Raw genomic sequence first — 50,817 nt, forward strand, 5'->3', positions numbered from 1 at the left:
TTGAATATCCCTTGATAATTACATTAAACCACAGGCTCCTAATCCTGGTCTTCAAGTACCCACATGTATGCTGGCTTTCACCTCATATGATCTCTGCGTCATTAATAGAATTGTTGATTGAGCACTCTCATATGACTGGTTCGATTGTTGTGGTCTGTCACTGTAAATCCAAGACCATGGCCAATTTGCCTAAAGTGAGTGACTGTAAAACTGAGCATCAACAACTAGTTAAGATGTTGTTGGAAAGCTGATGGAGTTGTTCTATGTGTTAACTACTGACTGACACAAACCAAGAAACAAAATACTTGATTTAGATGCACAGCGCTATGGAATATGACTGAAAATGTGTCAACAGACCCCATGTTAATTTCCAATGTAAATTGGTGAGATATTTGGTGGGAAAAAAATCTGACATTTGATCTGTTTCTTACCTTCCCTGTCACATTGCACCACCTGGTGCTAACAAATAAAAAGTGGCAATGCATGATTGCTTTGATTTGATACTACGTTATCTCGCTCACCTGCTGGCTCTCTCTTCAATTCGAGCCTGGGGACGAGGTTAGATACCATGTAACCCTAGATAATGACTTGTGTGTACTCGTTATGAAAAGATATGCTGATACCATTGTCAAACCTACTTTGTCTTTTGGTGTGTATGTAGATACCTGCTATTGAAACAAGAATGAGTTACTGATGTTACTGATTGAAATAAAATGTCTTTAGATAGTCTATGGTTGTTTACCTATATCCTGTGGACATTTGTAGTCTCTCTTTTATTATTATTCAAGTGGAGCATACACGTAGGAATCTCGAATGATTATTATACACTTGGTTAAATAGCCAATGTCTAGTTGCTATTATTGACAGCTCTGATCGACATGTTCAATTGACATGGCTGATGTGACGTTCCCCTGTGGGGTGAAATAGGTTCCTCCCAACTTTTTCTACTCAAGGCTCTGATGAAGGCGAACTCCACCGAAACTTGCACCTGTTTGTTTGTCCAGTTAATAAATCAATCAGATCTATGCAGAAAAAGAGTGCTCCTTTTTCTTTACTTCCCTGCATAGTCATCTGTTGAAGTGTCCTGGGGTAAGGAATGTTTTTGGATGGAGTGGTCTGTGTTTGGATTGTACTGCCTTAAAAGCAGATAATATGTGAAGAAAGTCATACTGTATGGGATCAAGATGTTGTGATAGTAGTGTATGCGGCCATATGGAGGCGTGCTATGGGATGATCAAGGTCAGTACAGGCACCTCTATACACATCTGTGAATCCAAATGCATGCAGTTCATTAGTGACTACAGTTTTGTCTGTAAACATTTCAAAGATCATAGGCATATTGTAATATAATCTACTTAATTTAAAGAATACAGCTATTTAGACATTGCCCACTTACTATATTTCCCACACCAATTCTCTGTAGGCTTTTGTAAACCCATTTTTCAACGTCTATGTTGTTGAAAAATGTAGAACTTTGTCAGTATCGGGTGTGCTGCAGAGTGCATTAAATTGGTCAGCTTTCAAGCAGCTTATATTGCCGTATTGAAATGTGTAGTTCAGAGTGTAAAGGGAAAGAGTCTGGGGATAGATTGGGTGTTGCGTGGACGCAGCAGAGTGAGGATCGGGTGTAGGGTTGGGCCTGGGACAAACAGTTAAGGTAGACGTTAAGAGCAGGGGCACCCAGGTACAATTGAGGTAAATGCATCACAAAAAAATGCATAAGTGTAACATCATTACACCCAGTGGTATCAGGGATACTTAACGAGAAGGAAGGATGAACACCATCCCTCTCTCCGTCCTTGACTGTCTGTTTCTCACACTCTCCTTTGTCACTATATCACTGTGATATCTGAGTCTGATGATCTATCAACAGAATCACCTTGTCTTATTGAGAGGACATTCCATATGTGTTGGTCCTGAGTCAGGTTAACGTGAACATTGAGATGGTTAGAGTTTCAAGTCCACTTGTGAATGCAAGTCCTGGGACCTAAGTTTGGGTATACTATTCCTGAAAGAAACACAAACTAAGCACAATGTTTTTGTACCTCAGTTGTCTGGTACCTCAATTGTCTGCATTCTTATAATACATGCCATTTAGCAGATGCTTTGATCCAAAGCAACACACAGTTATGCGTGCATCCATTTTTTTACATATGGGTGGTCCCAGGAATCAAACCCACTATCCTGAACTGAACTACAGAGGAACACTTCTTAGAAAATCCTACATCTAGCTAGTTAGTTCAGGTTAACTTAAAAAAGAAGGTAAGGCAACCAAAGCACCATTTAAATAAAAAAAATACAGCAGTTATGGTCCTAAATTGTCCTGGTCATTGAGTCCTTTGGCACACCATTATAGTGCACAACTCAAGTGGCCATAAGAGACATCAACATGTTCTATCAAGATGGACTACTTATACATGATCAAGGTGTGCCTTTTTAAATTCTACTTGAGTGATACAGTAAGATAAGTGCTAGATATACATTAGGATGGGGTCCTAGTCTAGAGCGGTAGTTGGGCTACAGTTGGATGAATATACAGGATACAGAATATCTATTTTCTTTGTGTTTGATACCATCTTTCCCTCATGCTATCTCAGCCCCTCCGGCTCCTTAGGCTTGCGTGACAGACAGGACCGTCTGACTGTGACTGATGGACGGCGCAGTTTGTCATCTTGTTGTCGCTTGACCTGGCCCGCCGGTAACCGAAGTGTCCCTATCATCCTTATCTGGTTGTGCTGTCTGCTTCCCCAGTGACAGGATCAGGCTCTGTGTCCCACATCTCCTTACCTTACCAAGGCTGGCCCAGCCATGTGTGTCTCATAAAGGCTGAGTGAAAGGTCCAGGCCAAGGTCAAATGTGTATTTGATACAAGTATTTTGTATGAGGTGCTGGTTCAGTTGTTTTGGTTTGTAAATAGCTAGGCAATCGTTCTGTGTGTCCAAGAGATGTACTGTAAAACTTCAATTAATAGCCCAGGTGTTTATTTGCTTCAATCACTGAACAACAGGTGCCTATTAGAGACAGGCTGAGACAGGATTCTATTTCCTTAATGCACACAGCTTTTGCAGAATAAAATTGTGAAAGACTACCACACTGTTAATTGTTACCAATATGACCAGTATAAACATTATAATAACAAATTCATCACAGACTTGCAATGACTAGGATGCCCATCATACACCCCGATTTTAGCTTCAGCACCATTCTCTCACTCATTGAGCTTCTTGTATACACCGAAGTTGAAGTGACCATGTCAAGCCACACTGCTGTCTCATCCATGGCAATGACATTGCTCTCCTCTCACTGGGCACACAAAACGTCCTGTCACTGGGCACACACTGTTTGAATCAACGTTGTTTACACGTCATCGCAATGAAATCATGCTGAACCAACGTGAAATTGACATTGAATTGACGTCTGTGCCCAGTGATCTGTATCTTCTTTTGCGCAATCTTTACCATACTCACTGAAGTTCACTGATAAACAATTCATTTAGACCCAGTGTTTATTTGAAACAAAGTATTTATTTGCTAAACTGTCTGCCGATGCCCGGCTATTAAAAGGGACAGGCGGCTATTTAGACTCGGCATTTAATTGAAGTTTTACAATATTACTCAATTTATCACTTGTAGATTAAGACATATTTGTCCTACACCCAATTACAGTGTCTCCTTATATCAAAGTGGTTGGCTAAGTTATACTATGATCAAAGTAAATCTGTCAATTCTGTGTTATATAAGTGTTCATCCTCACCGAACAGACAATAACTTGAAGCTACATTCTCCAGAGCCTGCATTTGAGTGTAATGCTATGCTTCACCTATAGTGATGTCATACCTTTGAGGCTAAATATTTGCTTTTGAAGGAATGAATGTCCCCTATCGTTTTCACTGAGCAAAACACAGTCTGATGTATTTGAATCATCCAATGACTAAAGACCTCTGAACACTCCTGTGACCAAGTGGAATGATATTGAGATACTCAAGCAGGAAGGGGAGGGTCTGTGTCGCTGTGGTCAAAACATGTTTTCACTTCACACCATTCCTTTCACATACACACCTGGACAAAAGGAACACCTATGTGAGAATGCTATTCATTGACTACAGCTCAGCGTTCAACACCATAGTACCCTCAAAGCTCATCACTATCAATCAATCAAAATGTATTTATAAAGCCCATCTTAAATCAGCTGATGTCACAAAGTACAGAAACCCAGCCTAAAACCCCAAACAGAAAGAAATGCAGGTGTAGAAGCATGGTGACTGGGAAAAACTCCCTAGAAAGGCCAGAACCTAGGAAGAAACCTAGAGAGGAACCAGGCTATGAGGGGTGGCCAATCCTCTTCTGGCTGTGCCGGGTGGAGATTATAACAGAACATGGCCAAGATGTTCAAATGTTCATAGATGACCAGCAGGGTCAAATAATAATAATCACAGTTGTTGTAGAGGATGCAACAGGTCAGCACCTCAGGAGTAAATGTCAGTTGGCTTTTCATAGGCAATCATTCAGAGTATCTCTACCACTCCTGCTGTCTCCAGAGAGTTGAAAACAGCAGGTCTGGGACAGGTAGCACGTCCGGTGAACAGGGTTCCATAACCGCAGGCAGAACAGTTGAAACTTGAGCAGAGGAACGACCAGGTGGACTGGGGACAGCAAGGAGTCATCAGGCCAGGTAGTCCTGAGGCATGGTCCTAGGGCTCAGGTCCCCCGAGAGAGAGAAAGCAAGAAAGAGAGAAAGAAAGAGAAAGAGAGAGAGAGAGAGAGAGAGAGAGAGAGAGAGAGAGAGAGAGATAGAGAGAGAGAGAGAGAGAGAGAGAGAGAGAGAGAGAGAGAGAGAGAGAGAAAGAGAGAGAGAATTAGAGAGAGCATACTTAAATTCACACAGGACACTAGATAAGACAGGAGAAATACTCCAGATATAACAGACTGACCCTATCCCCCCGACACATGAACTACTGCAGAATAAATACTGGAGGCTGAGACAGGAGGGGTCGGGAGACACTGTGGCCCCGTCCGACGATACCCCCGGACAGGGCCAAACAGGCAGGATATAACCCTACCCACTTTGCCAAAGCACAGCCCCCACACCACTAGAGGGATATCTCCAACCACCAGCTTACCATCCTGAGACAAGGCCGAGTATAGCCCACATAGATCTCCCCCATGGCACAACCCAAGGGGGGCGCCAACCCGGACAGGAAGACACATCAGTGACTCAACCCACTCAAGTGACGCACCCCTCCTAGGGATGGCATGGAAGGGCACCAGTAAGCCAGTGACTTAGCCCCTGTAATAGGGTTTGAGGCAGAAAATCCCAGTGGAGAGAGGGGAACCAGCCAGGCAGAGACAGTAAGGGCGGTCTGTTGCTCCAGTGCCTTTCTGTTCACCTTCACACTCCTGGGCCAGACTACACTCAATCATATGACCCACTGAAGAGATGAGTCTTCAGTAAAGACTTAAAGGTTGAGACCAAGTCTGCGTCTCTCACATGGATAGGCAGACCATCCCATAAAAATGGAGCTCTATAGGAGAAAGCCCTGCCTCCAGCTGATTGCTTAGAAATTCTAGGGGTAATAAGGAGGCCTGCATCTTGTGACCGTTGCATACGTGTAGGTATGTCTGTCAGGACCAAATCGGAACAATAGGTAGGAGGAAGCCCATGTAATGCTTTGTAGGTTAGCAGTAAAACCTTGACATCAGCCCTTTCCTTAACAGGAAGTCAGTGTAGAGAGGCTAGCCCTGGAGTAATATGATCAAATTTTGGGGTTCTAGTCAAGATTCTAGCAGCCGTGTTTAGTACTAACTGAAGTTTATTTATTGCTTTTTCCGGGTAGCTGGAAAGTAGAGCATTGCAGTGGTCTAAAGCATGGATACATTTTTCTGCATCATTTTTGGACAGAAAGTTTCTGATTTTTGCAATGTTACACAGATGGAAAAAGTAAGTAAACATTTCACTGTAAGGTATTCGGCGCGTGTGACAAATAAAATTTGATTTGATCAGATTTACGGACAGCTATGAAAGCCAATGAGGGATATGCTGATTGTAATTGTAGATGTAGACTATAGTATGAAATCATCCATTAGGCAATTATACAATAGATTTCCAGACAATATAGTTCACTCATAGGCTGAAGTTTTCACGCCTACATTTTTCCTTTTTGTTATTACCCAACACACACACACGATCTTCTGAGGCAATTTATCCGCCGCAGGTCCAAGTCAAACATCTGGGTCAACTTACAGTATATCTGGTCGAGCAGGACTTGCAGGATACAGTTGGCAGGATGTGTGCGCTGGAGCAGTTTACTCTGCGTGAATCCCCACTCTGCGGGCATACACACATGGGGTGGCAGGTAGGCTAGTGGTTAGAGCATTGAGCCAGTAATTGAAAGGTTGCTAGATCAAATCTCCAAGCTGACAAGGTAAAAAAAAAAATCTGTAATTCTGTTGCTGAACAAGGTTAACACAGTTAACACACTGTTCCTAGGCTGTCATTGTAATTAAGAATTTGTTCTTAATTGACTTGCCTAGTTATATAAACATGTTTCGGGTCATGAGAAGTTGTGTGGAAGAAGGACAGATAGGTGGCGGACGGGTTGAATAATGAGAAAACAATGTATTAAAAATCCAGGAATGTATCATTCTTGTGCAATTCATATCTATAGGCTACATTGAGGTTTTTCTTTCATTATTTTTATATGCCATTCGTGTGTGAGCCTAAGCTTGCCTCGGTCACACCTACAGCGTCATTGCGTTTTGGTACACCAGAAGTAAGCCCTACATTAATTTCCAATGGAACGCTGCATTTGCATTGCGTTGCAGAGGCAGTGGCAGTGTGTTCTGTGTAGTGCATTCGTTGGATTTATCCAACGTACAGAGCCTTCAGAAAGTATTCATACCCCTTGACTTAATCCACATTTAGTTGTGTTACAGGCTGTATTAAAAATGTAATAAAAAAAAAATCTCACCCATCTACATACCATAATGTCAAAGTGAAAACATATTTTAGACATTTGAGGCCAGTTGAGGACATGTGAGATGTCTGTTTCTCAAACTAGACACTCTAATGTACTTGTCCTCTTGCTCAGTTGTACACCGGGGCCTCCCACTCCTCTTTCTATTCTGGTTAGAGCCAGTTCTGTGAAGGGAGTAGTACACAGCATTGTATGAGATCTTCAGTTTCTTGGCAATTTCTTGCATGGAATAACCTTAGCCTTCATTTCTCTGAACAAGAATAGACTGACGAGTTTCAGAAGAAAGTTCTTAGTGTTTGGCCATTTTGAGCCTGTAATCGAACCCACAAATGCTGACGCTCCAGATACTCAACTAGTCTAAAGAAGGCCAGTTTTATTGCTTCTTTAATCAGAACAACAGTTTTCAACTGTGCTAACATAATTGCAAAAGGGTTTTATAATGATCAATTAGCCTTTCAAAATTATAAACTTGGATAAGCTCGCACAACGTGCCATTGGAACACAGGAGTGATGGTTGCTGATAATGGGCCTCTGTACTCCTTTGTAGATATTTCATTAAAAATCTGCCGTTTCCAGCTACAATATTGTCATGAGAATTTTGTTATCAATGTCCATAAACTTCAATTAATCTACTCAGTCTGCAACCCAGAGTTTGTAAGGTTTTGGTTGAAATGAAACAGACAGATTTCCCAGCTTACAATAGTCAAAATTCATGAGAGCACTCCGAAGTCCATTATACAAAGGCATCCATTTTATACCTTGCTCCTTACTTACGCACATACTTCCACACAAACAATAGATATCCTACGCACATACATACACACGAACAGTAGGTGAGTTGTATCCTTCCCCAGAGTTCTCACCACTGTGTATCACTACCCAGCCAACAGCTCCATTCCCCCGAGATTAGAGGAACCTTGAGAAGGACTCCCTGTTCTATCATAAGTTTCTCAGAGTTCTAGCCAGGTCGGGTCAAACACAGTTTAATTGTTCTCTGTATTTTCTTAGGCACACACATACAAGCTCAAATCTTAAGACTTGCTAAGACAGTCTGTGTTTTTCCACTACACAGATACATTGTTTAATCTGCAACATGTTTCATAATTTTCTGCAAGCCTAATAGTTTCTCCCCTCCAGAATGTCAGAATGTCCTGTAAGGAACACAGTAGTACACCTGTCGATAGCTCCTCTTATCATTTGTTTCCCACTTGCACCCTGCTTACATACTAAAAAGGAACAAAAGGTCCTTGTTCAAATTCTGACTAAAACTACACACATCATCAGATTATAGTTTATGATTCTAATACATTTCATACAATTATATGGTTTCAGGGTGGAATATTTGAATCATTACCATTAAGCATGTAAATGCTTTTTAAATGTATTTTAATCTAATTATAAAATGACTAACTATAAGATTTCACCTTCCTTATAACTGTAAAAATGAAACATCTTCCCCCTTCGCTGTGAATGGCTTCCTGAAGTCCTTAGGAACTCGCCTTTCATCTCATATGAATCTTGTCTGTCTATGACAAACAGAACGTTTTTTTTTTAATGGCTGGCTATAAATCGATCTCTGAATGTGCCACAGTGATAAAACCACTCTCTCCTTCTGGGATATGGTGTAAGGATTACAGTAGGGAAGTAGGGTTCAGCCAGGAGTTGATGGAAAGTCGGAAGAGCAAATGAAATGGTAGGAGTGGTTTGAGATTTCACATCCTACCTCACACAGGCTCAGAAAATATATAACTGTGTCTGTGGGAACCAGGGCTATTGCTCAATGCAAGCCATTTCGGTGTCCACAGATCAAATTTATAAGCTAAAATGTCAATTGGAACCGGTACCAGAACCACGCAGGTCCCCTTAACAGAGGACTCTAAGAGGTTTTAAATAGTCTATGTCTAAATACATTTACAGGCATCATAATTGCTCCCAGTGGGCATATAATACAGACAAGGCAACTTTGGAGGGTTTTACGCACATCCAATCTTTTCACAGGAGCTGGATAAAGATCCATTGTAAAGAGAAAGGGTGAATGTCCACTCACCATTATACTGCTCACAAATGTAATGTTTATAAACATCATGGAACCATCTTACAGATCATATTTGCACTTCTAGCTGATGAAATTGCATTGCATGTAGCCTACGTTCTGACCATAAACCCATGGGCAGTGAATTTATTTAAGAAATATGTTTTTTAATTAAACAGAAAACATTCAACCTGTTTTTGAAACAAACAACAATATTTATAAATAGGATCGGGTCAGAAGCATGATATCATAAATTGTTTCTCTCAATCCATGGCACTATGTGCACACTTATGCCTAACTGGTTTTGCTCATAGCATCATACTCCAAAACAAACTACTAGGCACCTGTCAATTGTATCGTTGCCTGAGTGTGAGGCAGATTCTCAAACAGAAATCTGCTATTAAGGCATTGTAGTTTGAAAATGGGGATGGATAGCTTACTCGAACAAGCAAAATTAAGTACGCAGGTATGTGAATTGGGAATAATGAAAAGGCATGAGGGCAAAAACCTCCAAAATATTTCTAAGCACTCTCAATAGACCATTTTAAACATTCAAAGGCTAGTTGGTTTATGGCCAGGCAAAAAAGTCGCACTGTGTAGAAGTCAGCCTGTTGTGATTCTGGATGGCCAGATTGCTAGCAAGAATGACAAGAAACTGCCATGTGGAGAGTGGCTCATTTCAGCTTGTTTCATCTTTTTATTGATACCATGTCTTGTTTTGAGGTGTTTTGACTGATTTCATGTCAATGTTAAAAATGGCACAAAATGCACATCTCTCTTCCATGGGCACTGTGCATCATGGCAGGATACGCTGCACTTTCGCTCTCAAAATCCATGCCATTATCCACTGCGCAGTAGCGGTGTGTGGGTAAAATGGCTTGGGAAGCCTTGCCAGTGAAAAAGCCTTATTACCACCTATGTGTTTGCTCTATAACCTGTTAGTACATATGCCTTGCCACCGTGATATATAGGCCTAAGGCCAAGACAATTAGACACAGTAGCAGAATAAATTCAACCACACCTTTGTTTCATCATAAAACAGGAGAGCAACCTCTGTCAGGTGAAGTCCACAAAGCATATTGCAGGTAACAAACAGTTACATGACCTACAGCATGGTCAAGCAAGTTAATGTTTCTGACATTTTCGGACGACAAAACAACGAATGATTTAGAACCAAGGAAAGTTACCGCAAGTCACAAAGAAAACAGGAGCTGCCTCCACTATTCCAGCACCATATCAACATCATCAAATCACCTATGTTTAGTCTAATACAGTGACAACTGAAAAGATACCCAAAACAATTTAGTCCAATCAACGTAAGCTAAATATGATGTGGCTGTCCATGGTTCTGATTTCTCTGTGTGTGTGTGTGTGTGTGTGTGTGTGTGTGTGTGTGTGTGTGTGTGTGTTCATACAAGTAGAAAAAACATGCAGGCTCACCCTACTTGTAGAGAAATGCCAATGCCAACGGTTTGTGACTGTAATACAGTACACGCTTGTAGTTTTAGTTTTATCAGGCTACTTGGCTAAAATACTTGCTCGCTAGTCTAACTTCCTTAGATGGGCAACGATGATTCAGCTAGTTAACATTAGCCTACTACATCTAGCTTCATATTGAATTTCCATCCTCTCAGGCCAGGGGCACAACATTTGCATTTCTGGTTGGATCAGAATCGCTTTTATAATCATTGGTCTGTACAGAGAATTAAGTAAAACCAGTCCAAATCCCTATCTCCATCCATAACTAATTTAGGAAATGGGCAATGTTAGCTAGCTTACTAGCAACCAGAGGACAACAACACAACGAGATGAAAAAAATCATGTTTTTTCTGTCAATTTTGATGTGATGTGATTGGTGTGAATTGAAGGAAAATTATTAATCATGGACAGACGAAAGATACATTATTTTATATGTTTTGTATTTTTTATAATTGGTCAACTATAAATACATGCCACTGCAACTACTGTTAAGACCAGATTTTTGTGGGTCTTAAAACATAGCGCTGCATGAAATTATCACTTTTGTGCATGTTTTTCAGGACACATCTCAAATGAGCTGATGTTAGACAGGTAAATTGCCGTACCTGGCGTTAGGGCTGGAAAATACCAGTGCACCAGTTTTTACATAACAAGATTGGTGCGTTTGACACCTGCGCCTCCAAAAATAGAGCATGGAGGGTTGAAAATAAAGGGAAGGGAGAGCAAGAACAGTATCCTAATGTTTGCAAAAGATGTTACGTGTGATAAATGTGAGGCGCTATACCAGGGCTCTCCAACGATGTTCCTGGAGAGCTACCCACCTCTAGGTTTTTGCTTCAATCTCAGTTGTAACTAACCTGATTCATATTATCAACAAACTAATTATTAGAATCAGGTGCTGTAGCTGGTAGCTCTCCAAGAACATGGTTGAGGAGCCCTGCACCATACCAGTTTGACACAGGGTGTTCAAATATGGCACGTCAAGGGAACTGTACTGTTCAGATGTGTTAAATTAAATAGTAACTGGAATCTGGACACTGACTGTAGGCCTATAACCTCTAACATAGCTTAGTATTATATTAACTCCTGAAGAATGAACCTCTCTGGGATATGTGACCCACCTGGCCAAAAGCCAGTGAACATGCCAAATTAAAATAAATTACTATAAAAATCGAACTTTCATGAAATCACACATGTAAGATACCAAATTAAAGCTACACTTGTTGTGAATCCAGCCAACATGTCAGATTTCAAAAAGGCTTTTTGGCGAAAGCAAACAACGCTATTATCTGAGGATAGCACCTCTGTAAACAAAGAGAGAAAAGCATATTTCAACCCTGCAGGTGCGACACAAAACGCGTAAATAAAAATATAATTCATGCCTTACTTTTGACGAGCTTCTTTTGTTGGCACTCCAATATGTCCCATAAACATCACAAATGGTCCTTTTGTTCGATTAATTCCGTTGATATATCCAAAATGTCCATTTATTTGGTGCGTTTGATCCAGAAAACTACCGGTTCCAACTTGCGCAACGTGACTACAAAATATCTCAAAAGTTACCTGTAATCTTGCCAAAACATTTCAGACTACTTTTCTAATACAACTTTAGGTTGTACGTAAATAATCGTTAAAATTGAAGACGGGATGATCTGTGTTCAATACAGGAAGAAAACAAACTGTAGCTAGCTTTCTGGTCATGAGCCTCTATCTAACAGTACACTTGAAGTGACCCTCGTTCTGAGGGCTACTTCTTCATTACACAAAGGAAAAACTTCAACCAATTTCTAAAGACTGGTGACATCCAGTGGAAGCGGTAGGAACTGCAACTGGATTCCCAATGAAAACCCATTGAAAAGAGAGTGACCACAAAAAAAATTCTGAATGGTTTGTCCTCTGGGTTTCGCCTGCTAAATAAGTCCTATTATACTCACAGACATGATTCAAACAGTTTTAGAAACTTCAGAGTGTTTTCTATACACATCTACTAATACTATGCATATCTTATCATCTGGGTATGAGTAGCTGGCAGTTAAATTTGGGCATGCATTTCATCCGGATGTGAAAATACTGCCCCCTGTCACCAAGAAGTTTTAAGCAGTTTTTGCAGTAAAATTATACATGTACATTTTGACTCGGGAACAGGAGTGGAGAAATATGATTTATTTCTTTCAGCATCTTGAGAGAATGTGAATGGGCGCTTAGAGAACATCTGTAAAGGTGCATTCTTTATCAGCATCATAATAGATGATATTAGACCTATTTCATGGTGTTGAGAATGTTTTAAATTCAGGTGAGAGGACCAGACTTGAACGCAATACTTAACTAGATGCCTTGAACACAGCTCCCTAAAATCTCAACAAGCACCAGCTGCTAACCATTGCCAATCAGCTTCTACTACTGTTTGCAACACTTAACTAGTTGCCATGAATGTAGCTCCTCAAACAAGCTACAGGTGCTATTAACTGTTAATCAGCCTCCACATTGGTTCTCACTCTCCTTAATCACCACTACCACCCTATTTAAACCCAACCAAATACTCATTCCTCCTCTTGGTTTTGCTTCGCATGCGAGACAAGCCTTGATTTACCAAAGGTCTACTCAAACTTTAGTTAGTTACTTAATAACATAACTTACTTAGTTTACAATGGCAATTGATTTCATCGCCTCGGATTAAGAGATGTTTTCAGAACATCTCCCCTCTTTACCCGCTTCCACCTCTGAGGCACCCAAATCCAGGCATCCAGTGCTGTCGGACTGGACTGTTTCCAGGCTACAGAAGAAACTCTGGGAAAGTGGTATCCGTTTCCATCATAATGACAACGTTGAGCTGTTCTGCCTGTACGTGGGCTCCCTGGGGGGTAAACATCCTGGACGCTATGTCTCTGCCCCCTGCCAAGGGCCTTCCACCTCTCTGTGTGTCCTCCCATCCCCCCCAACCTCTTGTCCACTTTATCTTCAGCTTTTCCCACACTCCATCCTGCCCTCCCTGCCCTTGTCTCCTCCTCTGCCAGCAGTGGCCTCCCCACATTGTACACCTCTACTTTCCTCTTGCTCCTACTTTTCTCTCTGGCCTCGCTGGCTCCATGACCCACTCTCTCTGCCCTCTTGCTCTCAGCATAATGCTTCCTTTATTCCCCACCTCTCACTGTCTCCGCTTGCGTCGCAACTGGTCTTCCAGTTGCCCGCTCTGGCCTCCTGGCTATTTTGCCTGCTATTTGCTCCTTCCCTTCCCCACCATTCTCCACTTTCAGCCACCTTAGTGTACCTATCTCCGAGGAGTTTACGGAAGGCCCCTCCACTCACCTCAATTTTCTCTGCATAATGCTGGACAGTCTCCTTTCAGGCCTCCCTGCCTCAAACTTCAGCGCATTTCCCTCCTGTCCAATTACTTGAACTGCACTAAACTACACTAAACATCAGCTGCTTTCACTGCTGGCCAACCAAATGATTCCATCAGGATCATCACTCAAGGCTGCTCCCTCCTGTCCCACCTTCTCTCCCAGGCCGTCTCCATGCTGTCGCTGCTTCACACTGTGGTCTTCAACCTCGTGTCGCTCAGGTTTTGGTACCTCAGTCATTGGAACTGTATCACCTTTTTCTATGATGACTGTCTCTTCTCCTGAATACGTACAGCTGTTCCATCAGGTACGGGGGGGTTCTGCAACGGTTGTTGGTTTGCTGCCGCATGGCCCCCAACTTGCCTCTCTGTGGCCTCCTCCGCCCTGTTCGAGTTGTACCCCATCGTCGTAGCTGCCTTTTTCTGGGGGCACGACATGTCCAGAAGGGCCATTCTCATCTACAACCTTTCTGTGGTACACATCATTAACAAGGGCTATTCTGACTCCCTATTATTGATTTACCTAAGATGTTCTCTGGCTATCCAGCACCCATCAGTTCCTTCTCAGAGCTGCACATGTACAGTACCTGGCCAATGTAACTCAATTGCTGATTCTTTGTCCTGTCTCCAATTTCAGAGAATCAGGTGCTTGGCCCCAGATGCAGAACCCCTACCAACCGCGGCCCCTCCTTATTCCATGATAACCTTCCAGGCAACCATCCACTCCTTCGCCTCATCACCCAGTCATGAAACTGCATCCTATTAGCTGTTGCACAAAGTACCTAGTATTCTTACTGGACGACCTGGAGATGCTTCCAGATGCTATCACTTGCTATTCTATCACTTGCCATTTTCCCTCTGATGACTTGGTCATCATGTCTGCCTTCATCACCCATATCAGGTCATCCCTCTCCATGCAGACATCCTCCATTCAGACTTACAGTGCCTTGCGAAAGTATTCGGCCCCCTTGAACTTTGCGACCTTTTGCCACATTTCAGGCTTCAAACATAAAGATATAAAACTGTATATAGATATAAATTTTTTTTTGTGAAGAATCAACAACAAGTGGGACACAATCATGAAGTGGAATGACATTTATTGGATATTTCAAACTTTTTTAACAAATCAAAAACTGAAAAATTGGGCGTGCAAAATTATTCAGCCCCCTTAAATTAATACTTTGTAGCGTCACCTTTTGCTGCGATTACAGCTGTAAGTCACTTGGGGTATGTCTCTATCAGTTTTGCACATCGAGAGACTGACATTTTTGCAAAACAGCTCGAGCTCAGTAGGGTTGGATGGAGAGCATTTGTGAACAGCAGTTTTCAGTTCTTTCCACAGATTCTCGATTGGATTCAGGTCTGGACTTTGACTTGGCCATTCTAACACCTGGATATGTTTATTTTTGAACCATTCCATTGTAGATTTTGCTTTATGTTTTGGATCATTGTCTTGTTGGAAGACAAATCTCCGTCCCAGTCTCAGGTCTTTTGCAGACTCCATCAGGTTTTCTTCCAGAATGGTCCTGTATTTGGCTCCATCCATCTTCCCATCAATTTTAACCATCTTCCCTGTCCCTGCTGAAGAAAAGCAGGCCCAAACCATGATGCTGCCACCACCATGTTTGACAGTGGGGATGGTGTGTTCAGAGTGATGAGCTGTGTTGCTTTTACGCCAAACATAACGTTTTGCATTGTTGCCAAAAAGTTCAATTTTGGTTTCATCTGACCAGAGCACCTTCTTCCACATGTTTGGTGTGTCTCCCAGGTGGCTTGTGGCAAACTTTAAACAACACTTTTTATGGATATCTTTAAGAAATGGCTTTCTTCTTGCCACTCTTCCATAAAGGCCAGATTTGTGCAATAATACGACTGATTGTTGTCCTATGGACAGAGTCTCCCACCTCAGCTGTAGATCTCTGCAGTTCATCCAGAGTGATCATGGTCCTCTTGGCTGCATCTCTGATCAGTCTTCTCCTTGTATGAGTTGAAAGTTTAGAGGGACGGCCAGGTCTTGGTAGATTTGCAGTGGTCTGATACTCCTTCCATTTCAATATTATCGCTTGCACAGTGCTCCTTGGGATGTTTAAAGCTTGGGAAGTCTTTTTGTATCCAAATCCGGCTTTAAACTTCTTCACAACAGTATCTCGGACCTGCCTGGTGTGTTCCTTGTTCTTCATGATGCTCTCTGCGCTTTTAACGGACCTCTGAGACTATCACAGTGCAGGTGCATTTATACGAAGACTTGATTACACACAGGTGGATTGTATTTATCATCATTAGTCATTTAGGTCAACATTGGATCATTCAGAGATCCTCACTGAACTTCTGGAGAGAGTTTGCTGCACTGAAAGTAAAGGGGCTGAATAATTTTGCACGCCCAATTTTTCAGTTTTTGATTTGTTAAAAAAGTTTGAAATATCCAATAAATGTCGTTCCACTTCATGATTGTGTCCCACTTGTTGTTGATTCTTCACAAAAAAATACAGTTTTATATCTTTATGTTTGAAGCCTGAAATGTGGCAAAAGGTCGCAAAGTTCAAGGGGGCCGAATACTTTCGCAAGGCACTGTACCTGGCCGAGATCGGTTCCTATCTAAAGTTACTTACTGGGTCTCCATGTTACTCCTCTCACCTGCAACTCTCCCTTTTCCTCAAGTGTCTCCAACTTACAAGTCCGCCAGCCAATCACACTCGACATCCTGTCTGTCTGCATCCAAACGGTTTATGATTGGGCCCTCCCACTCTGGTCTGGTTACATATCCATTGCATTCTCTTCCACACTACAATCAATGTTATTATTGGGGGTTTCCTGAGATGTTCAGAGTTTACATCCTCATCTACAACATTCTTGTCATCCCAATGTGTCAGATGTCACCATCCTCTACAAATACATCCTCATCTTTACCATCAAATACAGCAAAACCGATCAGTTTGGCAGAACCACACCAGTCTACCTGTTCCGGCTACCTTCTACCCTCAGCCCTTACGAACCACTTACCTACTTCCTGCAGCTCAGAATCTCAACAAGCCTCACCATCCGATCCACTATTCTTCTACAATTCTGGTTCCATCGCCTCTTGCCAATGGTTCCGTTTCCCTCCATGGAATCCAGACCACACTGTGCAACTCCTTGGCCCCTGGTCCTCTCAAGCCTATCATTCCTACATCCGCTCTGACAACATCACGACAGCCCACAACATGCTTGTCTCTCAGAACCTGCATTAACACAAGCACATACCAGTCTCTGCCTCATTTACGGACACCATCTACCTCTCACATTGTATCCTACCCAACCAGCCATAAGAGGATTGGCTCCCCAGCTGAGCCTGGTTCCTCAAGGGAGATTTTTTTCTTGCCATCGCTTCTGCTTGCTCTCCTGGGGTTTAAGGTTGGTTCAATCTGTGGGCATCTCGTCCGTATGCCTGTACTACCTCCACTATATCGTATATCAACTATTCATTACCTGCAGTCCAGGACAGCTCACTTCCTCTCCAGGGTCCAACTAACTTGGAGTTCTCTTTTTGGGGATTGCCTTCACCACAGCTGCCTAACTACCACACCATGACAGGGATACCTACCTGAGATGCCAAACCCTACAGTCAACCCTTCCGGATCCTTCATCTGCAGCCCTTGGCTTCATCCGGTCCATTTACATTCCTCTCCTGGATCCTCGTTCTCACATCCATTTTCCTTAAATATTCCAAATGTCATGTCTGGTCCCTAAACTCGTGAAATGGTGTTAAGAATGATCAAACATTCAGCAGCGAGGACCAGACTTGAATGCAACACGTAACTAGTTGCCTTGAACACAGCTCTCTAAACTCAACAAGCACTAGCTGCTAACCATTGCCAATCAGTCTCCGCTACGGTTTGCAACACTTAATTAGTTGCCTTGACCGCTTCTCCTCAAACAAGCTCCAGTTGCTACTAACTGTTAATCAGCCTCCACACCTGTTCTCACTCTCCTTAATCACCACTTCCAACCTATTTAAACCTGACCAAACAGTCATTCCTCTGTCACATCCCTTCTCCACCTAACTACCATGGCCTGATGGTGATGTCTCCATCTGCAGCCCTTGACTTCATCCGGTCCGTTCTCCTCCTGGAAACTCATTCTCACATCCATTCCATTTCCTCAAATATTCTACATTTGTTTCGTGTCTGGTCCTGTAACTTGTGAAAACCACAAAATATGCATCCAAGCTGAAACGAAATTCTTATCAGAAACATGTTGGGTCGTTTTCACAGCTTTTTGGGTTATGGATGTCACGGAATGTGTGGTTGGTTTTCACAATCAACTCAATTATAAAAATGTTGGGGGCTGGTTGTGTGACGTTTCATGGTAACAGAACTACATCATTGGTCCCTGATCTGTAATATATAGAAGTGCATAATTATGAATGTCATTATTTTTATAGTGATGTATCCTGAATAGGTATGCAAAACAGAAATGTAGAATTATCCTTTGCATGTTTGTATCATTCTACACATTGGCTATTAATTCTAATGAGCTCTGTCCCATTCAAGACCAATTTTGGTTGGACCGGACCAAATCTGTACCAATCATAGACGTCTGTTTCACAGGTTTGGACAGGACAATAGAGCACAGTAGAATAGAGTTCAGTAGATTTCAGTACAATACAGTAAATTGTACTGTCATGTTTGAGCTGACTGTTCCATGGGAGGAGATGATTGAGGAAACCAACAAGGAAGCTGTTAAAGTACCATGCACTTGTGGACGAAGAATGTACTGACAAGGGATGGAAGGCCAAGTGTCTATACCAGTGGAGGTTGGGGCAAGAGGCATCCCAGGCTAGTCTCTGTAGAGCGCACTAAGTATCCTTGGAGTAAAGGGACCTCAAAGGAAGATCTGTCACACAGCTGGGCATAAGACAGAGAGGGCATCACAATGGCTGTGGAGGGTGGAGCAGTGGTTAAGCCAACCTGGTTGTGATCGGGCCTGATCAACACGTTCGTCGCACCCTTCAGAAGGAGTAGTGAGCAGTGCCTAAACATCTAATGAACAGTGGACCTCACCCGAGGATGACCCAGGTGCAGCACAACCACTGTTTGCAGGGAAAAGTGTGACAACAAACCACGGTCTACCCTGCTGTGTATAAAGCAGTGCTGACCCACTCCATCCTGTGGATCATCTTACACATCACTCCTTGCTTCCTTGTATTCAATGCTGTCTGTTTGCACTCTGCAGCTCTGGGATGGTGAAGGCTTACATCTGATTTGTACTTAACCCAAATCCATCAACCATTTCACACTTAATTGGTGTGTATCACTATCGTGCTAAGAAGGATCACAGTTTTTGACACGGAAAATACCAAGCAATATTCATAGCTGATTAAATGTCATGTTTAATGTTTGGAAGAACACATTGGTAATTACCAAAAACAGAATACAAAATATGTGCAAAGAAATGTAAATTATATTAAAATGTTCAACTTTGAGTACATAACCTATTCTAAATATTTAAGATATTTATTATCTATGATATCATCTTTATATTCATGACAGTATCACCCTGTTGTGCTTTAGGCCCCGATCTGACTCCATTGGTGGTTGTGTGTTACAATAACATCCACTGAAATAATTCATATTTTCAATTAAATCCATCCTGAATATGCATCCAAATCATTTAAACAGTTGATTTGGAATTTGAGACTGAATAGAGAACACAACTGATCTCACACCCTGTATACCAGGGGTAGGCAACTAGATTCAGCCGGGGGTTGATTTTTGTTGGAGAGGATGGTCAGAGGGCTGGAACATAATTCAAATAATCTGTACACTGCAAATGTACCACAACTAAGCCCAAAAAGAGATTGTATTTGAATAATTTCATACATTGATTACATTGAGACACGATCACATATTTAAAAAAAAAAAAACTTTGTGTGAATACTTGAACAGATTTCCTAAATGAAACACATTTTTGCTTAATTCCTGGTGATTTTACAGTAAAAAAGTAAAATCACCAGAAAATATTTTTCACCAAAAAGGGGTGGCAAAGAAAATCACTCGCATGCCACAGGACGCCTGTTGCTGACCCCTACTGTATACAGTGCCACTCATGCATTTGAGGACACAGAGTAACTGACTCCGGATCTGTGCCTTAACTATGGTATGAAAAGTATTTGGATAGTTGCAGATGGTTGCACTGTTCTTCCATCAGCGAAACCTTACTTAGTGAAGTGAAGTTCCCTCAGCCTCTTTTCACACATTTCACTTGCACGGTTTAGAAATTTGCATAACATGACCATACAACCATCAATTATACCCTTTTACTGTTGCTCCACAGTTCATTGCCCCTTTCCATCCATCTCCCCCTTCCCTCCTCCCAGTCCCTCCCCACTCCTCCCTTTTTTCCTTCACTCTTTCTTCTCCGATGTTGCCTCCTTTTTCTCAAAGGGTGTGTGGACAAGTTTCTCGGGCTTGTATTCCATGAAGAAGTCGTTGCAAGCCACTGTCAGGGCTCCCATCAGGATGATGAACTCTGTGAAGTCCACCTCACCGTCGCTGTTGGCGTCCAGGTCGTTCATCACCTTCTCAACCCCTTCTCCATCCCGGGCGTTCTGGATTAGAAGAGGGAGAGGGGAGGAGGGGACAGGAGGTTAAATATTGTGTGTGTGTGCGCCAGTCTCTCGTGGTGTACACTCCTCTTACCCCTAGGTAACTTCCCAGCTCCTCTGTTAACAGCTCTCTCAGCTCTCCCCGGCTCAGAGTATACTTGTCACCCTCCTTCCCTGAGTACTTGTGGAAGGTTTTGATCAGCATCTGCATGGCATTCTCCAGGTTGGAAGAGGGTTCCTTGGACATACTGGAGGGAAGAGCAGAGGGCATAGGTCAGACACTATGACAGTTTGCACGCTCCATCCCAGCCGCATGTGCGGTCACATGACGAACATGGGTGTGAAGCCTCCACCGAGACAGAGTGAAACACACACACCGGACAGAAGAATATCAGCAAACTAGAGGTGTCCCAATTATATGCCTAGGTTACTATATACAAAGTTTAAATTACAGGCCACACATGAGCTATTCCTTCTCAACATACAGTGGCTATTGGACAGTGTTTTGTAAACTTAATTGGTTGACATGTGAAAGATGTGAGGGATATGAGACGAAGAGACGGCTTTTGAAAAGCAACAGTCTTACACACATTGTGTCCGGCATCTTGGAATCTTCTTGAGTTGATTTCGTTGGAAAGACTGTGCACACACAGACACAGATTTGTCAATGACACTGACTCACATAATAGTTAGGGTGAAAAGCCTTCAACATGGTTAGCGTGAACACACCAAGAATTCAACATTATACTGTACATCATTTTCAAATTCGAACATTGAGGGTCCATTTAAAAAAAATCTTTCTCAGTTGACAGACTTGTAAGCTGCTTGTTAAGTAAATGTAACGTCATTGAGGTAACTTGAGATAGAGGTCTCAGGGTTTCACAATCATATCGATCATGTAACAATGACAGAACGGAACCGCAAGTATAATGCAAATAAACCACCTGGCAATCACAATCAGGAGCTCAGGACAGGCTCTATCCATTTTGAAAAATGAAAAGTATTCCTTTGCAGATGTTCATTGAGCGATCAATAATACATAAGTGCTCAATATAATTTGAATCGGAGATCCTCTACTGAGGAATTCTAATTTTAATCAAATAACTGCAGCATAGAAGAGTCTGGCTATAAAATCACTCATTTGCGTAGTAAAGAAAGAGAGGTACGGTCATTGAAGAGGACAGAAGAGAAGAAAATAGGTCAGTAGAGAAGAGACACCACAGCTGACTGGAAAGTCTATAGGGGTCAGCTGCCCCATTGACGGACAGAAGACAATGGGAAACCATGGCGACCCAACTGTAGACAGTAAAATATTACTGAGCTTTGGAATTATTGCAGAAAAATGCTTCTCCAACAGATTCCTCTTAAAGTACATTTATTTTCACCCTTTTAACAATTTCCCGTATAGACAGTTGACTATTTTATCTTAAAATTAAGATATTTCAGATATAAAAAGTTAGAACCAACTAAACTTTTTAAACCTCCTTTACAACAGGCAAACCAATTGTAGTTTGAGGTGATGAGCTCAACTTATTGCCCCATAAGTCATATTGCTCTGGATACCACAAGATGCCCCTCAGCCCTGGGTATCTTACCGTGAAAAATACCAGTGTTCCACTATTCACAAAGCACATATAAAAACATTGTTAAACTGATCCCAGAAAACATTTATCAGTTACAGAGAAGGAGAATGGAGAAGGGCACAACAGTCCTCTAATCTATCCATCTTACCTGATGGAGTGCTGATGGAGGGCCTCCTTTGTCTTTGGTGAAGAGGGAGAGAGAGAGAGAGACAAGGAAAGACGGATGAGGAGAGAGTCGGACAGCGGCTTAAATATCACCTGTACCCTCCTCCTCCCCTCTCCCACGTAAGCACCACCATCCCTGCTTCTATTTCTCTATCGCTCTTTCCTCTCCCCACTCCCTTCCCTCCCTCTCTTCTCAGGTGCTCACACATGCAGATAGGGTGCGTAACCTCAGCACACAACATTATCATCAGGACAGATTAGACAACAGGCTTGCGTGTTAGCATCAATGTATATTATTTTATTATGGGTCTTTACACAGTGGTTACATAAATACTATTAGCGTAGCTTAGTGAAAATGATACAGCATTGCGGGTGAAGGTGTAACATTGGTTCATTACTATGGCTTTTGGTGAGCATGGCAGTGGCTCTGTGGAGAACTTGTGTGCAAAAGCTAATTGTGTTGTGGTGGGATGATCGACCTGTAAACACTCTACTTCTATCTATTTAATATAGTATACGACTGGAAAAGAGACCATCTCCTGGAAACAGAAAAGATCATGTGTATCTGTGTATCCTGTACATATCAGATTTGTGGTCAATTTGATTTTTATTTAGCCAATTGTCAAAATTGCTGTTTACTTTTGGTTATCATTTTGTTGAAATAGATCCCAACCCAACACAGCTAGCTCATGAATACAGTACAAAGTGCTAGTAGATGAAACCTATGCATATAGCCATGGGAAGTAGTTTGGGGGTGGGGGGGTGGCAGCAAATTATTACAAGAAAAATTTAAAAAATGTGTCTGCGCTGAACAAGTCTATAGGCTATTGGTCCACTAGTACAGGACTAGTAAAGGCCCAGTTACTTTTGTGAAAAAAAAATGAAACTAAATGTATTTGATGGTACCAGCATTTGTAACTTGCTTAATATATGTTTTCCAGTTTCATGAAATACAAATGCAACTTATTTCTATGTGAAAACTGAAATGGTCTATTTATTCCTTTTCCCTTTTAGTAGACGCTCTTATCCAGAGCAATTTACAATAGTGAGTGCATACATTTTCTAACTTTTTCGTACCTGTCCCCCATGGAAAACAAACCATGGTAGAGCCATGCTCTACCAACTGAGCCACATGATCAAATTACATCCTCACAATCCACTTGATGACTCAATGTACTCAATTACTATATTGTACATTGTTTATCTTCATGGTGATGGAAAGTCTACAGGTACAAACCTAGATGACCAGCCTATGTACAATGCAGTAATGTACATTTACATTAAGTGGTTTGTAAGGATGGTAAATTAACACAGATTAAAAAGTGTTATTTCAAGAAAAATATTTAATTTGATGAGGATGCGTTGTGTCTTTACCCATAACTTTGCACCTTTTGATGTAAATGTTTGAAGACAGGGTTTTGTTCTTTCTAGATTCCATTAAATGATAATCGCAGAAGAAGGGACAGGGCAACAACTCTGACAATTCTAACTATTGAATCCTGCAAGATACTGTTCTTAATGAAACCTTTTTTGCCAAAGCAGAGATGCTAATTTTTTTTGTTGTTGTCTGCACTACACAGGTCCACTAATACCAGTAAAGGCCCAGTGCACTATTTTTGTTAAAAAATAAATACAATTATTATATTATATATTTTTCAATTCAGATTTTTCTGGGGATGTTGCAGCACCCTCAGCACCCCTAATTCCTGCGGCTATGTCTATGCACACACTGCAGCACTACCAGGAGATGTTAGCATGATGCTAATTGCAGAGGGTGCTAGTGAGTGGCATGGCTTTTCACCACAGGTTGATGGCACCTTAATTGTGGAGAACAGGCTCATGGTAATGGCTGGAGCCAAATAAGTGGAATGGTATCATATACATCAAATACATGGTTTCCAATCGCTCTATTCCAGACATTATTATGAGCCTTCCTCCCCTCAGCAGCCTCCATTGTTTTTTACATAGTCGAGACGGACAAACGTAAAGTAATGTCGTTGTGTGTCACTGTAAAATACATTGGTTTAGAATATTACAGTACAAAATATGCTCTTTAATTAACTAGGTTTATTTTTTTTTTAAAAAGCATGTTCTGATGAGTAAAGAATGACAGATGAGCCTTTGCTTTTCTAAGTCTAAATTAATCATGGAAGCAATGCAGCATAGTACGAGCAGAGCGTAAGAGAGTAGTAAAATGCATGGAAAAGTAAAGGGAAGACAATTTACGTGTCAAAGTGTGACATTTTGACCTCATTACAGGTCATTATCACTAGTAGATTTTTACATAATCTCTATTTCACTGAAGGTTTGAAGCTCAACTTGTCATAATAAACAAAGTATGTATTTATTCAGCGACTTCAGAAAGTAGTCACACCACTTGACGTTTTCCACATTTTGTTGTGCTACAGCCTGAATTTAAAATGGATTAAATTTATATTTTGCGTCACTGGCATACACACAATACCACATAATGTTAAAGTGGAATTATGTTTTGACACATTTTTACTAATGAATTAATCCAGGTGGGCAAAGGAGACTCACCCAGAAAGACTCACAGCTGTAATTGCTGCCAAAGGTGATTCTAACATGTATTGACTAAGGGGTGTGAATACTTATATAAATGAGATTTCTGTATTTCATTTTCAATACGTTTGCAAACATTTCTAAAAACATGTTTTCACATTGTCATTATGGGGTATTGTGTGTAGACGGGTGTTTTTGAATTCAGGCTGTAACACAACAAAATGTGAAATAAGTTTCTGAAGGCACTGTATAGCTAGCTCCATGTCCTGGTCGGTGGTGCTATGTGGTTGCACGTAATGATGCAACATGAGCTTTTTCTGATGGTTGTATTATTAATGATGCGACAATTTACAAATCATTAAACTACAATTAAGAAATTGTCTGTGTACATCTGACAAATAATTGCTAGTGTGTAAATAACCTGTGTGTTGGGCTGTACAGTACAACCCCCGTGTTCCCTTAAAGTAAGTGTCCAGGGTTTCCAGATTTCTCTGAAATATGACCTATAATTAATTACAATATCAGTGTAATAGTATTCTTTCCCAGAAATGGTAACAAAGAACATTAAAAAGCGGCTTCTCTGTGTTTCAGTGGTGTGGGCATATTACTGATCGTTAAAAATATCATAAAAAGTCATGCAAAAACAGCTTTCTACCATTCCCTTCTGGTTAGTTTAGTCAGACCAGCCATTGAGCCAATGTGACTCATATTAAATGAGGAAATATATGCCACAAAACAAGAATAGGACGAGTCAACAACAAAAAAAATGTAACCTTTATTTAACTAGGCAAGTCTGTTTAGAACAAATTCTTATTTTCAATGACGGCCTAGGAACAGTGGGTTAATCTGTCGTTCTGCCCCTGAACAGGCAGAACGAGGCCCCTGAACAGGCAGAACGACAGATTTGTACCTTGTCAGCTCGGTGATTTGAACTTGCAACCTTCTGGTTGCTAGTCCACCACTCTAACCACTAGGCTACCCTGCCACCCCAGGGTGATTTGGGTATGAGTTTTTAAAAGGGAGATTTTCACTGGACAGTTATTTTAAGGCTTCCAAAATGTGTTAATTTGTTAAACATACATAATAAAATTGTACCATATTACATGCAAGTTATACAATTCAAGCCATTAGAATGGCTGGAGTAATAATAGTTATATTATCAAATAATAGTAGCTGTTTAATCAATAAAAGGTAGTAATATTAAAAAATAATATATAGCAAACAATAGTTACATGCTGTGTAACACTACTGGGCTAAGGGGTAAAGCAGTTTACAGACCTGGGTTCAAATACTAAGATTACCAAGATTTCCTTGCTTAATGGACCAATAGAATAGTCAAAAAACTGCAAACCCTGCCCATCTGGCACTCCAGGCAGGCTAGAACAAACACTGAAAGTATTTAAAAGATTTCAAATAGTATTTGAACCCAGGTCTGACAGTTTCATTGGAACTCAGGATCTTCAGATGAGTCACAGATAGCTATCAGTAATCAAGTAACTCTTGTGTTGGTTTTTGTCCAAGGATGTGGCCACTATGGTTAAGACAATGGTATTAAGCCATGACTTAAGCACTGGGAAAATAGTTGCAGGTCAAACAGGGTTTCTCAATACAGAGAACAGGGGTGTGACCAGGTAATGCAGCATACCTGATGGTAGCAGAACCAGGAAGAAAACAAAAACAACAAAAATATACAACAACAAAAAAAGATTCCAAAAGGGTTCTTCAGCTGCCCCCATAGTAGTATCCTTATTGGTTCCAGGTCGAACCCTTTTGGCCCTCTGTGGAAAGGGTTCTACATGGACAACCGTCAATAGGGACAACCGAAGAACCCTTTTAGGTTATACATAGCAAAATAAATTCTAAGAGTGTAGAAAAAATACCTGCACAATACCTAAACAAGGGTCAAGTTTCTGTTGTCAGGTGTGATGTCTCCAATAGGCTATAAGAGCCCCTTTTCTTAACGTTTGGGTGTGTTTTTTCCCTCCTTTCTTCCTGGTTCTGGTTCTGGTGGATTGGGTTGCATGGAGAAACGGCTTGGGCCCAATCTCAAGGGCCCCTAGGGGCCTTCCAGGGTCAGTGGCTTGCTGCTTGAGGGCTATTTCGGGCTCCCTTGGGGCCACAAGGGTCCCCTGGTGTTAATTCCATCCTGGGCCCCTTAATTATTTACTAGGCCATTATTAGGACACACCACACCTGATCTTCCAGCTCCAAATCCATGGCTATTGGCTAGCTAGTAGCGGAGAGGAGTCCATAAACTCTAGATGCTGCCCTGCTTGGATCTTCCAGAAAATGAGACAAAGCAAAGACAGAGAAAGATAAAGAGAGAAAGACTAGTCTGAACTAAGTAAGAACCCCAGCAGCACAATTTGTTTATTGTCATGACATGCCAGAGCTTAATTTAAATGACAGAGTTGCAATGGAAGAGAACAAAGAGAGAGAGAGAACTTACAAATTCACTCTGTAAGTGTTACAGCAACACTCATTCGTGTACAAGAATCCCAGTGTTGGTTTTAATAACCAGTGTTAAACTGAAACCAAGCACATCATTATCATATTTCCCAGCATGCTCTATTGCAGGTAGAGTTTTAGAATTGTTTCAATAAACAGTACCAGTAAAAAGTTTGGAAACACCTACTCATTCAAGGGTTTTTCTAGATTTTTACTATTTTTAATTTGAAATAACACATATGGAATCATGTAGTAAACAAAAAAGTTTTAAACAAATCAAAATATATTTTATATGTGAGATTCTTCAAAGTAGCAACCCTTTACCTTGATGACAGCTTTGCACAGTCTTGGTATTCTCTCAGCCAGCTTCATGAGGTAGTCACCTGGAATGCATTTCAATTAACAGGTGTGCCTTGTTAAAAGTCAATATGTGGAATTTCTTTCAAGGTAGGGGTGGTATACAGAAGATAGACCTATTTGGTAAAAGACCAATCGATATAATGGCAAAAACAGCAGAAATAAGTAAAGAGAAATCAGTCCATCATTACTTTAAGACATGAAGGTCAGTCAATCCAGAAAATGTCAAGAACTTTGAGTTTATTCAAGTGCAATCGCAAAACCATCAAGCGCTATGATGAAACTGGCTCTCATGAGGACTACCACAGGAAAGGAAGACCCAGAGTTACCTCTGCTGCAGAGGATAAGTGCATTAGAGTTAACTGCACCTCAGATTGCAGCTCAAATAAATACTTCACAGAGTTCAAGTAACAGACACATCTCAACATCAACTATTCAGAGGAGACTGTGAATCGGGCCTTCGTGGCCAAATTGCTGCAAAGAAACCACTACTAAAGGACACCAATAATAAGAAGAGACTTGCTTGGGCCAAGAAACATGAGCAATGAACATTAGATCTGTGGAAATCTGTCCTTTGGTCGGATTAGTCAAAATTTTAGATTTTTGGTTCCAACCACCGTGTCGCAGAGTAGGTGAATTGATGATCTCTGTATGTGTAGTTCCCACCGTGAAGCATGGAGGAAGAGGTGTGATGGTGCTTTTCTGGTGACACTGCCAGTGATTTATTTAGAATTCAAGGCACACTGAACCAGCATGGCTACCACAGCATTCTGCAACGATACGCCATCCCATCTAGTATGTGCTTAGTGGGACTATCATTTGTTTTTCAACAGGCTGTGTAAGGGCTATATACCAAGAAGGAGAGTGATGCAGTGCTGCATCAGATGACCTGGCCTCCACAATCCCCTGACATCAACCCAATTGAGATGGTTTGGGATGAGTTGGACCGCAGAGTGAAGGAGAAGCAGCCAACAAGTGTTCAGCATATGTTGGGAGTTCTTCAAGACTGTTGGGAAAGCATTCCAGGACTACCTCATGAAGCAGGTTGAGAGAATGTCAAGAGTGTCTAAAACTGTCATCAAGGCCAAGGGTGGCTACTTTGAAGAATCTAAAATATAACATACATTTTGATTTGTTTAACACTTTTTTTGGTTACTACATGATTCCATATGTGTTATTTCATAGTTTTGATGTATTCACTATTATTCAACAATGTAGAAAATAGTACAAATCAAGAAAAACCCTTGAATGAGCAGGTGTGTTCAAACTTTTGACTGGTACTGTCTATGTTTTTTTAGCATGTAATCCAATCTGTGCCACTTGGGACTCTCGCAGCTGTTACTGAAATGGTTGTTCCAGTTAAGATGGTTTAGGTAGGGCCTCCCGAGTGGCACAGTGGTCTAAGGCACTGCCACTAGAGATCCTGGTTCGAGACCAGGCTCTGGCTGTGACCGGGAGACCCATGGGGTGGTGCACAATTGGCCATTTGTCCCATTGTGCATTAGCGACTCCTGTGGTGGGCTGGGCGCAGTGTACACTGACAAAGTTGCCAGGTGTACCGCATTTCCTCTTACACATTGGTGTGGCTGGCTTCTGGGTTGAGCAGGCATTGTGTCAAGAGGCAGTGCGGCTTGGCTTGGCTGGGTTGTGTTGTGTTTTGGAGGACACACGGCTCTCGACCTTCGCCTCTCCCGAGTCCGTACGGGAGTTGCAGCGATGGGAAAGATTGTAACTACCAATTGGATACCACGAAATAGGGGAGAAAAAGGAATAAAAAAAAGATGGTTTAGGTAGTCTCATATCTTAATCTTCTCAACCCGGCAGTCAATCTGAATTAAAGTTGTGGTTGATTAAAAATCCCAAATGTTTGATATCCCCAAGCAAGTATAATGTTGCTTGCAGGCCTGATGTGGCCTGTAAAACCATGAGTTTCAGGTTACTGTATTAGGGTAAAACTAAGGCCTTGTGAAATACATGTTGTATTGTGTTAAATAATTCAATTTTAATGAGAACATATTTACTTAGGACTTCACTTGGTGAAGGCCACAGGACTTAAAGCTGATGAATACAACAACCATGTTTCTGTCAGGAACAAATACAGTCATGGGTGGTAACTCTGCACTTCACTTGAAAACAAGGCACTCTGGGAAATATGCAAATAAGGCTTTACACTAAGCAGTGTGTTAATTCAACACTGACAAGTGTGGGCCGTATAGACACTGGACCAGTGTTAAATGTAACACTGCCAGTGTTGATTTAACACTAGAGAATTTGCTGTGTTGAATATGGCATGCATCTGTGCTTACTTGCATCATGCAAAGCCATTAAGCCAAGCATCCTTCTCAGAAGAACGAGTTGAGATGGCCTGACTTGACTGTACATTGTGGAATGTACTGTAGTATAGTTTTGCATTACGTCATTGTAGATATGCAAAGGGAGAGCGAAGGAATGCAAATATAACTCAATTTAGTATTGCTTCATACAATGACACACATAGTGGCATGTGTGTCAGTGTATGTCAAGGTCATTGAGTTCTCCATGTGTGGAAATGTGCCAACATTTCAGGGGGTGTGTCAAAATGTCACATGTCAATCAATGGCAGAATGTATTAAATATCCATATAATGAGCTATAGTGTGCTATATAGTGGAAAGTATATCAACATATAATGGCATGTCCTGCTGTAATGTAAGTAATTATAGTGTAATGTATGTTAGTAATACTAAGTATACTGTATATCAAGAAAGTATGGATTGAGGTTTATAGTATGTTGCAGTGTGTACTAGTGTATTTTAGGACCAAATACTGGGTGTGTGTATGTGTGTATGAAAATAAATGTGTTATTGTGGGGTTCCAACATATACTGTAATGTTGTGGTATTATTGCAGCACACCTGTTTCAAGGGTGGGTTGTATAGTGTACTGTAGTGTGTATTAGGGTAGTGTGGTGTATATCAGTTTGGTGTTGGTGTGTATTGTAATGTCCGGACAGGACCGGTGGTAAACTCCTATGACGCCTCCTCTATCTTCTCCCCGGCTGCTGCTGGCTCCTCCACCTTTTCCGCCTCTTCCACCTTTTCTACCACTTCAACCTTCTCTTCCTCTACAGCTGTGGCTGCCTCTGGCTGTGCCTCCGCTTCTGCCTTCTCTTCCTCTACGTCTGCTGGCGTACTCCCGATCTCCGGTGCGGTGGCAGCGCTCTCGGCTGGCGTCTCCACGGCAGCAGTACATTGCACACTCAGCGAGGTTGCCAAGTAGCCCACCAGGTCCATGTACTCCTCGAAGTTGACTTTACCGTCCTGGTTGGAGTCCAGGCCCTGTCGCATTTTCTTCACCGCCTCGGAGCTGTCCGTGTCCTGGGTGCAGAGTAGAGAGAGACGGGCAGACATGACTCAGTGGCGATGCCAGCAGAGTTGACCTCAGTAGTAACTGACCCCTTACATCACAAGGTGCAGTATTGTTTTGTGCAGCATGATTAATAGACATACCTTGATTCAACCCAGTTTAAGAATTTATTCATTTTAGGTGCAACCCACCCTATTTTATTATGTTAGTCTCAAGGTCATCAGACTGCTAAACAGCCATCTCCAGCACATCAGAGGCAGCTGCCTATAGACATAGATTAGGAATCACTGGCCACTTTTAGAAATGGATCACTAGCCACTTTAAAAACATTTCAGTCTCATATGTATAAAATGCACACTATTCTACGGTATCTTAGTCACTTTTAAATTGTGTTTACATATTGCATCACCCATTTCAAATGTATATACTGTATTGTATTCTATACTACACCACTGACTGTTAAACAGCCATCTCCAGCACATCAGAGGCTGCTGCCTACAGCCATAGATTAGTAATCACTGGCCACTTTAAGGAAATGAAACACTAGCCACTTGAATAATGTCTCCGTTTCTTGCATTACTGATCTCATATGTATAAATTGAACTGTGCTAAATACTATTCTACGGTATCTTAGTCACTTTAATTGTGTGTAAAAATTGCATCACCCATTTCATATGTATATACTGTACTCTATACTATGCCACTGTATCTTAGTCCAATGCTGCTCTGACATATATGTATATATATTCTTAATCCATTCCTTACTTATATGTACAGTTGAAGTCGGAAGTTTACATACACTTAGGTTGGAGTCATTAAAACTCGTTGTTCAACCACTCCACAAATTTCTTGTTAACAAACTATAGTTTTGGCAAGTCGGTTAGGATATCTACCTATCTACCTATATCTATCTACCTGCATATGACACAAGTCATTTTTCCAACAATTATTTACAGGCGGATTATTTCACTGTATCACAATTCCAGTGCGGGTACATCATGTTGTGGGGGTGCTTTGCTGCTGGAGGGACTGGTGCACTTCACAAAATAGATGGCTTCATGAGGGAGGAAAATTATGTGCATATATTGAAGCAACATCTCAAGGCAACAGTCAGGAGGTTAAAGCTTGGTCGCAAATCGGTCTTCCAAATGGACAATGACTCCAAGCATACTTCCAGAGCAAAATGGCTTAAGGACAACAAAGTCAAGGTATTGGAGTGGCCATAACAAAGCCCTGACCTCAATTCTATAGAAAATTTGTGGGCAGCACTGAAAAAGCGTGTGCGAGCAAGGAGGCCTACAAACCTGACTCAATTACACCAGCTCTGTCACGAGGAATGGGCCAAAATTCACCAAACTTATTGTGGGAAGCTTGTGGAAGTCTACCCGAAATGTTTGACCCAAGTTAAACGATTTAAAGGCAATGCTGCCAAATACTAATTGAGTAAACTTTGCATGTAAACTTCTGACCCACTGGCAATGTGATGAAAGAAATAAAAGCTGAAATGAATCATTCTCTCTACTATTATTCTGACATTTCACATTCTTAAAATAAAGTGGTGATCCTAACTCACAATTCCTGACATTTAACCTAGTAAAAATTCGGTACCTTCCGGCATTTAGAAATTGTTCCCAAGGATGAACCAGACTTGTGGAGGTCTTGGTTGATTTCTTTTGATTTTCCCATGATGTCAAGTAAAGAGGCACTGAGTTTGAAGGTTGACCTTGAAATACATCCACAGGTACACCTCCAATTGACTCAAATGATGTCAATTAGTCTATCAGAAGCTTCTAAAGCCATGACATAATTTTCAGGGATTTTCCAAGCTGTTTAAAGACACAGTCACCTTAGTGTATGTAAACTTCTGACCCAGTGAAAATGTGATACAGTGAATTGTAAGTGAGATAATCTGTCTGTAAACAATTGTTGGAAAAATTATGTGCTAACAAGAAATTTGTGGAGTGGTTGAAAAACTAGGTTTAATGACAGCAACCTAAGTGTATGTAAACTTATGACTTCAACTATATATATATATATATATACAGTGCCTTGCGAAAGTATTCGGCCCCCTTGAACTTTGCGACCACAATCATGAAGTGGAACGACATTTATTGCATATTTCAAACTTTTTTAACAAATCAAAAACTGAAAAATTGGGCGTGCAAAATGATTTAGCCCCTTTACTTTCAGTGCAGCAAACTCTCTCCAGAAGTTCAGTGAGGATCTCTGAATGATCCAATGTTGACCTAAATGACTAATGATGATAAATACAATCCACCTGTGTGTAATCAAGTCTCCGTATAAATGCACCTGCACTGTGATAGTCTCAGAGGTCCGTCAAAAGCGCAGAGAGCATCATGAAGAACAAGGAACACACCAGGCAGGTCCGAGATACTGTTGTGAAGAAGTTTAAAGCCGGATTTGGATACAAAAAGATTTCCCAAGCTTTAACCTGTTGGATCTCTAGGGGCGCTATTTCATTTTTGGATAAAAAACGTTCCCGTTTTAAGCGCGATATTTTGTCACGAAAAGATGCTCGACTATGCATATTCTTGACAGTTTTTGAAAGAAAACACTCTGAAGTTTCAGAATCTGCAAAGATATTGTCTGTAAGTGCCCCAGAACTCATTCTACAGGCGAAACCAAGATGATGCGTCAACCAGGAAATGAGCAGAATCTCTGAAGCTCTGTTTTCCATTGTCTCCTTATATGGCTGTGATTGCGCAAGGAATGAGCCTACACTTTCTGTCGTTTCCCCAAGGTGTTAGCAGCATTGTGACGTATTTGTAGGCATATCATTGGAAGATTGACCATAAGAGACTACATTTTCCAAGTGTCCGCCTGGTGTCCTGCGTGGAATTTGGTGCGCAAACGCCAGCTGCTTGTACTTTTCCATTTGATTGAGGGGAGAAACCATGCTTCCACGAACGATATATCATTGAAGAGATATGTGAAAAACACCTTGAGGATTGATTCTAAACAACGTTTGCCATGTTTTCAGTCGATATTATGAAGTTAATTTGGAAAAAAGTTCGCGTTTTGAGGACTGAATTTTCGTTTTTTTTTGGTAGCCAAATGTGATGTAGAAAACGGAGCTATTTCGAATTCACAAAGAATCTTTTTGGAAAAACTGAGCATCTGCTATCTAACTGAGAGTCTCCTCATTGAAAACATCCGAAGTTCTTCAAAGGTAAATTATTTTATTTGAAGGCTTTTATGTTTTTGTTGAAATCTTGCGTGCTGGATGCTAACGCTAATGCTAACGCTAAATGCTACGCTAGCTAGCCACTTTTACACAAATGATTGTTTTCCTATGGTTGAGAAGCATATTTTGAAAATCTGAGATGACAGTGTTGTTTACAAAAGGCTAAGCTTGAGAGATGGCATATTTATTTCATTTCATTTGCGATTTTCATGAATAGTTAACGTTGCGTTATGGTAATGAGCTTAGGTCTGTAAATAGAATCCCGGATCCGGGTTTGGTCGACGCAACAGGTTAAACATCCCAAGGAGCACTGTGCAAGCGATAATATTGAAATGGAAGGAGTATCATACCACTGCAAATCTACCAAGACCTGGCCGTCCCTCTAAACTTTCAGCTCATACAAGAAGAAGACTGATCAGAGATGCAGCCAAGAGGCCCATGATCACTCTGGATGAACTGCAGAGATCTACAGCTGAGGTGGGAGACTCTGTCCATAGGACAACAATCAGTCGTATTATTGCACAAATCTGGCCTTTATGGAAGAGTGGCACGAAGAAAGCCATTTCTTAAAGATATCCATAAAAAGTGTTGTTTAAAGTTTGCCACAAGCCACCTGGGAGACACACCAAACATGTGGAAGAAGGTGCTCTGGTCAGATGAAACCAAAATGTAACTTTTTGGCAACAATGCAAAACGTTATGTTTGGCGTAAAAGCAACACAGCTCATCACCGTGAACACACCATCCCCACTGTCAAACATGGTGGTGGCAGAATCATGGTTTGGGCCTGCTTTTCTTCAGCAGGGACAGGGAAGATGGTTAAAATTGATGGGAAGATGGATGAAGCCAAATACAGGACCATTCTGGAAGAAAACCTGATGGAGTCTGCAAAAGACCTGAGACTGGGACGGAGATTTGTCTTCCAACAAGACAATGATCCAAAACATAAAGCAAAATCTACAATGGAATGGTTGAAAAATAAACATATCCAGGTGTTAGAATGGCCAAGTCAAAGTCCAGACCTGAATCCAATCGAGAATCTGTGGAAAGAACTGAAAACTGCTGTTCACAAATGCTCTCCATCCAACCTCACTGAGCTCGAGCTGTTTTGCAAGGAGGAATGGGAAAAAATTTCAGTCTCTCGATGTGCAAAACTGATAGAGACATACCCCAAGCGACTTACAGCTGTAATCGCAGCAAAAGGTGGCGCTACAAAGTATTAACTTAAGGGGGCTGAATAATTTTGCACGCCCAATTTTTCAGTTTTTGATTTGTTAAAAAAGTTTGAAATATCCAATAAATGTTGTTCCACTTCATGATTGTGTCCCACTTGTTGTTGATTCTTCACAAAAAAATACAGTTTTATATCTTTATGTTTGAAGCCTGAAATGTGGCAAAAGGTCACAAAGTTCAAGGGGGCCGAATACTTTCGCAAGGCACTGTATATATATATATACATACACTACTGTTCAAAAGTTTGATGTCACTTAGAAATGTCATTTTGTCCATTAAAATAACATCAAATTGATCAGAAATACAATGTAGACATTGTAAATGTTGTAAATGACTATTGTAGCTGGAAACTGCAGATTTTTCTATGGAATATCTACATAGGCGTACAGAGGCCCATTATCAGCAACCATCACTCCTATGTTCCAATGGCACGTTTTGTTAGCTAATCCAAGATTATAATTTTAAAAGGCTAATTGTTCATTAGAAAACGCTTTTACAATTATGATAGCACAGCTGAAAACTGTTGTCCTGTTTAAAGAAGCAATAAAACTGGCGTTCTTTAGACTAGTTGAGTATCAGGAGCATCAGCATTTGTGGGTTCGATTACAGGCTCAAAATGACCAGAAACAAAGATCCTTCTTCTGAAACTCGTCAGTCTATTCTTGTTCTGAGAAATGAAGTCTATTCCATGCGAGAAATTGCCATGAAACTGAAGGAGATCTTCAGTACAACGCTGTGTACTACTCCCTTCACAGAACTGCGCAAACTGGCTCTAACCAGAATAGAAAGAGGTGTGGGAGGCCCCGGTGCACAAATTAGCAAGAAGACAAGTACATTAGAGTGTCTGGTTTGATAAACAGACGCCTCACAAGTCCTCAACTGGCAGCTTTATTAATTGTAACTACCCATCCCGGATCCGGAAGTGTTGTCATCAACTGACACTAATTAGCATAACGCAACAGACATAAATATTACTAGAAAATATTCATATTCATGAAATCACAAGTGAAATATATTGAAACACAGCTTAGCCTTTTGTTAATCACCCTGTCATCTCAGATTTTGAAAATATGCTTTACAGCCAAAGCAAGACAAGCATTTGTGTAAGTTTATCGATAGCCTAGCATAGCATTATGCCTAGCTAGCAGCAGGCAACCTGGTCACGAAAATCAGAAAAGCAATCAAATTAAATCGTTTACCTTTGATGAGCTTCGGATGTTTTCACTCACAAGACTCCCAGTTAAAAAGCAAATGTTCCTTTTTTCTAAAAATATTATTTTTGTAGCCGAAATAACTCAGTTAGTTCTTCACGTTTGGCTGAGAATTCGGTCAAGACAACGCCGAAAAATATTCCAAATTAGCTCCATAATATCGACAGAAACATGGCAAACGTTGTTTATATTCAATCCTCAAGGTGTTTTTCAAATATCTATTCGATAATATATCAACCGGGACAGGTGGCTTCTTAGTAGGAAAGAGAGAAACGATGGCTGCATTTGTCTTTTACGCACAAAACACTCTGAGAGACTCCAGCTGACCACTGACGCAATGTTGACGTTCAGGCTCATTTTTCAAAATAAAAGCCTGAAACTATGTATTGTGACACTAGAAACATTAGGGAAGCCATAGAAAAAGGAATCTGGTTGATATCTCATTCACTGCTCATTAGGAACGCAGAGCTTTCTAATTAAGAGTACCTTCCTGATTGGATTTTTCTCAGACTTTCGCCTGCAATATCAGTTCTGTTATACTCACAGACAATATTTTTACAGTTTTGGAAACTTTAGAGTGTTTTCTATCCTAAGCTGTCAATTATATGCATTATTCTAGCATCTTGTCCTGACAAAATAGCCCGTTTACTTTGGGAACGTTATTTTTCCAAAAATGACAATAGTGCCCCCTAGATTCAACAGGTTAAATAGTACCCGCAAAACACTAGTCTCAACGTCAACAGTGAGGACCTGTTCTTGGCACAGTTGCAAAGAAAAAGCCATATCTCAGACTGGACAATAAAAATAAAAGATTAAGATGGGCAAAAGAACACAGACACTGGACAGAGGAAGATAGGGAAAAACGTGTTATGGACAGACAAATCTAAGTTTGAGGTGTTTGGATCACAAAGAAGAACATTCATGAGATGCAGAAAAAATGAAAAGATGCTGGAGGAGTGCTTGACGCCATCTGTCAAGCATGGTGGAGGCAATGTGATGTTCTGGGGGTGCTTTGGTAGTGGTAAAGTGGGAGATTTGTACAGGGTAAAAGGGAACTTGAAGAAGGAAGGCTATCACTCCATTTTGCAACACCATGATATATCCTGTGGACAGCGCTTAATTGGAGCCAAATTCATCCTACAACAGGACAATGACCCAAAGCACAGCTCCAAACTATTTTTAACCTTTATGTAACTTGGCAAGTCAGTTAAGAACATTCTGTATTCTGTCTATAATGGAGTGCCCAGCACAGTCACCGGATCTCAATCCTATTGAGCTGTTATGGGAGCAGCTTGACCGTATGGTACGTAAGAAGTGCCCATCAAGCCAATCCAACTTGTGGAAGGTGCTTCAGGAAGCATGGGGTGAAATATCTTCAGATTACCTCAACAAACTGGAATGCCAAAGGTCTACAAAGCTGTATTGCTGCAAATGGAGGATTCTTTGACGAAAGCAAAGTTTGAAGGACACCATTATTATTTCAATTAAAAATCATTATTTATAACCTTGTCAACGTCTTGACTATATTTCCTATTCATTTTGCAACCAATTTCATTTATGTTTTCATGGAAAACAAGGACATTTCTAAGTGACCCCAAACTTTTGAACGGTAGTGTATATAACATTTTATTGGTTGCAAGAAGAGTCACAAGCTTGATATGGTCATTGGAATAAGGGACCAAATACTAAACATTTGACTACTTTATTCATAAGAATCTTTAGGTGTCAATAATTTTGACCCATACCTTTTTGAGAAAACATTTTATTACTTGTTAAACAAAATCTCTTTCTCTGAGCAATTGAATTAGTATAAATAATATAGCTCAGCAAAAAATAATATAGCTTAGCATTTGAATTACTTATTTTATATAGTCATTATTGATCCTCTTTATCAAGGGTGACAATAATTTCGGACCACCACTGTATGTGTGACAAATAAAGTGATATTAAGCTTAACAAATATAGTTCAGTCAAAGAGTTCAGAAAGATGTAGTATTTATAGCTGGTGAGTGTGGAGGCTGCTGTCTAACTGACCATCATGATGTTGTGGAGTTGGCTCTTCACCAGCTTCTGGAAGTCATTCCCTCCCAAACTCTCCTTCCCCTTGGCTGACTTCAGGAAGACACCAACTATAGTCTGAATGGCCGACTCCATGACTGCTCTCTCTGCCCAGAGAAAGAAGGGTAGGGTGTGGTAAGTTTTTTTTGACAAGGTGGTTTTGAGAGAGAGAGAGAGAGAGAGAGAGAGAAAATTGTATTTGTCACGTGCCAAATGCCTTAGTGAAATGCTTACTTACAAGCCCTTAACCAACAAAACAGTTGTAAGAAATAAATGTAACAAATAATTAAAGAGCAGCAGTAAAATAACAATAGCGAGGCTATATACAGGGGGTACTGGTACAGAGTCAATGTGCGGGGGCACCGGTTAGTCGTGGTAATCGAGGTAATATGTACATGTAGGTAGAGTTATTAAAGTGACTATGCATAGATAATAACAGAGAGTAGCAGCAGTGTAAAAGAGGGGGGGGCAATGCAAATAGTCTGGGTAGCTATTTGATTATATGTTCAGAAGTCTTATGGCTTGGGGGTAGAAGCTGTTTTAGAAGCCTCTTGGACCTAGACTTGGCTGGAGTCTATGACAATTTTTATGGCCTTCCTCTGACACAGCCTGGTATAGAGGTCCTGTATGGCAGGAAGCTTGGCCCCAGTGATGTACTTGCGGTCAGAGACCGAGCAGTTGCCTAACCAGGCAGTGATGCAACCCGTCAGGATGCTCTCGATGGTGCAGCTGTATAAATCCTTTTGAGGATCTGATGACCCATGACAAATCTTTTCAGTCTCCTGAGGGGGAATAGGTTTTGTTGTGCCCTCTTCACAATTGTCTTGGTGTGTTTGGAACATGTTTTTTTGCTAGTGATGTGGACACTAAGGAACTTGAAGCTCTCAACCTGCCCCACTACAGAGCCTCTTCGATGAGAATGAGGGCATGCACGGTCCTCATTTTCCTGTAGTCCACAATGATCTCTTTTATCTTGATCACGTTGAGGGAGGGTTTATTGTTCTGGCACCACACGACAGCGTCTCAGATCTCCTCCCTATAGGCTGTCTAGTCGTTGTCTGTGATCAGGCCTACCACTGTTGTTTCATCTGCAAACTTAACGATGGTGTTGGAGTCGTGCCTGGCAGTGCAGTCATGAGTGAACAGGGAGTACAGGAGGGGACTGAGCATGCACCCCTAAAGGGCCCCTGTGTTGAGGATCAGTGTGGTGGATGTGTTATTACCTACCCATACCACTTGGGGGTGGCCCGTCTGGAAGTTCAGGATCCAGTTGCAGAGGGAGGTGTTTAGTCCCAGGGTCCTTAGGTTAGTAATGAGTTTCGAGGGCACTATGGTGTTGAACGCTGAGCTGTAGTCAATGATTAGCATTCTCACATAGGTGTTTCTTTTGTCCAGGTGTGAAGGAGCAGTGTGGAGTGAAATAGAGATTGCATCATCTGTGGACCTGTTGGGGCGGTATGCAAATTGGAGAGGGTCTAGGGTTTCTGGGATAATGGTGTTGATGTGAGCCATGACCAGCCTTTCAAAGCATTTGATGGCTACAGACGTGAGTGCTACGGGTCGGTAGTCATTTAGGCAGGTTACCTTAGTGTTCTTCTGCACAGTGACTATGTTGGTCTGCTTGAAACATGTTGTTATTGCAGACTCAGACAGGGAGAGGTTGAAAATGTCAGTGAAGACACTTACCAGTTGGTCAGACCATGCTCAGAGTACACGTCCTGGTAATCCATCTGGGCCTGCGGCCTTGTGAATGTTGACCTGTTTAAAGGTCTTACTCACATTGGCTGCGAAGAGCGTGATCACACAGTCATCCGGAACAGCTGATGCTCTCATGCATGTTTCAGTGTTACTCGCCATGAAGCAAGCATAGAAGTAATTTAGCTCGTCTGGTAGGCTCATGTCACTGGGCAGCTCTCGGCTGTGCATCTCTTTGTAGTCTGTAATAGTTTGCAAGCCCTTCCACATCCGATGAGCGTCGGAGCCGGTGTAGCACGATTCGATCTTAGTTGACGCTTTGACTGTTTGATGGTTCATCGGAGGGCATAGCGGGATTTCTTAAAAGCGTCCGGGTTAGAGTCTCGCTCCTTGAAAGCGGCAGCTCCACCCTTTAGCTCAGTGCGGATGTTGCCTGTAATCCATGGCTTCCTGTTGGGGTATGTCACTGTAGGGCCGACGTCATCGATGCAATTATTGATGAAGCCAGTGACTGATGTGGTGTACTCCTCAATGCCATCGGAAGAATCCCGGAACATATTCCAGTCTGAGAGTCACTGGTGCTTCCTGTTGTCTTTTTTGCTTGTTGAGCAGGAATCAGGAGGATAGAATTATGGTCAGATTTGCCAATTGAGGGTCGAGGGAGAGCTTTGTACACGTCTCTCCAGATCCTCTCAAGTTCTGTCAAGTTGGATGGGAGCGTTGCGGCACAGCTATTTTCAGGTGTCTCCAGAAATGTTTGATCGGGTTCAATTCTGGGCTCTGGCTGGGCCACTCAAGGACATTCAGAGACTTCTCCCGAAGCCACTCCTGCATTGTCTTGGCTGTGTGCTTAAAGTCGTTGTCCTGATGGAAGGTAAACCTTCGCCCCAGTCCGAGGTCCTGAGCAATATGGAGCAGGTTTTTATCAAGGATCTCTCTGTACATTACTCCGTTCATCTTTCCTTCGATCCTGACTAGTCTCCCAGTCTCTGCTACTGAAAAACAACCCTACAGCATGATGCTGCCACCACCATGCTTTACCGTAGGGATGCCAGGTTTCCTCCAGACGTGATGCTTGACATTCAGGCCAAAGAGTTCAATCTTGTTTTTTTCAGACCAGAGAATCTTGTTTCTCATGGTCTGAGAGTCCTTTAGGTGCTTTTTGACGAACTCCAAGCGGGCTGTAATGTGCCTTTTACTGAGGAGTGGCTTCCGTCTGGCCACTCTACCATCGAGGCCTGATTGGTGGAGTGCTGCAGAGATGGTTGTCCTTCTGGAAGGTTCTCCCATATCCACAGAGGAACTCTGGAGTTCTGTCAGAGTGACCATCGTGTTCTTGTTCACCTCCCTGACCAAGGCCCTTCTCCCGCAATTGCTCAGTTTGGCCGGGCGGCCAGCTCTAGGAAGAGGCTTGGTGGTTCCAAACTTCTTCCATTTAAGAATGATGGCCACTGTGATCTTGCGGACCTTCAACGCTGCAGACATTTTTTGGTACCCTTCCCCAGATCTGTGCCTCGACACAATCATGTCTCAGAGCTCTACGGACAAACCCTTCGATATCATGGTTTGGTTTTTGCTTTGACATGCACTGTCAATTGTGGGACCTTATATAGACCAAATCATGTCCAATCAATTGAATTTACCACAGGTGAGATCAAGTTTTAGAATCAACAACTTGTAGAATTTCTCCAATCAAGTTGTAGAAACTAGAGGTCGACCAATTATGATTTTTCAACGCCGATACCGATACCGGTTATTGGAGGACCAAAAAAAAGCTGATACCGATTAATCGGACGATTTTTTTTATTTATTGTAATAATGACAATTACAACAATACTGAATGAACACTTATTTTAACTTAATATAATACATCAATAAAATCAATTTAGCCTCAAAAAAATAATGAAACATGTTCAATTTGGTATAAATAATGCAAAAACAAAGTGTTGGAGAAGAAAGTAAAAGTGCAATATGTGCCATGTAAGAAAGCTAACGTTTAAGTTCCTTGCTCAGAACATGAGAACATATGAAAGCTGGTGGTTCCTTTTAACATTAATCTTCAATATTCCCAGGTAAGAAGTTTTAGGTTGTAGTTATTATAGGACTATTTCTCTCTATGCCATTTGTATTTCATATACCTTTGACTATTGGATGTTCTTATAGGCACTTTAGTATTGCCAGTGTAACAGTATAGCTTCCGTCCCTCTCCTCGCTCCTACCTGGGCTCGAACCAGGAACACAACGACAACAGCCACCCTCGAAGCAGCATTACCCATGCAGAGAAAGGGGAACAACAACTCCAAGTCTCAGAGCAAGTGACGTTTGAAAGGCTATTAGCGCGCACCCCGCTAACGAGCTAGCCATTTCACATCGTTGATAGGCTTGAAGTCATAAACAGCGCAATGTTTGACGCACAACGAAGAGCTGCTGGCAAAACGCACGAAAGTGCTGTTTGAATGAATGCTTACGAGCCTGCTGCTGCCTTCCACCGCTCATTCAGAATGCTCTATCAAATAATAGACTTAATTATTTTATTTTACCTTTATTTATATATATAACATAATAACACACAGAAATACAAGCCTTAGATCATTAATATGATCGAATCCGGAAACTATCATCTCGAAAACAAGACGTTTATTCTTTCAGTGAAATACGGAACCGTTCCGTATTTTATCTAAGGGGTGGCATCCATTAGTCTAAATATCCCTGTTACATTCCACAACCTTCAATGTTATGTCATAATTACGTAAAATCCTGGCAAATTAGGCGGCCCAAACTGTTGCATATACACTGACTCTGCGTGCAATAAACGCAAGAGAAGTGACACAATTTCACCTGGTTAATATTGCCTGCTAACCTGGATTTCTTTTAGATAAATATGCAGGTTTAAAAATATATACTTCTGTGTATTGATTTTAAGAAAGGCATTGATGTTCATGGTTAGGTACACAATGGAGCAACGATACGCACCGCATCGATTATATGTAACGCAGGACACGCTAGATAAACTAGTAATATCATCAACCATGTGTAGTTAACTAGTGATTATGATTGATTGATTGATTTTTATAAAATAAGGTTAATGCTAGCTAGCAACTTACCTTGGCTTACTGTATTCGCGTAACAGGCAGTCTCCTCGTGGAGTGCAATGAGAGGCAGGTGGTTAGAGCGTTGGACTAGTTAACAGGTTGCAAGATTGAATCCCCCGAGCTGACAAGGTGAAAATCTGTTGTTCTGCCCCTGAACGAGGCAGTTAACCCACCGTTCCTAGGCCGTCATTGAAAATAAGAATGTGTTCTTAACTGGCTTGCCTAGTTAAATAAAGATTAAATAAAGGTGCGTACATTTTTTTGTTATGAAAACTTGAAATCGGCCCCCAATTAATCGGCCATTCTGATTAATCGGTCGACCTCTAGTTGAAACATCTCAAGGATGATCAATGGAAACGAGATGCACCTGATCTCAATTTCGAATTTTTATTTTTAATACATGGCAAACATTTCTAAAAACCTGTTTTCGCTTTGCCATTATGGGGCATTGTGTGCAGATTGATGAGGAACATTTTTATTTCTATTTTAGAATAAGGCTGTAACGTAACTAAATGTGGAAAAAGGGTAGGGGTCTGAATACTTACTGAATGCACTGTAATTATTTTCGTGACAATCTAATTTAAGGAGACAAAGATAGGCACCACAGTGGAAACAGTGAATATCCCTGAGATATACAAAGGCTTGTCGTTTCAGGTGTTGTGTCTGGAACTTCTTGGTAGGATAGGGTAGGTAGGCGACAGACAGGCGATGCGCGATAAACTAAGAAGGTGATAGAGAGTCTGACTGAGAGACAAGCGGCGATGCACAATGGAAGTTCTGATCTTTGATAGGTCATCTGATCTACTGAAGCCACCACACGGCCAGGGCTTCAGATTACCTCAGGGATTACCTGCCTGCTCTCAACCTTTTTCTAGCTCTCTCTTGCGATCTTTCTCTCATTCTTTATGTCTCTCTCTCGCTTCCTCTATCTCTCTTTTTCATTCTTTATCTGTCTCGCTCTGTCTCTTTTATCTCTCTCTATCTCTGTTACCTTACTCACACCCTTATGCACAGCACACACTCATGTGATTTCAAAAGGCATTTCAAGATTTTGTGAGGGACAGACATTTTACATAGTGAATATGTTAGTGTGTGTGTGTGTGTGTGTGTATGTGTGTGTGTGCGTGGATCCGTGTTTGTGTGTGCTGTATGCCCCTGAGTTTATATATGAGTAATACGGTTGTACAGTATCAGTCAAAAGTTTGGACACACCTACTCATTCAAGGATTTTTCTTTATCTTTACTATTTTCTACATTGTAGAATAATAGTGAAGGCATCAAAACTATTAAATAACACATATGGAATCATGTAGTAACCAAAAAAGTGTTAAACTAATCTAAATATATTTTAGATTTAATTTTCTTCAAAGTGGCCACCCTTTGCCTTGACAACAGCTTTGCACACGCTTGGCATTCTCTCAACCAGCTTCACCTGGAATGCTTTTCCAACAGTCTTGAAGGAGTTTCTACATATGCTGTGCACTTTTTGGGTGCTTTTCCTTCACTCTACAGTCCAACTCATTTAGAACTATCTCAATTGAGTTGAAGTTGGGTGATTGTGGAGGCCTGGTCACCTGATGCAGCACTACATCACTCACCTTCTTGGTCAAGTAGCCCTTACACAGCCTGGAGGTGTGTTGGGTCATTGTCCTGTTGAAAAACAAATGATAGTCCACTAAGCGCAAACCAGATGGGATGGCGTATTGCTGCAGAATGCTGTGGTAGCCATGCTGGCTAAGTGTGCCTTGAATTCAAAATAAATTACAGACAGTGTCACCAGCGAAGAACCCCCGCACCATCACACCTCCTCCATGCTTCAAGGTGGGAACCACACATGCGGCGATAATCAGTTCACCTACTCTGAGTCTCACAAAGACACAGCGGTTGAAAGAAAATATTTCAAATTTGGATTCATCAGACCAAAGGGCAGATTTCCACCGTTCTAATGTAAATTGCTCATGTTTCTTGGTCCAAGCAAGTCACTTCTTATTGGTGTCCTTTAGTAGTGGTTTCTTTGCAGCAATTCGACCATGAAGGCCTGAACAGTTGTTGAGATGTGTGTGTTACTTGAACTTTGTGAAGCATTTATTTGGGCTGCAATCGGGGGGTGCAGTTAACTCTAAATGAACTTATCCTCTGCAGCAGAGGTAACTTTGGGGCTTCCTTTCCTGTGGCGGTCCTCATGAGAGACAGTTTCATCATATAGCTTGATGGTTTTTGCGACTGCACTTGAAGAAACTTTCAAAGTTCTTGAAATTTTCCGGATTGACTGACCGTCATGTCTTAAAGCAATGATGGACTGTCGTTGCTCTTAGCTTTTTTGAGCTGTTCTTGCCATAATATGAACTTGGTCTTTTACCAAATAGGGTTATCTTCTGTATACCACCCCTACCTTGCCACAACACAACTGATTGGCTCAAACGCATTAAGAAGGAAAGAAATTCCACAAATGTACTTTTAATAAGGCACACCTGTTAATTGAAATACATTCCAGGTGATTACCTAATGAAGCTGGTTGAGAGAACGCCAAGAGTGTGCAAAGCTGTCATCAAGGCAAAGGGTGGCTATTTTGAAGAATCTAAAATCTAAAATATATTTAGATTTGTTTAACACTTTTTTTGGTTACTACATGACTCCATATGTTTTATTTCATAGTTTTGATGTATTTACTATTATTCTACAATGTAGAAAAACCCCTGAAATGAGTAGGTGTTTCCAAACTTTTGCCTGGTACTGCATGTAATATAGGCCATGAGTGTAGGACTGATTGCACGAGATATGCGTGATATGTGTCCTATTACTCACAATAGACAGCTGTATGTGTAAGATTGCCCTCACACTGAGCAAAAAATACAATGCATACCAGTGAGTGACACATCCATGCAGGAATTTCATAAATTTTTGTCAGTGGAGATCAGTTAAACATGATAGGAATTTACAGGCCAACTCTGCACCAAGCTAGTGAACGGAGATGTTAAGTTGGCCAACCTCACTCGTTTGTCAACTTATTTAAATGTAGCACACAAAGTACACACACACATCTGCCAAGAAAAAGCATACACTGTAAAGGGGTTACTGTGAATTTGACAGTAGTTTACAGGTTTACAGGCAGCTCGGTGGCACGTGAAAATCTGTATTTCATATTACAGTACACCTACTGTAATATAGATACAGTATCAAAGAAAGTCCTGTGTAATGATACACAGTACAATAAAGTAATATTCACTGTATTATACTGTAAAAAAGTAAATGCTACCATAATCGGAATGAATGAATGGATGAATTAAATGTTTTTTACTGTAAATACTAGGGATTGGTGCAAGTAGATTAGATCCTAAGTGTTTACACGTTACAGTACAGTATATTACTGAATATTTGGTGTTTAATTTCACTTGCACTTCTAGAGGTCTTAAAAAAAGGTTTAAGCCATCTGACCAAGATGTTTTAATGGGGTCAAGTTTAAGGAGCTCCTTTAGCACCTCGGACTCAGTGACCGCCTGCAGGGAGAAACTTTGTAGCGGGGCTGGGGAATAAGATGGAGAAGCGTCGGGGCTAGTCGCATTAGAAGGGGTGAGAGATGAGGAAATGTTGGACGGGCCAGGAGGCATGGCTGAGTAAAATAGGAATCCTGACTTATTAAAGTGCTCAGCCATGTGCTTCTTGTTACAGTGCACCTTATAGCTTTTTACAATAGACTTTCGCTTGTTAAATCTGTTTTTGGAAATCCAAGGGGGCTTTTGAGAAGGTAAATACATCTGCCATTGTAAAGAAACATGTCACACTTCAGCACCCCCTCATCACCTTCTTCTCCCCTCTCTTCCAACCCCTCCTTCTCCTAGTGCAATCACCACATCCACAGGCTACAGGCAATTAGGAAACATGGATATTAGCCTAATTATGCTGAGAAAGAGCGAGGGCAGCAGATTAAAAGCTACACTTTCATTGTCCGCTCTGACAAGCTCCAAGAAATACTGTCAACCGCAACCGGTACTGACCCTGTGGTTCTAACACTCTTTACTGTTACTAAATCTATATTAACACCATACATTGATTGATACCAATTACCGAAGAGACATGTGTTATTATGTGGTTATATATAGACCTACCATATATGTGATTGAAAGGAGGCAACTGATAAGGATAAAGTCCAATGAGAGTGTAGTAGCTACTCTCTATACTCATTATAGACTATTTATAGACTTGAGGCATTAGAGTAGGCTGTTTGGATAAACATATATTCTTTCTGATTATTGACATGTAAAAAGTTGTACAGTTAGATTGTTTTTAATTGCACTATGAATTGACATGCAAAATCTAAATAAAAAGGTGAAGCCAACGAAAAGGTGAAGCCCAAGGAGAAACATTGATAAGTAGGCCTAACGGATCCATGCGCACCAGAGTTCACACCTTCGCGGATGTTGGCCTACATGAACCACAATGACCCGTCATTCCCTGGTAATCCTCAAACTCTTTACAACAAAACCCACAGTCACTATTCTTGCACTGCCATTTCTGTCCTATTCTTACATGTATTATTTACTTGGTGGACTGGCTGCAACCTGGCTATGCCTTCTCACAGTCAAGGTCAGTGACAGTCAACCTCATCTCCAAACTAATGAACACAGGGCTTCTATTACTTAGCCAACGTCACAAGGACAGCTCTGACCCCACCTCAGTTCCGACACACACCAACTATTATGTCGAGCAAAGGCCAAAAAACAACTCAGCAAATAATTAAATATAGACACCCAGAGGTTTTCCGTTTCACTCCAGAGCCCAAAGTAGATTGAGTGTTGCCTTTCCAAATGGGCGAATGTGATACAGTACGTGCTCTGAGTAATGACAATACTACCGCTTGTGTGGCATGAAATATTAAGAGAGGAACAAGTTAGGTTGTGGCTACATACTTTAGCTAAAATGCAAAAAGTTGTCTGTGATGAGATTCGAACTCGCAAGGGTGGTTGAGTGGGCGTATAACGCAAACGTCTAGCAACCCAAAGGTCACAGACAACTTTAGCATTTTAGCAACTTTCAATTACTTACTACTTTTTAGATACGTTGCAACTACTTAGCATGTTAGATAACCCTTCCCCTAACCTTAACCCTTCCCCTAAACCTAACCTTAATAACCCTTTAACCTAACTCCTAAACTTAACCCTAACCCCTAGTCTAGCTAACATTAGAAAGCTAATTAACGTTAGCCACCTAGCAACATAGCTAAATTCGTAACATTTGATCGTTTTTGCAAATTCGCAACATATAATACAAATCATACAAAATGGGTGATGTACATCCACAATTAATAGATACCACCGTAACATGTCATACTAAATGGAGTGTCTCGCATTTATGTACAGAACAATACGAAATGCTCTGAGGCCAGGTTGATTGGAGTGGCAGCAAGTCTTAAACCTTTAATTACAGTAAAATACTGTGAAATACAAATCCTTCCCCTCAACTAATTTAATGAATCCATTAATTCATTCCGATTACGGTAGCATTTACTTTTACAGTTGAATACAGTCATGTACTGTGCGTCATTAAAGTGCTTGCTTTGGTGTACTGTACTGTAATATGAAATACAGGTAACATCTTTACAGTGTAGGTTTAATATGTTCTTTAAATAGTCAATACATTTTAGGCCAGTTGTACAAACCAAACAGGCTCATATTGCTCATGGTAGGCTAGATGATCGATCCGTTTTACAAGAGGCACACTTATCGGCTATTTTTGGGTTGAGAGTGCACTCGCTATGACTGATCAATAATGATCAAGAAGGGCTATGCAATTATGATAAATAATGCACTACTGACATATATTTAAATCGTTTTTTTGCCCTTTAAAATCGAACGTTATTTTCTACTTAAAAAAAACAAACAGTCTTTCTTGAAGTCTCCAACAGCTTCGTCATTGGCACTGTCTCTTAGAGCGTATACGTTTCACGAGACAGTTCCTGCAAGGGTGTATCTAAAACGTGGCATAAGCGTTATGATTTAAGCACGTTTACAGTGCAAAACTTTTTCAATAAAGCATGAACAAAATATGTAACTCACCATATACCTGCTACAGGGCAAGCAAACAGTTCAAATGTGCCCAATTTTGTGTTTATTTTCCCGTCTATGTCCTCGGTTTGAGAACCCCCCCCAAAAAACGTGCCAAACTACAGCTGCAGAATCTCTTCCTTGATTTAGTTTTTTCTTAAACGTTTTTCCCCTGACAAGTCAAAGGGCGTGTACCTGGGAGAGTGCGAAAGTGGGGAATGTGTAAGAGACTTAAAACAACTTTTATATGAGAGGGTAAAATGTATATCAACCTTGGAACATATTTTCTCTCTATTCTATTATCTTTGGCATGTGGTGCTAGTTTATGTCGTCTGATTTGCTTTGTTCCAGGCCAATAATTTGAGTAGGAGGGATATTCAGATTAATAGATGAGACAGGGAGAGATTTGAGTGTTGAGTTGCTTTTAACCCTTTATATCCAAAATTAACTGCCAGTTTCATTTTCTGAAATTAACACAAGTTTAGATTTACACCTAGATCACACCAACACTGTCATTCCATAAAATGGTACGCAACATCTGGATATGTGTGCAGCAAGTTCAACATTCATCGTCTACTACCATTTCTGTTACACCTTCGATGCATACAGTTTGATGCATACTTTCAATAAATCCTACACACGCACCACACAGAACGCACTGAAATTTTCTCTGCAACGAAATGCTGCAAGGCAAATTCAGCGTTCCATTGGAAATGAATGTACTGTGGGTGTGATTGAGGCATTAGGCTAATTTGTGGACAGTAGTGATCTTTACCCCTCTCATACACCCAGACTCAAGTCAAGCAAGTGGTAACTGCCTTAGGAGGATGTCCAGACCACTCCAGGACCACTGCAGTGAAATGCATGTGCTCTCTCTCTCTCTCACACACACACACACACAACCTTTGATCCCACTTCGAAGTCTAGTCCTGCCCAATCTCTCGCCCTGGGGGGGGGGGGGGGGTCACAGGCTGTTTCTCATTGCTGACAGTGATTTGTCAGCCGTCACGCCCACACTGGCACCTTGTGTTTAATTAGGATATAAAGTCCACAGTCTGATGCCCAGTATCAAAATTGCAATGGAAACATCTACTTCCCCATATAGTGCACTATTTTTGGCCATTCACTAAACAAACAAAATTTACATGTAATTAAACAATAGAGTACTTTCCTGTTTCCTGTATCCAATGTATTGTTGTTGACCTAGGATAAAATGTAGACTGGTAATGGAGACACAGAGATGGTAGTTAGCAGCAGGGATGTAGACTGCACTTACATCACTGTGTAACAATTGGAAAGGCTGCTTTGTACAGGCATTATGAACCCCTATAGGATTGCTGTAACTCATGTAATTGTGGGAGCAGAATAGTGTTACTATCCAATTATGCTATTAAATAAAGGTTGTAATACACCCACACTAAATGAGAGGATGTACAAAAGGGTGGTGGGACCAGAAA

General features: G+C 41.2%; 3 protein-coding genes across 4 annotated transcripts in view; 1 reads left to right on the plus strand and 2 right to left on the minus strand.

The window, feature by feature from the left end:
* The window catches only part of LOC139373304 (SH2 domain-containing adapter protein E-like), a 14,331-nt gene extending 13,296 nt beyond the window's left edge, over positions 1 to 1,035 (plus strand). For both annotated transcript variants that reach the window (XM_071113685.1, XM_071113686.1), the window contains one exon: positions 1 to 1,035. This exon is cut by the window's left edge. The gene's annotated coding sequence lies outside the window, so the exon portion shown is untranslated.
* Positions 1,036 to 19,375: 18,340 nt separating this feature from the next.
* LOC139372558 (protein S100-A1-like) lies at positions 19,376 to 21,011 on the minus strand. Its single transcript, XM_071112298.1, has 3 exons — positions 20,998 to 21,011; positions 20,502 to 20,655; positions 19,376 to 20,410 (listed from the first exon to the last, which is right to left on the minus strand). The coding sequence occupies exons 1-3, from the start codon at positions 21,009 to 21,011 to the stop codon at positions 20,207 to 20,209; spliced, it is 372 nt and encodes a 123-aa protein (XP_070968399.1). The 3' UTR covers positions 19,376 to 20,206.
* A 4,429-nt stretch (positions 21,012 to 25,440) lies between these two features.
* LOC139373305 (protein S100-A16-like) lies at positions 25,441 to 49,523 on the minus strand. The gene is made up of 3 exons (XM_071113687.1): positions 49,373 to 49,523; positions 38,509 to 38,639; positions 25,441 to 30,837 (listed from the first exon to the last, which is right to left on the minus strand). Exons 2-3 carry the CDS (start codon positions 38,626 to 38,628, stop codon positions 30,490 to 30,492), a joined length of 468 nt encoding a protein of 155 aa, XP_070969788.1. The 5' UTR covers positions 38,629 to 38,639; positions 49,373 to 49,523; the 3' UTR covers positions 25,441 to 30,489.
* Positions 49,524 to 50,817: the final 1,294 nt, after the last annotated feature.

The sequence above is a fragment of the Oncorhynchus clarkii genome, chromosome 18 (genome assembly GCF_045791955.1).
Source record: "Oncorhynchus clarkii lewisi isolate Uvic-CL-2024 chromosome 18, UVic_Ocla_1.0, whole genome shotgun sequence".
Taxonomy (NCBI): Eukaryota; Metazoa; Chordata; class Actinopteri; order Salmoniformes; family Salmonidae; genus Oncorhynchus; species Oncorhynchus clarkii.

Excerpts from the sequence above, each read along its gene's own strand:
- LOC139373305 (XM_071113687.1), bottom strand. The coding sequence starts at position 38,628 with ATGGAGTCGGCCATTCAGACTATAGTTGGTGTCTTCCTGAAGTCAGCC. Across the intron at positions 30,838-38,508 it reads AACTCCACAACATCATGATG|GACACGGACAGCTCCGAGGC; the intron begins GTCAGTTAGACA and ends CTCTGCACCCAG.
- LOC139372558 (XM_071112298.1), bottom strand. Across the intron at positions 20,411-20,501 it reads AGCTGGGAAGTTACCTAGGG|AACGCCCGGGATGGAGAAGG; the intron begins GTAAGAGGAGTG and ends CTTCTAATCCAG.